Source organism: Eulemur rufifrons, chromosome 24, assembly GCF_041146395.1.
Source record: "Eulemur rufifrons isolate Redbay chromosome 24, OSU_ERuf_1, whole genome shotgun sequence".
Classification (NCBI taxonomy): domain Eukaryota; kingdom Metazoa; phylum Chordata; class Mammalia; order Primates; family Lemuridae; genus Eulemur; species Eulemur rufifrons.
Genome location: NC_091006.1, coordinates 17978243 through 18050331, shown reverse-complemented (window position 1 = coordinate 18050331; position 72089 = coordinate 17978243). Strand labels below are relative to the sequence as shown.

At 41.1% G+C, this 72089-nt stretch overlaps 4 protein-coding genes across 4 annotated transcripts in view; 1 reads left to right on the top strand and 3 right to left on the bottom strand.

Annotated features, from left to right (window-relative positions):
* The window catches only part of LOC138374621 (zinc finger protein 805), a 15682-nt gene extending 15653 nt beyond the window's left edge, over positions 1-29 (bottom strand). The window contains exon 1 of the mRNA XM_069457596.1: positions 1-29. This exon is cut by the window's left edge and continues 225 nt beyond it. The gene's annotated coding sequence lies outside the window, so the exon portion shown is untranslated.
* A 13118-nt stretch (positions 30-13147) lies between these two features.
* Positions 13148-28019, bottom strand: LOC138374521 (zinc finger protein 264). Its single transcript, XM_069457431.1, has 4 exons — positions 27636-28019; positions 25599-25725; positions 20207-20302; positions 13148-15268 (listed from the first exon to the last, which is right to left on the bottom strand). Exons 1-4 carry the CDS (start codon positions 27672-27674, stop codon positions 13647-13649), a joined length of 1884 nt encoding a protein of 627 aa, XP_069313532.1. The 5' UTR covers positions 27675-28019; the 3' UTR covers positions 13148-13646.
* A 7999-nt stretch (positions 28020-36018) lies between these two features.
* On the top strand, positions 36019-43993 carry DUXA (double homeobox A). Its single transcript, XM_069456962.1, is given in 8 exon segments — positions 36019-36199; positions 40478-40632; positions 41613-41727; positions 42128-42273; positions 42980-43059; positions 43061-43086; positions 43553-43642; positions 43767-43993. Coding segments are annotated over 8 exon segments (1020 nt in total).
* A 1949-nt stretch (positions 43994-45942) lies between these two features.
* USP29 (ubiquitin specific peptidase 29) lies at positions 45943-48705 on the bottom strand. The gene has a single exon (XM_069457061.1). The coding sequence runs from the start codon at positions 48703-48705 to the stop codon at positions 45943-45945; it is 2763 nt and encodes a 920-aa protein (XP_069313162.1).
* Positions 48706-72089: the final 23384 nt, after the last annotated feature.

Below are 72089 nucleotides of genomic sequence, written 5' to 3'. Positions count from 1 at the left end.
CCGCCCGGGCAGCGGCCACAAAACACCGGTCCCTCACCGCAGCCGGCGTGGACGGAACCGTCGCGTCCAAATGACGTCTGTCACCGAAAGCCCGGAAGTTCCGCCCGCAGCTCCGCGACTGGCAGGAAACGCTCCTGTTCTGGGCCGTCATTGGCCCAGCGCCCGCCGGCGTCGTACGGAGCAGTGCCTTCTGGGTAACGTAGTTTGTTTTCCACAAACACCTCAACGGCGGGTTTGTGCCTGGACTGGTCTTCCTCCTGAGAGAGACGCCCAAGGCCAGAAACCCGGCTCAGACCTGTCTCTCTACCGTGAGCACAACTCCGGGGAATCAAAGGACAAGGGCGAAACTGTCCATTTTTCGCCCGGGGAAATCGAGGCCCAGGAAGCAGGAGCATTCGCCTGGGATCAGGGCCAGTGTGCAAAGACCCAGAGAACCCGGTGCTCCGCTTGGCCCTGACTTCCAGGCTTGCATTTTCTCCTCTTCGGATCCTCTTACAGGGAATATGGGTATATAAGCAGTCAAAATAACCGCCAAAAGGAGGACAACGGATGTTCGGCTGTGAGGCGTTGCAAACGCGCTGGCCTCCCTCTCTTGGACCTTCTTTGGCCCACCTCCACGTATAGGTGGTGAGCGAACTTTTAAGTAATGTATTGGCCCAGAGCAACTATAGAGTGAATTTGCTATTCCCTGAGATGGGGAGGCTGCAAGTAGCGGTGTCTTGGAGGGAAACCCAGGAATCTAACTTCAAGCATAGTCAGTTTGAATATCTGTAATACCACAAAGTGTCTATGTCACATAGGCAATTCAACCTTTCACTGAATATTGGGAGAAGGGTCATGCCTGGACGTATAAATTTGGAAATTATTAGCATATACTGTCATTTCAAGTCATGATACTGGATGACACTGTAACAGTAACAGTCACTCCATCTTAAAGCTAACTAACAACTCTCTTTTACAGTGCCTAATTGTGTGCTTGCTTGAGAATGCCCAGGAACTGGCCTTGGACAACTACTTTACCAACTCACCCTGAAACCAAAGATTTCGGTTCCCCTCTCTGGCCCACCCCAGGGGAATGCTGAGAAGTTTATCTTCAATTCTGTTGTGGTCTACTAGCTCAGCCGTGGCAAACCTTTTCCTGTTGGAAAGCCGCATTGATTTAACTGTAATCAAATAAGGCTGCATTCAAGAAACTTCAGTTAGATATACTTTTTTGCCACATATCATGTATAGAATTAGTTTTACATTGCAAAGAAATATTCAAGTTGTTTTGATTTGACATGATATCACACAGAAATGCTGCATTTTATAGAAATCTTCTTTCAAGAATTCACATTGCTGATTCTGTTCTTCATAAATTTAACTATCTGTTCTCATAGACATAAAATTTTGGCTTACACCTGTCCCTGCAATAGCCAATGCACTTTAGAATGATAAGGCAAATCCACACTGAATACCTCATTGTTCAACTTTAGCATGTTACACCAAAACTGACAATGCCATGTTGCATTTGCAGGAACACAGTTAACAATACTTGCAAAGTGTCACTTAAAATATAAGCTTTAGCACAGAGATTTTGCTGATGCAAGATACAGTGAAAAGAAATGAGAGCATCTGGATCTGTTAATAATTTTTTATCTGTGCAATAAACCCTTCATGTTTTCCTGTCATGGAAGGTGCACACACTTACTAAATTTATCAAATTCAGTTCAACTTCACGACATTTTTCTTGAAAGTTGTTGAAGATATCTATTCCCTGTTTTCTGTTTGCAGGAGTGCCCAAAGCAAGTAACTCTTCATAGCAAAGAAAATCTTCTGTTATGACCCGAATGAAATATAAAACCTGTGCCGAGACAGTAGTATCAGTTGAGTCATTCAAAGCACTTGAATAACATATATTTTCCTTTTGAAGTATTGCATGAAGATGTTAAGTTGAAGGTTAATTCATGCTGTTGATTAGTTATGGCTCTCCTTGAAAGAGGCAGTTGTTTATACTTTGAAATGTTATCAGGGTCTAAGCATCCTACAACTTTGACAATGCATTCTTTCACAATTTCTACATCACTGAATAGCTTCCCTATTTTCTCCCAGTATATAAGCTACTTTATAAGTTGCTTCAGTGGCATTATTTCCAGGTCTTATTGCTGCTTGAAAGAATTGTCTGTGCTTCTGCTTTTCATGTTTTAATTTCTGCAATACAACCTCTTGTGCCTAATTTAAAATATTTGTGGTCCACAATGAATGTTATAATGCTGATGAGCATTGAATTTCTTTAATGTTGATATTACAGTATCACAAAGCAAGTAACTCATCTTTAGCAGAAAAGAGATAATCAATTTCCAATCCTCGTTAAAAAAAAACAAAAAACCTGTTTTCTTCAGCATCCTCTTGGTCTTCTTTGACATGATGGGCTGTTAAGCAGACAGAATTACAAGATACTGTTGAGCTGTGCACCTATTCACAAATTCCACTTCAAACAGAAACACAGTGCACTGTTGTCAAAAGCTGATAATAGACTGGCGTACTCGACCCCCATAAACTCTCACCAACCAGGCTTATGCGGTAGTGGCACCAGTCAGGCCAGGGGAAATTAGAACTAAATCGTGACTATAGCAGCCGTCAATTTAGCTCTTTTGCTTTATTAATGTTGCAATAAATCTGGGAGGATTATTTCATTGAAACTTATTTTGTTCTTTGGCATTTTAAGTACGTTCATTTTAAAAATAAAAATATAAAAGATGAACAAAAATATCTTTTTGTTGTTGTTGTTTAAGACAGACTCTCACTCTGTTGCCCAGGCTAGAGTGCCATGGTGTCAGCCTAGCTCACAGCAACGTGAAACTCCTGGGCTCAAGTGATCCTCCTGCCTCAGCCTCCTGAGTAATTGTGACTACGGGCATGCACCACTATGCCCGGCTAATTTTTTCTATATATTTATAGTTGTCTACCTAGTTTCTTTCTATTTTTTTAGTAGAGATGGGGTCTCAGACTTGCTCAGGCTGATTTCGAACTCCTGAGTTCAAATGATCCACACGCTTCAGCCTCTCAGAGTGCTAGGATTACAGGCGTGAGCCACCACACCCAGCCAAGATGAACAAAAATATCTTAATAAAGATAAAAGGATTTGTTGTGTAAAATTTGGATTCAGTCAAGAGGCAGCACTCAAGGACCTAGAAGGCCACATGTGGCCTTAAGGCCCCAAGTTTCCCACCTGGCTCATATAGGCAAGACCACTAGATGGCCCATTACTCAAAGTAACCACCAGAACAAGGCACACCTTCACTCCTTCGCTACCGAACTCAGAAGCAAAAAAGTAGCCATGACAAGGATCATCTTGATTATCAGGGTGCAGCCTAATTCACATGTCAAGTGTCTTTGTGAGTGACAGAAGAGAAGACACACAGATGAGAAGGCAATGTGAAGGTGGAGGCAGACATTGCAGTGATGTGGCCACAAGCCAAGGAAGCTGGCAAACACCAGGCACTAGAAGGGGCAAAGAACAGAATCTCCGCTAGAGTCTCTGGAGGGAGTGTGGACCTTGGTTTCTGTTGTTTTAACCTGCCAAGTATGTGGTGATTTCTTAAGCAGCCCTAGGAACCTAATATGTTTGGTAAATGTCACCAAACTCCAAATATGGGATCTACCTGATGATACCTGATTGTTTAGGTAACATAGGTGCTCTGACCCTGGGAAGCAGGAAGCCTGTGGCAGCCTCTCTAATGTAGTAATCATGGGTTTTCCAGTTAACTATAAATTGTCATAGAAGCATTTCTAGTACAATAATAAAATTATTTATTTAACCAGTGCTTTAATATATGTTCAATCAGTGAGTTAAATAAAGTTGCAGAACAGTGGGATAAAAAGCAACTACACCTTATTGGGTTAATTTTAGTTATTTGAATATTAATGTATGTATATCTATGTTCTAAAGATACTACTTGGCACTTCATCCTTTGGTACTATCATCTATAATAAATGTTTCTCCATTTTTTTAATTAAATGAAAAATAAAGATAAACTCCCTGTTTCTAAGATCCATCTTTAGGTAGATAAGGGTACCTCAGAGAAAAGCTCTGCTTGGATCCACTGTTCCCCAATCAGGATACTAAAGCATCATACTTTGAGGTGTCACTTTTAGAGCCCCAATAACATCCTGATCCCAAACCATGACTCCACCCTGGAACAGAAGCAGATACAGGCTGCTTTCTGGGAGCACAGCTGGAACTCATAGCCTCAACAACCAAGTTAGAGCCAACAGGCCTACAATGGTGTGAGAAGATCATGGGGCTTAGCCTCATTGTAAAATCCACTCAAAACTCACTCTACAAACACTTCCTAGAGACGCTGAGGGAAGATACTTTGTAAGGTACTGTGAGGGATATTGTTCAACCAGCACCCCCGGCTGGTCTGGAGAGGTAGTCCAGGGTGATGGGACTGACCTGGTGTCAACCATTCCCTCCTCAGCGGCTTCCCCACATCTCTCAACTTGAAGTAGCCCTTCACTCCAACATCACTGTGTACTATTTTTAGATCACTCAACTATTTGAAAGTATCATTTTACATATTTATCTGTTGTTAATTCAGGAAGTATCGATTGCCTAGCCTGTGACAGGCACTGCTGCTCTAAACAAGGGGATACATACATAGCAAATTAATTATGCATCCCTGTCCTTGAGGATCTTTAGTTCCAACAACCAATAATTAAAAAAAAAAAAAAAAAACTAAACAGTACAGAAGGTTAGGAGGAGGTAATGTAATGGAGATAAGAAAAAGGAGAGTAGGTAAGACTTAGAGGGAGAGTGGGATAAAAACAGTTTTGCAATGTTAAGTGGAGTGGTTGGGACAGGTCCATGAAGGCAGTTATATCTGAGCATGGACGTGGAGAAGTAGAGTGGATAGTGGAGGGAACAGTGTCTCACATGAGAGAACAGCTAGGACAAGGGAACTAAAGCAGGAGAATACTTTGAGAAAGTACAAGGCTGTAGCTGAAGAGCAAGACTGGTATGAGATGAATTGGAGAGGTCAATGGAGATAGTCATGTAGTGTCTCATAGGCCATAGTAAGGAGGCTGTAATATGCTCCTTATATATCCTAAAATATAGCTGGGATTTGATTTAGTCAGGTGGGTATGGCACCCAGACACAGAAATTATCATCATGAGGGAAGAAGTTTATACTCACAGATTTCTAGAAACAGGAGGCAGAACACAGCCTGCAGGAGGAAGCAGCAGCACAGGTGAGGCAGGGCAGGGGACACAGCTTAGGGCTGGCTAGTTTGAATAATTTCAGTGAACACCAGGGTGTAGGGATTGCCTCCAGGTGCTTGGTACCTAGTACAGGGGTGATTAAGAATAGGGATAGACAGTGGCTCCAGGTCTGAGGATTTGATTAAGACAGGGCTCTGGATTGGTTGGTTAAGGTATGAAAGGCAAGCTAACAAGAGATTCTTTTGCTATTTCTAGGGGCAGCAGTCTCTAGGAGAAACAAGGGCCCACTTGTCACAATATCAGAACAAACATGCTTGCTAAATACTAGAATCTCCAAGCTAAAGGGAAGCAGTGAACAGGAATTTCTTCAAAGTAAGAGATGACCAGATAGTCTGACTATAAGGGCCATGGCTCATGACCTCGCACCGAAGGAGGAAAAATAAGCTACCCGTTTACAATTTACCTGAAACCACACAATTTTAAGATGGGAACATATCTGTGGCAGATTCAAAATCTTTAACCCTCAAAACTACAGGACAATATCACTGAGCATTCCAGAGGAACTCTAGCATCCCGTAACTGAGACAGGAAAGGCTATCCTTTGATCAGAGTCTGAGCACACATTCCCACAAACTGGACTCCCGTACGTCTCCAGCATCTTGTCTCCATAGAGGGCCTCTCAGATGGAGTCGACTGCTCCCACTCCCTCCCAGAAAAACTCACAGACATATATCCATGACTGAAACAACATACTCTTTAATCTCAAGTTATTTGCATTTAGCAATGCAGAAATCATGAACCCCCATAGTCTTTATATCTCTCTCCATTGAAGCCAAGAGCTACAGTTTCAAAAGCAGCAACAAAAGGATGAGAAATTGTTTACATATATGCTGTAGAAATACACATTGATCTGCCCATTACAGCTTTATAAACAAAGGCTAACGAAGGGAGTATCTGCAAGCTAGACCATTTGTAGCTGCACATATAAGTACCTATGGCTTCAAGTGGTACATATATATGCATTAGGCAGACAAGGTCTTTTCTTACCAGATTTCCTCTTGTCATCATTAAATTAAATTCCAGCTAGGCTGCTCATAAGAAGTTCCACTGTGACTTAGGAGGGTTTTTTTTTTTTTTTTTAATTACAATGGTTATCAGCCTTCATCACAAAATTATGACCATTATTTTTTGTTGAAGGAAACCGCTTAATCTGTGTTACAGAAATTTGACTTACACAGCATTTTAGTACCATTTAAATCACTGTAAAGAAAAGAGTTATTAAAACAGCAGGTCAAAGACTGCTATTCTTTGAGCTTGCAAGGTTCACCCTTGCTGGTGTGGGACCTTAGATTGTGAAAGGTTTCCCACCACACTCCCAAAAAAGAGAAGCTCAGTGTGCTCTGGTTTTTTTTTTTTTTCGTGTAAACAATGTGGCTTATCATCTGCTACCCTTGTGGGTAGAATTCTAGAATTGTGGTTAAGTGCTAGAGAATGTGCCCAATAAAAACCCTGGCACTGAGTCCTAGTGAGCTTCCCAGTGGACATTTCTCATGTGTTTCCGTAAGTCCCAGGTGGAGCATGAATAAGGCACATCCTGTGTAACTTCACTGAGCCAGGACTCCAAAGATTGTGCCTGTTTCTTCTGGACTCCAGCCAATGAGCCTTTTCCCTTTGCCGAGTTTGCTTTGTATTCTTTTGCTCTAATAAATCATAGCTGTTGCGTATGACAAAATGCTGAGTACTGTGAGTCTTCCGAGCTAATCATCAAAGCTGGGGGTGGTTTTGAGGACCCCACCCCAGCCATTCATTGGAACTTCTAAAATCTTGTACATCTGCCCATAAAAGCCCATGCAGATTCTCTTTGAGGTCAAGGTATGTCATATATGGTGTCACCTATATGCACAGCTTTGTGGGAAACACTCTATGAAGGAACCAAAAATAGACCCACCCTATGAGAGGCAAAATAAACTGGTTGAGGGCATGGATTCTGGAGCCAGCCTACTGGGCTTTCAGTCCTTAAACCCACACTTCATAATCGTGCAACCTCAGGAAAATTCTTTAACCTTTCTTTGACTGTGTTCTGATCTATAAAAGGGGAAAACAGCATTACCTACCACATACAGTTGCTGTAAAGGGTAAAAGTGTGTAAAACATTCCAAATAACTTCTGACACAGTGTAATACTACGTTTGCTTGCTCCTGTGATTATTAGAGGTGCACCCCATGGCCATGGCTACATGACACATGCAGCCTCAGTGTGCTAGAACACAGAAAAGGTGTGGAAGGACAACCAGTGGGTAAAGGAAATGAGAAACATTCAGTCTGCGGACATGAGTTTGGGGAAACTCTGTAAATAATTAGAATAAAGTGCCTTTGGAGGAAACTCACTCACTCATCAAGCTCATGGTAAGTGAAAAAGCAATGGCCAATGATAGATCTTGAGAAACAAAAATATTTAATAGATGGAAGGAAGACACAGATCCCCTGAGACAGGAAAATGCAGAAGCCAGAAAAGGACCTTCAAGTCAGAGAGGTAGTCAGCAGTATAAAAGTCTAATAAGGAACTAAATGGTTGAAAGGGACATCTGCGAGACCTGGTTAAGTTGGGTGACAGTGGTGGAAGTCAGTGAAGTGAACGAGATGTGAGGGAGGGGGACAGGCAATGCACAGACCAGCTACACAGAACACGTCCAAGAGAAAGGAGGAGGAAAAATGGGCAGAGCTTGATGTGTAATTGGGATGGAAACAGTTTGGGGATGAGAATGGAGACTTGAACATAGGTATAGATTACGAGGAATCCGGTTATTGGGGGAAGTTAATGACTAAGCAATGGAATTCTAAGTAAAGATAGAAGGGCTACAGAAGTTGGGGTGGGAAGGGATGGGATGTGCCCAACAACAAAGAGCAGAGTGATTCTGGAAGAGGAGTGGCACCTTTTCCTTTGAGGATATAACAGGCTTAGTGAGCTGGGAGATTTTACACACAAATCTTCCCTGGGGAATACAACTCTAAATGACCTGTGGATTATCCTCAGTTATAAGCTCTGTTCATAGAGATATTTGTGGAGCACGACATAGAACAGCAGGCTATCTATTCCTCCAAATAATTTAGGATTTCTTTTCAAACACCAAGACAAACCACCAGAGAACCATGGCTTTGAAATACACAGTATTGTCTGTTTTCTCAGAGTCTTTCTTTAGCACTAAAAACCAAGCAAAGAAATAGAAGATGTACAAAAGAATCAAATGAAAAATAAACAACTGAAAAATATAAACACCAGCTGGGTGTGATGGCTCACACCTGCAATCTTAGTACTTTGGATGGCCAAGGCAGAAGGGTCACTTGAGGCCACTTTAAGACTAGCCCTGAGCAACATATTGAGATCCCACCTTTACAAAAAATAGAAAAATTAGCCAGGCACAATGTGGTGGCCACACCTGTAGTCCCAGCTATTTTCTTCCTGCTGAGGCAAGAAGATTACTTGAGTCTAGGAATTTGAGGTTGCAGCGACCTATGACAATGTCACTGCACTCTAGCTCACACAGCAGAGTGAGACCCTGTCTCAAAAAAAAAAAAAAAAAAGGCAAAAAGAAAAATACAAAAATCATCACTGGACAAGCTCTAAGCATGACAGAGCAAAGAATCAGTGGGGTCAAAGAAAAACCAATAGCAATTAGTCAATATGAATAACAGAGAAAATAGATTACATAAAGAAAACTAAGAGCCTGAGGGACCTGTGGGACCATAACACAGGATCTACCATTGATGCCATTAGAGTACGCAAAACAGATAAGAAACAGTGGGGATGAAAAAGTATTTGAAGAAACGATGACTGAAAATTCCCCAAATGTGGCAAATGGCATAAACCTACAGAGATCAAAATGCTGAGCAAAGACTAAACAGGATAAACTCAAAAAATTCCATGCCTTACCCAGCAGGATCAAACTGCTGAACCCTATATATAGACAATGAAAAACACTCTGAATGCAGCTTGACAGAAATGATGCATTATGACTGGAGAACAATGGTTCCAATGGTAGCAGATTTCTCACCTGAAACTATGGCAGACAGAAGAAATAAGACATATTTCTTAAGTACTAAAAGAAAAAAAATTGTCAACCTCAAATATTGTATCCCACAATAATATCCTTCAGGAATAAAGGGACATAAAGATATTTTTAAAGGAAGAAAAAGAAAGAACATCTGTTGTCAGCAGACCTAATCTAGAAGAAAGGCTACAGGAAGTTCACCAAATAGAAAGGAAATGTTAACAGAAGGTGGCTTGGGATTTCAAGGAGGGGGGGAAAAAAAAAAAAAAACCAGACAAACAAACAAACAATGGAATGGGTAAAGTAACATGTTTCTAATGACTGGTAAAATGTTTGACAGTTGAAGCAAAAATCACATCTTCTATCATGGTGCTCATTTTTTGAATAGAAACTACTTAAGACAATTATATTAATAGGTAAGGTAAAGAGACCTAATGGAAGTAAGGTTTTTTTATACATTGAAGTGCTAAATTGTTGATAACATTAAACTATAATAAATTATATATGCACATTGTAATACTCAGAATTAAAAAATAATGTAAAGATATATACAGATGGTTCCTAACTTATGATGGTTTGACCTACCAGTATCTGACTTTAAAATGGTGCAAAAGCCATGTGCATTCAGTAGAAACCATACTTTAAAAATTTTTGATCCAAAACTCTTTATAATAACTTTATTCTAAAATGGGCTTTGTTTTGATTTTGCCCAACTGTAGGCTAATTTAAGTTTTCTCAGCACATTTAAGGTAGGATTGGCTACGCTATGATGTTTAATAGGTTAGGCTATTAAATGCATTTTCAACTTAAGAAATTTCCAACTTACATTGTGTTTACTGGGATGTAACCCCATCATAAGTCAAGGAGTATCTGTACTAAAAATCACTACAACAGATATATTATATGAAATTGTAAAAAAATTGGAAGTAACCCACAGGAAGACAAGTAAAAACCCCAAATAATAACAAAGATAGAAGAGGAACAATAAAGAGGGAACACAAACAAAAATCAAATCATAAAATGGCAGACATAAGCCCTAACATATTGGTAATTATTTTAAATTTAAATGGTCTAAATATACCAATTACAAGACAGAAATATGCAAAATGGATAAAAAAGCATGGCCTGAGTATATACTGCTCACAAGAAACTTGCTTCAAATGTAATAATATTGAAAAAGCTTAAAATAAAAAAATATAAACAATGCAAACATTAAACCGTGCAATAGTGACTATATCAATATCAGATAAAGTATTGATAAGAGTATTAGTGCGGAAAAAAGACATTACAAAATGATAAAAGGGTCAATACACTAAGATCTAACAAACTTACATGTGTAAGTACCCAACAATACAGCTTTTAATTCTGTGAAAAAAGTGACAGAACTTAAAGGAGGAACAGATATTTATTTCCACAATTATAATTCAAAACTTGAACAGCCCTCTCTCAGCAATTGACAGAAATACTAGACAGAAAATCAGCAGCAAGGATATAGCAAATCTGAATGACACCACCAACCAACAATATATAGACATTTATAGAAACTCCAGGTTTCTATATATGTGTGACAGCAAAACCCACATTCTTTTCAAGTAGCCATACAGAACAAGATAGACCATATCCTGGGCCATAAAAAAACTGTCAACACATTTAAACAGATCACAGATCAAATGTGAAACAAATTAGAAATCAATAACAAATTGCATGAAATACTCTAAACACTAGAAAATTAAACAACATACTTCTAAATAATTCATGGGTTAGAGAGGATGTCTCAAAAAAATTAATATTAAAACTGAATAAAATGTAGTAAAAACATATTAAAACTTGTGGGATGAAGCTAACAGTGAGTGGCATGAAGTAAATTTATAGAACTGAATGCTTACATTGAAAAAGCAAAAAGCCTCAAATCAATAATCTAAATGCCCACCTCAAGAAATTACTAAGAAACAAATATGACCAAAGCAAGAATAATATAATACAGATCAGAGCAGAAATCAGTAAAACTAAGAACAGAAACATAAAGAAAAATCAATGATATAAAGTGCTGATTCATTGAAGTAATCAATAAAATTGATAAATGTCTAAAAAAAAGAGAATAAAGAGAGCAGACAGATGTCCAATATCAGACATAAAATGGATATAAGTACAGATCCTGCTGATATCAAAATAAGCGAATGCTATAAATTAGAAAATTTACATGAAATGGAATTATTTCAAAAAGATAAAATATCAAAATTTATTATATAAGAAATAGGTACTCTAAATAGTTCTGTACCTATCCAGTAAAATATACAGGTAATTAAAAAGCTTCCAAAAGGAAAATCTCCAGGCCAAATGGTTTAGTAGAGAATGTTATCCAACTTATTAAAAGAACAAATAACACAAATTCTACAGTCTTTCAAAAAACAAAAGAAGAACTCCTTCCAATTCATGTTAGGAGGCCAGGATCACCTAGACATCAAAACCAGACATGAGACCTTTAAAAAACAAAGAAACAAAAAAGAAGGCAAAACAAAACAAACAGAAATAAAGAGCTGCATATCATTAGCCAAAAAATTAGAGGGAAACTTCCTCAACAGAATACAAGCAAACAAAAATAGAAAAATTAGTTGGGTGTGGTAGCACGTGCCTGTAGTCCCAGCTACTTGAGAGGCTGAGGCAAAGGGATCACTTGAGCCCCGGAGTTTGAGGTTGCGGTGAGCTATGAGGAGGCCACTGCATTCTAGCCCAGGTGACAGAGAGAGACCCTGTCTTCAAAACCAAAAGCAAAAACAACAACAAAAAAACACAAGCAAATGGAATGATGTCAAATGACATATAAGATCAATCATACTCCACAAACAAGGATACAAGGCTGGCTCAATACTCAAAACCCTATCAATTATATCACTAGGCTGTAGAGGTAAAATCACGTGATCATATCAATTGATGCAGCATTTGACAAATCCAACACTCATTCATAACAACTCAGAAACTCAGCAAACTAGGAACAGAGGGGAATTTCCTATATTTGATAAAGTACATCTATTAATAAAATGTACAATATTATCCTATTCAACATTATAATTGAAGTCCTAGCTTGTGCAATAAGACAAAAAAAGGCAATAAAAGATATGATGAAAGAAAGAAAACTGTATTTGCAGATGACATTTTTACGTAGAAAATTCCAAGGATTCTATTTTAAAAAATGGCAAAAAATACTAAGTAAGTGTTTTCAACAAGGTTGCAGAACAGCAAAACATCCAAAAGTAATTACATTTCCGTATACTACCAAACATCATATGGACGTGACAATTTAAATACCAATGCCATTTACAATCACTCAAAAAGAAAAACCCAGCAAAAACAAACAAACAAACAAACAAAACCCAAAAGAACTCCCTAGATGCAAATTTTAACAAAAATGTGTAGGTCCTATGTGCTGAAAACTATAATACTAATGAAGTAAATTGAGGAACACTTAACTACATGAAGAGACTTACTGTATTCGTGAACTGTAAGACTCAACATGGTAAACATACTAATTCTCAACAAATTAATCTACAGATTTAACTCAATTTCTGTGAAAATCTGAGCAAGATATCTTAATAAATTATACATTTATAAAGTTTATTATAGACAAACTAATCCTAAATTTATACGTAAAGTAAAAGGAACCAGAAATGCTGCTTCAGCTTTAAATAACAAAAGGGAATCACTTTACCCAATTTAAAAATTTACCATATAACTATAGCAATCAAGTAAACCAACAGATGGGGATCAAAAAGTTTGAGTGTCACATTTTTAAACTCACTTGAAACAAGGGTTTGTTTTTCTAAAAAATCAAGCCTTAAATAGTCTTAACTGGTGAAATAAAATGTGCCCATTCATATATATCTTTACTGTCTTAAACATAAGTATTTCATGGCTCAAGATCCCTATTTTATCATAAAAGTTGTTTCTCAAGAGTAAAGACTATTGTGGAACACAGAAGATGCACTTTATAATAAAGTTTGCAGACTTGCCCTCAATTAATTCTCCTGACACTGGACAGCAATGAATGCATATACAAGAAACAAAAAGGGTCAAGGCCCTTTACCTCTGGAACACTTCCCTTGCCCTAAATAAACCAAGGAATCAATGACAAAGTGCCATAGGCTTGGTAGAGCAGTCTGAAAAGATCTGTGCTTGCATTTCATCTTCGATGTCTCCTCCTTTTTAAAATAATTCCTGAGATAAAACTGCACTGTAAACTAAGGAGAAAGAAGTAGCTGAAGTTTTTCCTATTTGTAAATAACCACTGGGTCTCTCTGCAGGATGAATTCACAGATGGAGAATAAGGCTCTAGGCTGGGTCAATTCCTACTATGATTCTTTAGATGACAAGTAATATTCTGTAACAGAAGGATTTCTCACGGTGAAGACACTTGTGGGGTTTCTCTTTGGTATGCATGATCAGATGCAGTTGTTTCCTCTGGCAAAAGATTTGCTTCAGTGGTTACATTCATAAAGTCTTTCCCCAAAAGGAGTTCGCGAAGGGTAACTGAGGTTTGCACACTTGTAAAAGGTCTTGCCACATTTGTTACACTGATAGAGTTTCTGCCAGTATGCATCCTTTGATGCTGAGTGAGGGATGAGCTGCGACTGAAGGCCTTTCCACATTCACTACACTTATAGGGCTTCTCTCCAGTGTGGATGATGGAGTGTCGAATGAGGTTTGTGCTCCAGCAAAAGGATTTCCCACACTCATCACATTCATAAGGCTTCTCTCCACTATGAATCCGCTTGTGTCTTGTGAGGCCTGACATGCGGGTGAAGGCCTTTCCACACTCTACGCACTCATAGGGCTTCTCTCCAGTGTGGATGCTAAAGTGGCGAATGAGATCTTTGCGATTGCTAAAGGCTTTTCCACATTCTTTACACTCAAAAGGTTTTTCTCCAGTATGGGCCCTTTTATGCAGGATAAAAGTAGAGCAGTGGGTGAAGGCCTTTCCACATTCACTGCACACAAAAGGCTTCTCCCCGGTGTGAATGCGCTGGTGCCTCTTAAGATATGACCTGTGGTTGAAGGCCTTCCCACACTCTAGGCACTCAAAGGGCTTCTCCCCAGTGTGGATAACATAGTGGTGAACAAGAGCTGCGCTCTCCAAGAAGACTTTCCCACATTCACTGCACTCATAGGGCTTCTCCCCAGTATGAGTCTGCTGGTGCCACATGAGGTATGACCTATGTTTGAAGACCTTGCCACACTCCAAGCACTCATAGGGATTCTCACCACTGTGGACAACATAGTGTCGAAGAAAACCTGGTCTATGTCGAAAGACTTGCCCACATTCTGTGCACACAAAGGATTTTTCTCCAGTGTGTCTCCTTTTATGCAAGACAAAATTGGATCGGTGGGTGAAGGCCTTTCCACACTCATTGCACTTATAAGGCTTCTCTCCACTGTGAATCCTCTGGTGCTGAGTAAGGTATGATTTGCGGTTGAAGGCCTTTCCACATTCCATGCACTCATAGGGCCTCTCGCCAGTATGGATCATGTGGTGCTGAAGGAGATGTGTGCTCTTAATAAAGGTTTTCCCGCATTCTGTGCATTCATAGGGCTTCACTCCAGAGTGAATTTTCTCATGTCCAGCAAGGAGGTGTTTCTTGTTGAAGACTTTTCCACATTCATTGCATTTAAAAATATTTTCCTCTTCCTGATGCATGGGCTCTTTACCTGATCCACTTGAGTTAAGGCTATGGACTGTATCTCTTGGACAGACTTGCTCTTGTATCATCCTGGAACATGCACCACCAGCTGTCCCTAACTCATCACATTCAGGGTTCCTTTTCCCAGCAAGCTTCTCCTCAGGATCTATCCCTGGTCTCAACTGTCCTTCATGCATTTCACATGGCCCATTTTGATACCTGGCTTGCCCCAGTTGGGAGTCCCCTGAGGCTCTCTGTGTTAGTTCTTCTCGGAGTGAGACTCCTCCAGGCAAGGCTGGCTCACAAGTGGTAGGTTCTGGGGTCTTAGGTTTTTCTTTGTCCCCTGAAAGAAATCCAAGACATAAAATGGCCTGTTAGTAATGATAAGAATGAAGAAACAAAATTACCAGTTCTGTGAAAAACTGAAGATGAAAGTACAACTTCTGTGTCTGTTATGCCCTGTATCTCTGAAACTTGAAAGTTGGGTTTGCAAATTCTTTCTTTCCTGGTCCTGGGACTCCAGGTATCTTAAAAGGGAGACCCAGGGGGATAGGATGGGTCAAGAGACAATGAATCTGTAGTGGAGTCACCTTCACAATTCCAGAATGGACATGGGCAGAGTAACAATGACATTGCATGGTAAGTTTCCTCTAGGATAGGATATTCCATGTTGGTACAAGAACACTAGGAAAAGGCACCTAATGCAAACCACATAGAAGATACAAGTGTGCAATAAAAAATTAATTCCCTAAGGAAATGTCTGGGTTTTTTCTTAAGTCATGGGAAGTAACCTCTAAATACTGGGTATTTCCAGAATGTCTTTTACATTGATGGTCGGCTCCCAGGGCCATATTTGATAGTTTATGCAAACAGGTATAACTCATTATAGACACCTAAACAGTTTATCCTGAAGAAATGACTCAGACCAAGGTCTGGACAACGTCACAACATAACAGCTTAATCTGTGGAAAATGAAGGAGAGCTGAAGATTGAGCCACATAGATAATGATTCAATCAAATGTGCTTATGTAATGAAGCTTCAATAAGATTCTGGACACTGAAGCTCTGGTAAATTTCCTGAGTTGGTAACACTCCAAGCCTGTACTGCCATATACCAAGGCTGGGACAGTGAGTCCCTGGGAGACTGAGCCCTCATGTTGGGAACCTTTCCAGCCATACATTCTGCATCTCTTCTAATTTGTACCTTTTGTCTGTAATAAACATGATTATGAGTAAAATAGGTTTTAGGGAGTTTTGTGAGTCTTTTATCCAATTTGTGAACCTGAGGATGGTTTTGGGAAATCCAGAACTTGTAGTTGGTATCAGAAGAGTTAGACAGACCTGGCAGTCTTAGAGGACTATATCCACAACCTTGTGTTAGGCTAATCCTGGGTAGGAAAAGAGGGGAAGTTTCCCAATAAGAGTTGCCCAATGAAGTGAGTCTTACTGGCCACAAAGGAGTTGCTATAAAGACAAAGCAGGAAGGACACCAAAGCCCTGGAAGACAGAATGTACATAGAAACTGCAGTATGGTGTTGATGAAAATCCAGGGACAATCCAGGGAAGGTGGGGATGGATAGAGGGGAAGCTGAGCTGGGTGACAGTGAAGGTCATATGACCACTGCCAGTTGGGACGGTGCTCATAAGGCAGGAGGTAAGCAAGTCCTAGTGGAACATATTGAGTCTGGTATGCCTGAAAACGAGCTTGGTGAAAAGATCAGCAAAATGCACAAGACTGAGATAGAGAAAACTATAACACAGTAATTAAAGATAACAAAGATCTATATCAATACACAATTTAATAATATATACTTATAACAGAAAGAACAGCCTGGAAAAGGGTAAAATATTTTCAAAGTTGTCTCTTTAAAACCTCCTTGACTCTTCTTCAGAATTAAAACCTGTATTCCTGCCCAAGGCCGGTGTTTGGGAGGGGGCAGGGGAGTGCCCTTTGTTCTTTGTACTACAGGAGATGGCTCCAACAGAACTGTGCAGGCAGAAGTCACAAGATTATTTTCACTGGAGATGGGATAGATCAGAATCATCAACTGTAGGTAAACAACAATACCCTGAAGCTGAAAACCCTCCCTTTAAACGCTCTGTATTTCTGCTTATAGACAGGACAATGGTACTTTAAGATGGGAGTCTGCCATTCTCATTTGCCGGCAAATTAATAACCCCCCCTTTTCTTCTCCTCAAAACACTTGTCCTCATTCTTCCAAAGCAACCTTGGGGATAAGTGGCGAAGTTTTGGTAACAAACTGACAATTCCTGCCAAATCCATATTATAAATTCAATATAGTTCTCTGTAAAATACCAACTATATTTTATCATGGAATTGACAGTCTGTTGAATTCAGTAAATGAAACTAGAAAAACTGGCTACCCACATGGGTAATAAAAACAATTGCATTATTATTTCACTATATACTCTAAATCAACCTCATTGATGAAACTTAAATGCCAAATGACAAGTTTTAAACTTTTAGAATAAGAGAAATAAGAGTATCTTTACAACCAGGCATCGTGTTCACACCTGTAATCTCAGCACTGTACAAGGATCGCTTGAGACCAGCTTTAGCAACATAGTGAGACCCCATCTCTACAAAATTTTAAAAAATTAGCTAGGTGTGGTAGTATACACCTGCAGTCCCAGCTACTTGGGAGGCTGAGCCAGAAGGATCACTTGAGCCCAGACATTTGAGGTTGCAGTGAGCTATAATGATGGCACTGCACTCTAGCCCAGGCAACAGAGCAATATGCTGCCTTAAATAAAAAAAATTAATAAGATAAGCAAGAATATCTTTTCAATATTGGAGTAAAGCAACATTTTTTTACGTAAGAAAAAAAACATTAATTGTCTAAGAAAAGTCATGAATTAGACCCTTTCCTTTCCTGTTCCTACAATAAAAAAAGAGAAAATCCCAGAAAAGTCATAAATTAGACTATACTAAAATAACCTTTATTGAACAAAAGATACCTTAAAGAGTGAAATGACAAAATTAAAAACTAGAATATATCTGAAGCATAAACTGACAAAAGTATCAGGCATGCACACAGAATACCTACAAATGAAAAAGAGAAAGGCAAACAAGTTAATAGAAAAATAGGCATTTATCATGAAATGATAAATGATTTGTATTTCAAACAAGAAAACACAAATTGGCAAAAAATCATAAGTTGCTAAAACATTTTAGCAATGATGGAAATGCAAATCAAGAGAACATGAGAGAAAAATAGGAACCAAGGCAAGATGGCAGACTAGAAGCAACCTGCACATACTGTTCTCACGGGGAGTATCTAAAGTGGCGAGTACATATTCCCTTTCAGATCAAATGTCTAAGAGATAGCAGTGGGAATCAACAGTTAGGCAACAAAATGGTCCAAAGTGAAGGAGAGGAACAGTGAGGTGACCTGCACAGCAGGATTAGAGGTATGCAGGGAAGGTGCCTACACATGGGGAAAGAAGAGAGGAGAATCCTGGGGTTCCACACTCCCGCCATGAACACTGTAATCAGAGCTGCAGGAGGGCCCCTCCACAGCAGCAGGCTTCTGGGCTGTAACGGGGGGTTGACTGGAGACCGTGCAGCAGCACTGCTCTGGAGAGGAGGCACAGCAGGTCCCATTGGCTTACAAACCCTGGGCGCTACAGCTGGCTCAATTTTGAGGTCCCAGTCACAGAGTGCTGCATCTACCTGCAGGGTTATATCCATTGCTGCTGCCTCCCCATCAGCCCTGCTGGTCTTGGGAGAGCACGGGGAAACTGGGAGCTCTTGTGCACCCCCACTGCCATTGAAGGACCTGGGAAAAGTGGGTGCCCACAGACCTGGTGTCTGTTGCTGCCATGTGGGCAGCCCCACCCAGCCACAGCTGCTATAGGACCTGGGCAGAGAGAGCGCCCACGACCCCAGACACGCCCTGCTGCTGCCTAGGTGGCACCACCACTGCTAGATACGGGTGGGATGAATGCTCACTATGTGTATGCCAATCACCCATGACAACCACAGAGCAGGGGAGATGCAGGAGAGCAGCAGTGCTAAAGGCTCACAGTGCATCCACACCTCCCCTGCCTGATCAATCTTCTGGAGTAGGACTCAAGTACATCATCCAGGGATCTCACTAGTCTTCACTGAGCAACAGAGTCCCCAGCAGAGCAGAACAAATGTACTACAAAGTTATCTGTGTTTATGTGTTGAGCTTACAGAATAGGTTTCAGGTGAGAAGCCAGCATCAGAACTCTAGCAACATGGAAAGGAAAAACAAAAAACAGGCTGTTTTCACACCCCCAAAAGATCACAATAGTTCGCCAGCAATGGATTCCAACAAATAGAAATTGTGGAAATGTCAAATATGGAATTCAGAATATGCAAGGCAAGTATGATGAACGGGAATGATGAGAAAGTTGAAAACCAATGCAAATGAACCAAAAATAAAATTCAGGACATGAATGAAAAATTCACTAAGGAGATAGATAATGTAAGAAAAAATATAACAACTTTCAGAAATGAAAGAGTCATTTAGGGAATGTCAAAATATAGTAGAAACTTAACAGACCAGACCAAATAGAAGAAAGAATTTCAGGGAACAGACTGACTGTAGTAGACAGTAGATGATCGCCAAACCATTTGCTCTTCTCCTTGGACACGCAGCTCAGCCACATTTCTCAGATGTGTGGACCCAATGTAGCCAAATCCCTACCTCCTACACATAAAATGCGAGGTGAATTGGTGCTTCTGGAAGTGGTTGTGACTTCCCTTCCTCTTAATTCTCTGCCAGCAGGAGGACGTCAACACAACCTTAAACAAAGGCTGATGACAGAAGGTACCTGGGCCCCTGAATTACCGTGTGCTACAGAGCTCCCCATAGAACCACACAGACCTTGGTATGAATGAAAAAAAATAGTTTCCGTATGCTGAACCACTAAGATTTTAGAGTTTGTTTGCAACAGCAGCTAGTGTTAACTTGTCAGAACTTATATTCAAAGACATGAGATCATGAAACTTCATTAGAGCCACAGAGCTGGTGATGGACAAGACAGGTTTCAGACCCACACAGTTGGAGCCCTGAGAAAGATGCCAGTTCATCCACCTCACTTGTCCCCAGGGGTGAAGACACATGTGACAGGGATGGGAGTAAAAAGGGACCACAGGTCAAAAGGCCCCAGGGCTCCCAAGTTCCTGGAGAGGCCACAACAAGAAGCTTCCCTGAGATTTCAGGGCCAGTGTTCTCCTCCCAGTTTCAAGCCTGCAGAGCCTCCCAGCTGCCCAGACCTTGGCTCCTACCTGGACAGAGTCCTTGGAAGAGGTCTTTCCTTACTGTCCATGGCTCCTGCCCATGCTCTAGTTGGTAGATCAGCTCAGGTCTGGGAACAGGACACCCTGTTTGTGGAGAAAGAAATTGGACATGTGGATTCTGACGGAAAAAAATAAAGACCTTCCAACAGCAGCACAATTCACAATTGCAAAGATGTGGAAACAACCCAAGTGCCCATCAATACATGAGTGGATTAATAAAATGTGGTACGTGTATACCACAGAGTTCTACTCAGCCACAAAGAATAATGGTGATATAGCATCTCTTGTATTATCCTGGATAGAGCGAGAACCAATTCTACTAAGTAAGTATCCCAAGAATGGAAAAACAAGCACACATGTACTCAGAAACTAAAATCCACTGCTTCAGGAGACTAAAAGCCTAAAACAAGAAAAAAGAAAGAAGTAAAAGGGAAAAAGTCTGTGGCTTTAGGCAGCTATAAGCTCAAAAGGTGGGGGGGCGGGGGGACTTTAAACGTACTACACAAATGCCAGGTTTAGCAAACATAATATTAGTCCTAGATTATTCAGTTTTAAAAAATAACAAAAAAACCCTAAATACAGAGGGGAGAAAATAAAAGATTAACTAAATAAATTATATACAAAAAAATTTTAACGTAAATGAACTGCACATGTACAATAAGTAAATGAAAAAAATGTCCATAATTTAACCCAATTGGAAACCCAAAAATTATATTCCAAAAATTTGTAGCAAATTACATGGTAATTATATGCAGCACATATATAAGAAATATACAGTAAGAAGTTTATATTATAAACATGAAAAGATGGTACCAGTTTGCTTTTGTGCCTGCACAATATGGGCTCTAAATTAACTTTAGAATTTGCTAAAATGTAGCGACAAAACTTCATAGATTTAATCAATGCTAGGGTTCAAATTATATTTATACCTAGGAATCTCACTAAATTTAAAAAGTAATTAAACATAAAATAGACAAAAAGTAGGTATGCCTCACGTTAACTGTAGCCTTACCTAAATGTGCCCCAGCCATATAACCCACTGTTCTAAAATATCCCATATTGGGCATAGATGATCTGACACTAATTATAAAAAACATAATTAATAAAGAGGTGATTATCTCTACTGCTTTTCTATTCCACCACCCAATTGTCTGTCCTTAAACCTGGGGAAAATAAGGGGTACCTCACAGTGGGTTACTATCACCTGAATGCCGTGGTCTCATCCATTACGGTCCCATTATGGACTGAGTTATGTTCCTTCAAATTTATGTCACACCTCTAAGCCCCAAAGTGACTGTAGTTTGAGATAGGGACTTCAAGAAGGTAATTAAAGTTAATTGAGCCCCTCAGGTGAGTCCTAATCTGGAAGGACGGGTGTCCTTAGAACAAGAGGAAGACAAGAACTCTCTCAGAGAGCCACAAAGGAAAGAAAGGCCACGTGAGGACAAAGCAAGAAGGTGGCCAGAAAGAGACCTCACCAGAAATCAACTGGCTGGCACACTGATTGGCTGGCACATTGATCTGGGACTTCTAGCATCTAGAATTGTGAGAAAATAAATTCCTGTTGTTTAGGCCATGTAGTCTATGATATTTTGTATGGCAGCCAGAGCTAACACAGTCCTCACACCAATATTATCAAAATTACTAACTCTATCCAATCAACAATCGGTAAGTATTTTGCCCTTATAGACAGTGCTGACACGTTCTGTTCAGCGCCTAGTTCAACAGCCCCTCAGCCAGTTTGCCTTCACCTCCTAAAGGAGACAATACATTTTTCACAGGCTACCTGTGAGGAACTTCAACAGCTTTGCCACCACACACAGTCTTTGAAGACAAGAACTTACATCTACCTTTCTCCCAGAAGCACAGGGATATCATGCTGACAGCACCCTCCTCCAAGGAGATTCATTTGACACGAGACTCCTTCACTAAAGACACTTCGGCAACTTCTTCTCATGCCTCTTGGACTTTATACTGTTTTAGGGCAACATATGCCATACTTTTAGAAAACCTCCACTATCATCACCACAACCTTTAATATGATGTCAAAACAACAGAGGACCAATTGTATTATTCATGTTTTTTAAAGTTCTTTCCATTATTTTATGTTTTCATATTTTGGAGACCTTGTAGACCTAGAAATTCTGCCCCTCAGGCCTATCTAACCCCTAAAGATAATATCAACTTCCTAGGAGCATCCATTTCAGAAGCAAACCAACCAGTCCAAAACCATACTCCCAACCACCTCCTTAAGTCTCACATACCAACACAATATTTCTTCTGCCTCAAATGAACCCAGAGACAGACACCAGGCAACTAGGGACAGTTGTACCTAATAGCTCTGAGTCCATCAGAAATATTCAAATTAGCCACTCGTGTACTGTTTACTCTGCTCCACCTTTCCTTTCCACACAAACCCCAGTAAAGTCCATGGCGTGTCCTTTCCCCTGCCATGTGCTGACAACACTAGTGCAGCCCCATGTGGCCCTATGTGAGGTGGCAGGCCCCTTTATCTCAAGAGCTGTAATAAATTCTTCTTTCGGCTGGGCCTGGTGACTTACGCCTGTAATCCTAGCTCTCTGGAAGGCCAAGGCAGGCAGATGGTTTGAGCTCAGCAGTTCGAGAGAAGCCTGAGCAAGAAGGAGACCCCATCTCTATAATTTTAAAAGATAAATAAAAAAATAAAAATAAATAAATAAATCATTCTTTCATCAGCACTAATTTTTTCATGTCGTCACTCAGACATCACTACAAATTAAAATCCCACAAATCCATACAATGACAATGCTGTGATGCCGTTAGAGCTAAATGAGTGGAGCACGTGCAGGACCCTGGAACCGGCCTGCCATCCAATCCGCGCTCTAAGGATCTGAGCTGTGACCATGATTAATTACTTTTTGTAAAAGTGGTCCACTTTTTATTTCTCTTAAGTTTCTTTGAAAACGGAATCCTACATCACTTTGGGTAAACAGAAAACCCAAAGTTGTTCGTTTTGATAGAAGGTCATCATGAAAATGCAGCAGTAAGATCAAGACCCTGCAAGCTCATGCTGCCTGCTCAGGGCTGTAAGCCGGAGGCTGCTTCCTCTATTGACAAGGCGGAAATTAGTAACAGTTTGTGGGATGTTAAGACTCAGCACTAAACCCAGACTTTCCCTCAACAACCCTCAGGAGGCTGGAGAGAGAAGAAATTAAGACATGGCTTCCTCAGGGTGTCTGTAAATGCCAGCGGAAGTGTCCATGCAGCCACAAAACAGGGTTTCGCAGCCTCAGCATGATTGACATTTAGGTCCAGATAATTCCCTTTGGTGGGAAAAAGAGGAATAGGATGTGTCATGGGCATCACAAGGATGCTGAGCAGCATCTCACGTCTCTGTCCACTGGATGCCAGTTGCATCCTCATCCCACTTTTAACAACCAAAAACATCTCCACACATTGCCCAGTGTACACTGAAGTGCATCATCATCCCTGCTTGAGAACCACTGGCTTAGACATAAATAGGGTAAGGTGAGGAGGGCGTGATGGGAGAGGGGCCTCCCCGAGGTTTGGTGGTCAGGAAAGAGTGGGTGAGGCGGCGGTGACTGTGTATGAAGGGGTGGCCATGTGAAATGCTGAGTTACCCTGAGAATACTCACCAGGCAAAGCGAACAGCAAGAACAAGGGGCTGAGGCTGGCAGGCACGTGGGGAAATAGCAAGAAGCCCAGCAAGGCTGGAGCAGGGTGAGCTCAGGGTGAAAGGATGTGAAGGGGAGTGAAGACGTTCACAGGGTTAGAGGACTTTATTTTAAAAAAAAAAAAAAAAAAAAAAAAAATTTCATTACAAATTATCCAAATCAAACTTTTGTAATTTTGTTTTATCTTTTCTCATTGGCACAAAACATAATTCTAGTCCCTAAAAATAGTTATGTCTTACATTAAACTGAGTTTCAAGAATTGCTCTGGGCCGGGCGCGGTGGCTCACGCCTGTAATCCTAGCACTCTGGGAGGCCGAGGTGGGCGGATCGTTTGAGCTCAGGAGTTCGAGACCAGCCTGAGCAAGAGCGAGACCCCACCTCTACTAAAAATAGAAAGAAATTATATGGACAGCTAAAAATATATATAGAAAAAATTAGCCGGGCATGGTGGCGCATGCCTGTAGTCCCAGCTACTCGGGAGGCTGAGACAGGAGGATCGCTTGAGCTCAGGAGTTTGAGGTTGCTGTGAGCTAGGCTGACGCCACGGCACTCACTCTAGCCTGGGCAACAGAGTGAGACTCTGTCTCAAAAAAAAAAAAAAAAAAGAATTGCTCTGGATTGGAACCCTCCTTTTCTCCAAACTGAATGGTCTCTGGTGATTATCTTCAAGCAGAGAATTGTCTATGCTGGTGTTTCTCACCTTTGCCGCTCCTGACATTTCTTTGTTGAGAGGGCTGTCCTGTGCACCATGGAATGTTCAGCAGCATCTCTGTACTCTACCCACTCAATGCCAGTACCACCCGCACCCCAGGTGTGACAACAAAAAGTGACTGCAGACATTGCCAATGTCTCCTGGGAGGCAAAACAGCCAACTGTTGAGAAGCACTGCTCTTTCACACTAGCAGAGGCTCTCCGTCCTGTACTTAGGAAAGAGGAAATCACAAGGACGGCACAGGAAAATAAAGAAGCCTCATGGTTGAGATTGTGTTGTTTAGAAAACAAACGCCTCCTGGGGGTCTGTCTGACTCACCCCTTTCTTGGAGAATATCCCATCATGCCTGACCCTGTTAACTCAGCTGTGGAGGGAATACCTGAGCCACTCAGGCTCCCTCAGTCAGATTCTTCTTTGGAGACCCCAAAAGGGTCTCAGACAGAGGACCATCACTGCTGGGCACTGGGTGAGCGATCGAGGAAAGTATGGGCTTGGGAGGGGGTGGCAGCACTTGCTGCCTCAGGATACCCCACAGAGACCAGAGAAATAGAGATAAGCAATCTAGGGGTCAGAAAACAAGGCCTGGGGTGGCCACTCTTGCCCCAAACTCACTAAGGCAGAAAAAGCCATACTGAATAGACAATGACATAAGCAGACCCAAGGAGAGAAGCCAGGACACAACTGTGGGGATTCTATTAATAGTTCCCCCGTCACTGCCTTATTAAGGTGCAGTTGGAAATCCTACCTTTGGCTTCTGCAAAACACACCACTGCCTTCTAACACTTTCTTCTCCTTTGGCTGCAAGCCAAGGAATACTGTTTCTTGACCAAAGAGACACATGGAGACCAGATAGGAAGCAGTCGGTCCAGAAAGTGAGAAGTTGTGGGAAGGAGGCAAGGCAGGTTCCACAGGCCTTCTTTACCAGCCAGGTCTGGAGGTAGAGGGGAGAAAGAAGAAGGCAGGTCCGCTGCATGGCGGAGGTAGAAGGCCTTACCCAGAGACACCAGGAGCCCACAGTTTTCCAGCATCACCTCCTGGTACAGGGTTCGCTGAGCTGGATCCAGCTGCCCCCATTCCTCTTTGGTGAAAGTCACAGCTACATCATCAAAGGTCACAGACATCTGGAAAGTCAAATAGAGGTAGTACCATCGGCCTTTGGGCTGTTGAACGTGATCAAGCGAAAAGGTTCAGAGATCAAGGCCTGAATCACTGAGCACCTCCTAAGGGCCAAGCTCTGTGCTGAGCTCAAGGGGGAGGTGGATAGTGCTTTAGAAATAATAATATAAAGTAAGGGAAAGAAGCCTCATATATGGGTACTATTAGAGAATGATATAAGACAGTAGGAACAACTTGTGAACTGTGAGATGTAAACAATAAGGCCTCTAAGATATCAGGGGAATGAGCATATGATAATGATAAAAATAGCAATAACGGTAATAACAGCAGCACTTGAGCCTCACTGGTTCAGCTAGGTGCCTGCCTCATGCCAAAGGCTTTGTATCCTGTGTTAAAGTGACTAAAAGTCCCTAGTTCTTAAGTCAAACTCTTGCAATCTGAATCCAAACCCAGCTGTGTCACCTCTGAAACACTTCATTTGTCTGAGCCTTGATGTCTGCATCAACAGAATAGTCCCCACTTCACCAATAACACTGGTGAGATTTAAAGAAAAATTAAGGCTGGGTGCAGTGACTCATGTCTGTTATGCTAGCACTCTGGAGGCCAAGGTGAGAGGATTGCTTGAGGTAAGGAGTTCGAGACCAGCCTGAGCAAAATCGACACCCGTCTCTACAAAAAAAATAGAGAAATTAGTCGGGCGTTGTGGTATGAGCCTGTAGTCCCAGCTACTCGGGAGGCTGAGGCAAGAGGATCCCTTGAGCCCAAGAGTTTGAGGTTGCAGTGAGCTATGATGATGCCACTGCATTCTAGCCTGGGTGACAGAACAAAACTTTGTCTCAAAAAAAAAAAAAAGAAGGAAAATTATTCTATGTTGTGTTTGTTCTGGGATTTTTATTGATCCTCCCACAGTCCCTGAGATCAACACGTCATCTTCATGTGACATTGACTTGAGGCTAAAGAAGCTTTACCAACTCACCCAGAGTCACACATCTTACCATCAGAGGATCTGCACATAGGCTAACTCTGGACCAGAGTCTAATGGTATAACTTGACACTTTATCATCAAAGTGAACCTAAAGTAACGAGGTTGTAAAGCATTTCCTCTCATTTTTTGCTATTAAATCTATCTCAATTACCGCTGAAAACATAACTGTGTACATGGACAAAAGAAACTGAGCCCTCATCACTGATCTCACAAGAAAAGCACCAAAAGGGGTGGCATCTACTTGGGGAATGACAGGGTCCAGACCAGCTTCCCACACCCTCTGCACTCTACCTGGGCCTCTCAGGCCCTCAGGAAATTCCACAATAAACCACTCATCTCTTTTTTCTTTGCTGAGTCCTGACTGCACTTGTCTCTGAGGCCAGGATGCTTTAGGAGTAGAGAATACAACTGGCCAAGAATAATGCAGAGTGTGGCAATAAGAATAAGGGCCTTTGACGGGTCTGTACTAGCTGAAGAAAAGGTGAAACATACAGGAAAAGACTATGTGATCTTGCCCTTCCTGTCTCAGCAGCCAGAGAGAACCATGGCAACCTCACAGACCCTCCTGGGCCTCCTTCAACAGACAATATACCTTGCCTCTGTCCACGCACTTCCCTCAGAGGCCTGGAATGCCCTACCCTCCAAACCCTCCAATGCCTCGTTGGAATGAGGTCCGGTCGACCAGGGTGGATGTTTGTATGATGTTTTATGATGGGAGCCTCCGAAGGAAGTATCATTCATTCTTTCCACAACTTACCGAGTTTCCTTCACCCTTTAGGGCTGGGGATAAATTAACTAGCAAACCAGCTCCACATGCCAAAACGAAAAACTGCAGAGATAAATCTACCGGATACCTTGGCTGCCACCCCCTTCAAGAACCGTCTCCGCCCAGGCAGGGGAGCAGCAATTGTGAAATCACAGTTCACTCACCTGCGTCTGGTCCGTCAGTGACAACACCGCCGCTGCCATCACGGGACCCTGTGGGCCGCGCAGGGCTAGGAGAGGCGAGCACCCGGGCGGCTCGGCTGAGCCCCCACCCGTGCCCTGCCCTGGCCAGGCGACCACAGTTGACGGCCGCACTCGGGGCCGCTGTATCCTTCGTGGAAATGGCGTACGAGGCCCAGGGCGCCGCCCTTGGCGACTGCGGGTCTGAACCGCGGGTGAGGAGAGGCCGCGGCCCGGCGGGCGACCAGGGAACACCCCCGCCACACGGGGTCTGGCTCGTCCAAAGGTGCAGCGGCAATCTCTATCCTTCTTCCCTACTCGGTCCTGACGACAAGCCTGGAACGCGGGTCCGACTCCGCTCCTCAACAATCCAAGATCTCTCAAGACCAAGCGAAGGGAAAATGGCGTCAGCGGCAAACCACCCAGAAGTCCCGCCCCCGCCGGAGGGGGCGGCAGGAAACGGCCCTATCCCGGGTCGTCATTGGCCCAGCGCCCGCCGCTCACACGATGCACAGCCTTCTGGGTAATGTAGTTTCTCACTATAGCCCACGGCAGGAGGAGCTGCTGACCCTGCGGGTTTTCCTCCTTGTGGAAGACGCTGGAGGACCGAGCGTGGTCTTGGGCTCGCCTCTTTACGGTGGGCACAGCTTGGGGGCTGGGGCTGTGGGAACCAAGTGGCAGGGACTGTCCATCCTTCGCCTGGGGAAATTAAGGCGCGGGAGGTAGGGACATTTCGTCGTGTCGAGGCAGGTACTATTTTAATTTCCAAATGTTTATAAAAATATACTATTAGAGATAGGAAAAAATGAAGTGTTTTTCCTACTCTCTTACACAATCACTCAACATTCCACTTCTTACACAAAATCTGAAGGAAAAATAGACTGTTTTTTTCTCTCTACTCACGCAACACAGAACACTTCTGTGATGAGATGTGTCGTGGGTTTTTCACATGCGCTAAACAAGTCTCCAGTGGACACTAACTGGGTTTCCTACAATTCAAATCTGGTACTATTTACCTGAAGACAGTGTCAGATCCCACAGGTTGAGAGCTCAGTCCCATGGGACTTCCCTCCACTTCAGATGCCAGTAACAAGCTCCAGATTGTGACCTAAGCTTCTCATTTGTTGTACTGTTCCCCACAATTTCATCTGCATTTATATATATAAATATTAAAGGCTCTTTGTAGTCTCACTGAATGAATAAAAATTTAAAAATATTAAAGCCTTTCGATATATAATAAGAAATGGGATCATAATTGTGTTGGTTGGTAAACATTTAATAAAACTCATTACATCTTGTTCTCTAGTTTCAAGAAGTATGCTTCCTCCTCGCCGGTACCTTAAACAGCAACAATGCCTTAACCATAATCAGTACCTTAACTAATTAGAAAATTAAATTGAAAATAAATCCAATTTAGAAGAATGCTATAAAGACACAAAATACATAAGAACAAATATATTAATTTAAAATACCACCTGTAATCCTAGCACTTTGGGAGGCCGAGGTGGGAGGATCACTTGAAACCAAGAGTTGGAGACCAACCCGGGCAACATAGGGAGACTCCTTCTCTACAAAAAATTTACAAAAGAAAAACAAATACTTGCAGAGCAAAAGAATGTATAAGTCATAAAGAAATGTTCTACCTAAGAAGTAAGCAAAGAATCTGAAAAGATTATCAAAGGAAAAATGAAATATGGCAAATAAATTTGGTTAATGCTGTTGAAGTGTTCACACATACTAGTCCCCAAAGAAATTAAAAATATGGCAATGGGATACTATTGTTTCTAGCTATAATATTTACAATAATTAAAAGATTTGATGATATACTGTATGAACAGATCTTAGAGAGACAGAGAGGAAATATGAATAAAATGGAAGTTAGATATTACATTTTCCCTGAAACTTAATATGGAAAATTTTAAGTAAAAGTAAAAAAAAAGGCAATCCTGAATCTGAAAATACACTGAAATAAAAATGTACTGACCTGGGAGTTGGTGATAGATAAGTTTTGGTTTGTGAAAATTCATCAAGCTCTACACTTAGGTGTACTTTTTCTATATTTAATTTATGTTATACATCAACATAAAGTTAAATATTGGCAAGTAGGTATTCTATGAAGCATTCAAGAAACAATCCCGGCTGGGTGCAATGGCTGACGCCTGTAATCCTAGCACTCTAGGAGGCCAAGGCGGGTGGCTCGTTTGAGCTCAGGAGTTTGAGACCAACCTGAGCAAGAGTGAGACCCCGTCTCTATCAAAAATAGAAAGAAATTAGCTGGACTACTAAAAATACATATAGAAAAACTTAGCTGGGCATGGTGGCACATGCCTGTAGTCCCAGCTACTCAGGAGGCTGAGGCAGGAGGATTGCTTGAGCCCTGGAGTTGGAGGTTGCTGTGAGCTAGGCTGATGCCATGGCACTCTAACCAGGGCAACAGAGTGAGACTCTGTCTCAAAAAAAAAAAAAGAAAGAAAGAAACAATCCCTTTATTTTAGAATGGGATCACGAAAAAAATTCTTACTATAAGATATAATAATTGTATTTTGGAAAATATAGCCTCAGGACCATATAATTGGATTGATCATAATCGTTGATATATGGTATATTCTCATGAGTTTTTCATGTATGATTCTCTTATTTCATTTTTTAAGAATTAATATATATGTAATGATTACCAGTAAATTTACCACCCAACTCTAAAGCCAGAACATTATCAATGAATTACTTCAGATACCGCTTAGTGATATTAATAGCAACTATAATGAATTTTGTATTATTTCCTTGTTTTTAAAATTTATTATTTTTTTCGGAGAGAGGCTCTTGCTATGTTACCTAAGATGGACTGAAGTCATCCTCCCACTTGAACCTCCCAGATAGTTGAGACTATAGGCACAAACCACACCTGGCTTTAGAATTCTTATCTTTACTTTGTTTCACATGCACTGGTTTTACCAGTACTATAACAGAATCAAACATTTGCAACTCAAATTAAGGTTTAAAAAATTGGAAGAATTTAAACAGAATTGATAATGATAAAAATTCCATGTTTCATTGTGATGCTTTTCTAAAATAAAAGTATTTTTTAAATATATTCAAACTGATAGTTTAATAAGTTGTGCTTTGCAGAAGGCTATCAGAGGGGTTAAATAACTTTTCCAAAGTAGTGAAGCTACTTTGTCTTGGCTCAATATTTATAATCAGGATCAATATTTGTAATCAGTATACTATGTTGCCTACCCAGTGTTGCAAATGTGTTTCCATATTTTTAAAGCATATTATTTTTATCTTTATTAAATTCCAAATATTGGTTTAAAAATGTTCTGATGAAAAGGAAAGATCTCAAGTAAACAACCCAACGTTACAACTCAAGGAACTAGAAAAAGGTGAACAAACTAAGTCCAAAGTTAGCAGAAAGAAGGAATGAATAAACATTAGGGCAGAAATAAATCAGAGGGGAAAAAAACTATTAAAAAAATCAATAAAACTAAGAGTTGTTTTTGAAAAAAATAAAACTGACAGTTAGACTAACTTAAAAAAAGGTGAGAACACTCAAATAAATAAAACCAGGAATGAAAGAGATGACATTACAATGGATGCATCAGAAATAAAAATAATCAGAAGAGACTATTGTTAACAATTATACAGTAATAAATTGAACAACCTAGAAGAAATAGATCAATTCCTACAAATATACAACCTACCAAAACTGAATTAAGAGGAAATAGAAAAAGCATTTGACAAAATTCAACATTAATTAATGATAAAACTCTCAATAAAATAGGTATAGAGGGAACTTAGCTCAACACAATAAAGGCCATATATAGAAAGCTCACAGCTAACATCATGATCAATGGAGAAAAACTGAAAGCTTTTCCTCTAAGATCTCATAGGAGGCGAGGATGATCACTTTCATTACTTACATTTAACATAGTACTGTAAGTCCTAGCCAGGGCAATTAAACAAGAAAAATAAATAAGTAAAAGGATCTGAATCAGAAAGGAAGAGGTAAAAAATTATCTCTGTTTGCAGATGACATAATCATATATGTAGATTTTGTATATAGGGTATATATGTATATTCTAAAGACTCAACATAGAACTGTTAAAACTAATAAATGGGCTGGGCGCGGTGGCTCACGCCTGTAATCCTAGCACTCTGGGAGGCCGAGGCGGGTGGATCGCTCGAGGTCAGGAGTTCGAGACCAGCCTGAGCAAGAGCGAGACCCCGTCTCTACTAAAAATAGAAAGAAATTATCTGGTCATTTATAAAAAAAAAAACAAAACACTAATAAATGAATTCAGTGAGATTGCAGGACACAAAATCAATGTATAAAAATTACTCATGGCCAGGCATAGTGGCTCACGCCTATAATTCCAGCACTTTGGGAGGCCAAAGTGAGAGGATTTCTTGAGGTCAGGGGTTCAATACCACCCTACAAAACATAGAAAGACCCTATCTCTACAAAACAATTTAAAAAACTTAGCCAGGTATGGTGATAGCTAGTAGTCTTAGCTACTGTGGAGGCTGAGCCAGGAGGATTGCTTTAGCCCAGGAGTTCAAGGCTGCAGTGAGCCATGATCGTGCCACTGCATTCCAGCAACCTGAGTGACAGAGTGAGACTGTATCTCTAAAAAAATTACTCATGTTTCTATATATAAACAGATAAATTATTTCCAAAAAAGAAATTGAGAAAACGTTCCCACTCATAATAGCAACAAAAAGAATAAAATCTTGGCCGGGCGTGGTGGCTCACGCCTGTAATCCTAGCACTCTAGGAGGCCGAGGTGGGCGGATCGTTTGAGCTCAGGAGTTCGAGACCAGCCTGAGCAAGAGCGAGACCCCATCTCTACTAAAAATAGAAAGAAATTAATAGACAGCTAAATATATATATAGAAAAAATTAGCCGGGCATGGTGGTGCATGCCTGTAGTCCCAGCTACTCGGGAGGCTGAGGCAGGAGGATCGCTTGAGCTCAGGAGTTTGAGGTTGCTGTGAGCTAGGCTGACGCCACAGCACTCACACTAGCCTGGGCAACAGAGTGAGACTCTGTCTCAAAAAAAAAAAAAAAAAAAAGAGGAACAATCTGTAAAATATATTAAAAAAAAAAAAGAATAAAATCTTTAAGAATAAATTTAACCAAAGAGATGAAAGACTTTCACACTGAAAATTATAAACCATTGATGAAGAAAATTAAAGAAGACATAGGTAAATGGGAAGACATCCTGTTTTCATGGATTAGAAGAATTAATATTTTTAAATTGTCTATACTAAGTTCCAAAGTGATCTACAGATTCAATGCACTCCCTATCAAAATCCCAATGGCACACTTTATAGAAATAGAAAAAGCAATCTTACGATTCATATGGAACAACAAAAGACCCCAATTAGCCAAAGCAATCTTGAGCAAGAAGAACAGAGCTGTAGGCATTACACATTAGGATTTCAAAATATATTACAAAGCCATACTGATTTGAATGGCATACTTACGATGGCTAGAAAGAGTCAAAACAAAACAAAAATAGCATGCTACTGGCATTACAACAGACATATAGATCAATGAGACAGAATAGAAAGTCCAGAAATACACCCACACATTTTCAGTCAACTGATCTTTGAAAAGGGTGCCAAGATCACATAATGGGGTAAAAATAGTTTCTTCAATAATGTTGGGAAAACTGGATATCCACATACAGAATAAAATTGTACCTTTATCTCACACTATATACAAAAATCAATTCAAAATGAATTACAGACTTCAACATAAGATCCTAAACTGTAAAACTACTAGGAAAAACATAGGGAAAAGTCTTCTTGACCAAAAAGACAAAAGATAAGTGTGGTGAGAAGGTGGGAACCCTTGTATACCATTAATGGGGATATAAATTGGTACAGCCATTATGAAAAACAGTATGAAGTTTCCTCAAAAAATAAAACTAGAACTACCATGTGATCCAGCAATCTCACTTCTGGGTATATATGCATGGGAAATGAAATCAGTATGTCAAAGAGATGTCTGCACTCTTGTAATTGGCCTTGCAAAATGACCCCCTTCCTATTTTTTGTTCTCTCAGACTTTACCCATCAAGTCTAACAACCAAACTTAACTAGTCTCTCCACAGGACTCACAGTCCATCACTAACAGCTGACTCTTGAATCAGACCACCTGAAGACCCTATGCAAACCCTCCCCAAACCCCGTGCAACCTGACCTGCAATCCACAACCCATTATAAAAGCCCATGCCTTTAGTCAGTCAGGGAGATGGATTCCAGACTATTTCTGTTGTTCTCTTAACAGACATCTTTCACATTAAAATTCCTTTCTTTGTTGGCAATCCTTGTTGTCTCATTAATTGGCTCTTTGTGTGGCCCCCCAAAAGGACCTAGGCTGGGCCCATTTTGGGGTTCAGTAACACTCTCGTGTACATTGCAGTATTATTTACAATAGCCAATATGTGGAAACAATCTAGGTGTCCATTGATGCGTGAATGGGTAAAATGTGATAGATGATATAGATATAGATATAGGTGTACACACACACTAGAATGTTATCTGGCCTTAAAATAGAAGGAAATCCTGCCATTTGGAATATGGGTGAACTTGGAGGACATTATGCTAAGTGAAAAGAACTAGATGCAGAAAGATAAATACTGCATCATCTCATTTATATATGAAATCTAAAATAGCCAGACTTGTAGAAGTGGAGAGTAGAATCGTGATTGCCAGAAGCTGAGGTGAAGGGAAAATGCAGAAATGTTGGCCAAGGGGTACAAATTTTCAGTTTTGCAAGGTGAATAATTCCTGGAGATTTATGTACAGCAATGTGGCATAGTTGACATTACTATGTTGCATACTTGTCATTTGTTAAGAGGGTAGGTCTTAAGTGTACTCACCACATACATGCACAAAGTATGTGATGTGATGTAAGAAATATATTAATTAGCTTGATTTGATTGTGGTAATTATATCATAATATATACATAATCAAAATTCAAGTTGTATGCATTAAATATATATAATTTTGTATTTGTCAATTATACCTCAAAGCTGAAAAATAAATATAATATTTAATTGGAGTAAATATGATATGTAATGAATTCCAATTTATGTCAAATAAAGTATACAAGTTTTAATGTCTAATATCCAAATAGGTGTGCCTAAAATATGTATCAAAATATAAACATCAATATAAACAGCAGAAAATTGTGCTCTAGATTTCCAGGCAAATTTAGTAAAAAAAAAAATAGTGACAAAATGTGACACATAGAAGAGAAGAAGAAACAATTTATCGCTATTTTAAGTAATGAAGTATAAAAGTTTCCTGGTAAATATGTTATTCTTCTGGTTCAAAATTGTTTTAAAAATTATTTGATATCTGGCCAGATTTTATTTGTGAAAAGTCAGATATATCAATAAATAAAATTCGCATTACTTTTCTATGTGTTCTTAATAATATTTTTCAATTTTTTTAATTAAAAAGATTTTTTAGAAAAGGTGGGGGCTCTCACTATGTCGCCCAAGCTGGCTCAAGCAATCCTCCTTCCTCAGCCTTCTAAATAGCTGGGATTCCAGGCATGCATCACTGAACATAGCTAATATTTTTTAAATCACACAACTTTATATATGTAATAAAACTTTTCCTTTTATCCTGAAGAATTGTGGATTACAGTCATAAACAGTGAAAGCAACCTATCAACTTCCCTCAAGACTGATCAATGACTGAGAAGAAATACAAATGTGAGATGATTGTCTTCATTGCACAGGTGCCCTAACTTGCATAATTTACAGGGTCATGCAAGTGCAGGGTAGGACTCTATTTTTATTTACAATTTTTATGTTTTGTTACCATGGACTTTTTGCATTGTTTTTAAAAATATATTGCACTTAAATATTATTTATCAAGATAATGGTATTTTTAGCACCCCTTAAATTTTGTTCCTAAACCTCACTTGCCTCACTCTTCTCCTGATACTAATTAGTTTTAACTTAACAAGGAAAGATCACCACTTCAAAAGATAAATGAGGAACATGAAAAATCAATTTAAAAAGGGCAACAACGCTGGGCACAGTAGCTCACGCCTAGAATCCCAGCACCTGGAGAAGCCAAGGCAGAAGGGTCTCTTGAGCCCAAGAGTTCAAGGGTGCAGCGAGCTATGATTGTGCCACTGCACTCTAGCAAGGGTGACAGAGCAAGACTCTGTCTAGAAAAAAACAAAGACATATATATGATAAACATTTTTTTTTAAGTGTAAACAGCATAGTATTCACAAATGTTCTTCTTGTAATAGTTTAGCTTAGGAGTTGGTGTAAATTATTAAATATCAGTTGAAAAAAAGCAGTCCTATCTAATCTTTTTTAGATTAAGAAGGTGCATGTTACTAAGAAATGATGTGATTAATAAAGCTGAACTTGAGAATTATCCAAATGATGAAATTAATGGGTGGGACTATCAGGCTGATCATATAAAAGCAGCCTCTGTGGCAACGATTTGTTGCTTAAAGGCTCAGACTCCAGGTCGCTGCTTCAGCATGGCCCAAGACAGCTCTGCAAGCAGTAAGTTCCCTTCACACATGACTGAACTTTTGTTGGTTTGGAGGGGAAATTGGGCTTAAAAACCTGGTGGGTTTATCAGAATCGTGGGAGTTTCGTTTTTTTAACTTTTAAACTACTGTACTAGGGTAAGGGAAAACCAGTTTCTCTGGCATGATGTTATGAAAATATGCTGTTTTCTGTGCACTTGAGCACTGGGAATTTTAGAAAGGTACAGGTATTCAAGAACTAAAGACAAATTTTTGCCTCAGGAAGGAAGAGGGGAGGAAGGAGCAGATGGAAAGGAAGAGAGGGAGAGAGATACTGAAGGAAAGGAACTATGGCAGACATCACAAAGTTCAGAGATCAGAACATCTTTGGAATTAAGGCAGTTTACAGATTTCTCTCTCCAGGCTGAACTCTTTTCCTGAACCTTGGACTTGTCTATCTAACTGCCTCATTGTCTCTATCAGGCGTCTCAAATTCAACATTGTCCCAAACCAGACTCCCGACATTCACATCTAAATGATTCCTCCCACTGTTTTCTCCAGCTCAGGAAATACAAGTTGCTTATGTCTGACATCTAGGAAACGTGCTGGAATCAGTTTTTTCCTCCTAACATACATCCAGCCAGGCTGGACACTCCGTTGAATTTAACTTCCAAATATTTCAGTTAGAAGGACATCACAATAATCCAGAGTGGTGAAGATGGACTGAGAAAGGGTCATATTCTGTTGACTTTAACTTCCAAATATTTTAGGAATTCTGTAGACGCTCTGGTCTCCTTCCTGTACCTTGAGTCAGATGGGCAGGGTCCCAACCCATGGCCTCTGCGTTTGCTGTGCTAACTTCCAGCAACATGCATCTCCCAAATGCCAATGTTGCTCACTCCTTAATCTGCTTCATGACTTTGCTCATGTCACTGTCTCATGAGCCCTTCCCTAACCACTGACTTGAAATTATGATCTCTTTCTAGAAATAGTAGGTGATACCAAAAAAAAAAAAAAAAAAAAAAAAGAATGGTGACTTCACCTCTATTCTTCCCACTTCATTCTTTCTTGCCATGGAAACAGTCACCATCCTGATATATCGTACATTATGCTTGTTTGCTTTTTATCTCTTGGCTCTCCAAAACGTCAAAGATATCTTAACTGTTTTGTTTACTGTGCTTAGAATAGGGTCTGGCTTTTAATAGGTGCTTGATATTTTTTGAACAATTGAAAAATTAGATGAAAATATTCTAGTTTATTCTACCAGGACCTATTTAGTCCTTCCTGGCAGTGAAGGGTTAGAAACTAGAATTGAAACAAAGACAAAAAAATAATATTCAGGTTTTTTTTACTCCAGAAAAGTGGAAGTTGGGAAAGAACACAAAATAGATTTAGGAGTGGTCTTCTGAGGTTGTCTAAATAAACCAGATATGATCAATTTATCAAAGCATCAGGGCAGGCCGGGCGTGGTGGCTCACACCTGTTATCCTATAAGTAGCACTCTGGGAGACCAGGCGGGAGGATCACTTGAGGCCAGGAGTTGGAGACCAGCCTGAGCAAGAGTGAGACCTCGTCTCTACTAAAAATAGAAAGAAATTATATGGACAACTAAAAATATATACAGAAAACCGGGCATGGTGGCGCATGCCTGCAGTCCCAGCTACTCAGGAGGCTGAGGCAGGAGGATCACTTGAACCCAGGAGTTTGAGGTTGCTGTGAGCTAGGCTGACGCCACGACACTCTAGCCCGGACAACAGGGTGAGACTCTGTCTCAAAAAACAAAACAAAACAAAAAACAATACATAGAGGCAAAAGTATAGTTTATAAAGAATAGATTTACAAAAATAGGTAAAGCAGCGTGCTCAGAGGACTACACAATATCCCTGTGAATCGTGTGGCCAAGGCTGAAGTTTTACATCAGTATTTATAGGTACGGTGATCAGTTGCCAGGGGTAACAGATTTACATAATAACAGGTAGCTCATTTTAGGTTCAAAATCTCCCAAAAGGCTTCTATAGATCCCTTAATTAACTCTATCTATGTGAACAAACTGTTACAAAATCTTTTTAGGACAAACTTCTAAGTTTTAAGATAAAACTATCACTTTAGCAAAAACAGAGACATGGTGGCTCTGGTTATTGTGTATTGTGACACATTCTTCAGAAGTCAAGCAAGAGCTGTCTCTTATGCTAATTACTTTGGCCATAGGTGTCTGTCTTGGGTGGCATGTCTTTTTTGATCAACTCCCATCCCATGGCTCCATACAAACCTGCTTTGTCGCTCAAAGCAGGCGAGAACCACAGGCTTGAGACTGCAGTGTCACCTTGGAATGCAGCTGCTACTGACCATTGAGATGCCCTCCTGAGGCAAGGCAGCTTTTGATTTGCCAACTAACATGTTCACATATTGCTTCAGGGCAAAGCCTTGAAAAACTCCTGAAATCATTTCTGTCTCTAATAATATAGGGGACATTTCCATAAATCAATATTTCTTAGGCTCAACACTGTACTAGTAGTTACTGTAGTTACCTTCATTCTTTCAGTGCAAGAAAAAAAAAGACCAAGTTTTACACAGGAATGTCCTTGATGAAGCAGTAACAATTATTGATTTTATTAAATCTGGATCTTCAAATTGTACATTTTATATAATTGTTGAGTTGCTAGCATCACTAGCCTCTTTGTTCATGGAACATCATTTTCACTTGAAAGAATGACTGACAAACTATAGCTATTCAGACTTAGATATAAAGTAGGCATTTTTATTTAAAAATGAACAATGCAAGGCTATAGTTTTCCATGAAAACTGGCAAACTAGTGGTAAAATTCAAGCTTTCATAAGAAAATTAGAATTTTGGAAACTTGTATCTGCCACTGTGAGCTTGACAAAGTCCCAATACTCTTAGGACTTTTCTGATGAAACCAGTGGCGTGAATGTGATTTCTTGTTACTATAAAATGAAATGTCAATTTTTGAAGGATTTGCAGAACCAGTAAACCATTATTTTATTTTATTTTATTTTATTTATTTATTTATTTTTGAGACAGAGTCTCACTTTGTTGCCCAGGCTAGACTGAGTGCTGTGGCGTCAGCTTAGCTCACAGCAACCTCAGACTCCTTGGCTTAAGCGATCCTACTGCCTCAGCCTCCCGAGTAGCTGGGACTACAGGCATGCGCCACTATGCCTGGCTAATTTTTTTTTTCTATATAGATTTTTAGTTGTCCATATAATTTCTTTCTATTTTTAGTAAAGACGGGGTCTCGCTCTTGCTCAGGCTGGTCTCGAACTCCTGACCTTGAGCGATCCACCTGCCTCGGCCTCCCAGAGTGCTAGGATTACAGGCGTGAGCCACCGCGCCCGGCCTAGATTTGGTTATTTCAAGATGTCCTATCTCTAAAATTATGTAATGTGGTATTTATTCCTATTGGAAGATTCTATTGAAAGTATGCTATTCCTTTTTCAATTAATTTTGTTCTCCATGTACTGTTTTTTAAATATCTTGGAAACTGACACTGTTTGCCTACTATTGAGCAACGGAGGTCAAAACAAAAAAATATATACCAAGGAATTTTGACCAGAAAAATGGAAAAGGGTTTAATGGGACCTGTATAACAAACTCTTAACTTCTGTAGGTTCATCACTGTAATAATATATTACATGCGTTTTCTTGACTCGTATTGTTTCCAATCCAGATGAACAGAACACTTCAGTCTTCTGTAGTTTCTCCAAACAGAGGACCCTCCCTTTTCCCAGTCATGGCATTCAAATCAGCTGTAGAAGTTGAAAAATCACCCTTGTGTGTTCAAAGACTATGTACTTGTCTGGCAGGGCGCGGTGGCTCACGCCTGTAATCCTAGCACTCTGGGAGGCCGAGGTGGGCGGATCGTTTGAGCTCAGGAGTTCGAGACCAGCCTGAGCAAGAGCGAGACCCCATCTCTACTAAAAATAGAAAGAAATTATATGGACAGCTAAAAATATATATAGAAAAAATTAGCCGGGCATGGTGGTGCATGCCTGTAGTCCCAGCTACTCAGGAGGCTGAGACAGGAGGATCGCTCGAGCTCAGGAGTTTGAGGTTGCTGTGAGCTAGGCTGATGCCACGGCACTCACTCTAGCCTGGGCAACAGAGTGAGACTCTGTCTCAAAAAAAAAAAAAAAAAAAAAAAACAAAGACTATGTACTTGTCTGAAGGCAGTTCTCCAGTGGTTCCAGTGGATTCCAAACAGGAAGACGAAATGAGAGACTAGCTTGAACCTGAAGTTTGAATATATAAACTAACATATTAAATGCTTTATCTCTCCTAATCTTTCCATAGAAACCGTGGCAAAAAATCATAGGCGCCGTCGCACCAAATTCACAGATGATCAATTGAAAATCCTCATCAATGCCTTCAATCAAAAACGTTATCCAGGTTATGCCACCACACAAAGACTTGCTTTACAAATCAACACTGAAGAGTCAAGAATCCAGGTAAGTTACAAGTTCTGTATCTCCAAGATTAAAAGTACAAAGGAAGCAGGGAAAATTATTAATATTATTTGAGCACATATCATGTACCAGTGTGCCAAGGGCTGTGTGTGGATTATCTCAACTGCACTCAGAATAAACTCACAAAGATGTTGTTCTTAGTCTCACTTTGAAAATACGGATACAGAGGATGAGAGAGCTCATGGAGTGGGGACGAAGTGTGCAGGTATACGTTCAAAGGGGAGGAAATGCTTGAGTTGGTTTTTAAATACATAGTAATTGTGGCAACTATTTATCAATTAAAAATAATAATTAGAGCAAATCCTATTGGGCTCAGATTGTGAAGGTGCTAGATGCCAAGTCTTGACCTAAGACTTGGGACTTGGTAGCATGTTTACAGAAGTCAGTAATAATCTTGGGCTTAGGTGTAATAAGAATCACTCAGGTGGGAAGATCACTTGAGTCCAGGAGTTCGAGGCTGCAGTAAACTATGATTGCACCACTGCACTCCAGCCTGGGCAACAGAGCAAGATGCTATCACTTAAAAAAAATTTAAAAAGGCCGGGTACAGTGGCTCATGCCTGTAATCTTAGCACTCTGGGAGGCCGAGGTGGGAGGATTGCTTGAGCCCAGGAGTTCAAGACCAACCTGAGCAAGAGTGAGACCCCATCTCTATAAAAACAGAAAAAAAATTAGCCGGGTGTGGTGGCATATGCCTGTAGTCCCAGCTACTCGGGAGGCTGAGGCAGGAGGATCACTTGAGGCCAGGATTTTGAGGCTGCTGTGAGCTAGGCTGACGTCACGATAATCTAGCCCGGGTGACAGAGCGAGACTCTGTCTCAATATATAAATAAATAAATTCTAAAACAAGAATCATTCACATACTTTGAAAAAAGGAAGTGATAAAAAAAAGAAAAAAGGCAGTGATGAAGCTCAAATGACATTAACATATTTAATTATCTTACCTTCTTTTCCTCACTTAGATATGGTTTCAAAATCGAAGAGCTAGGCACAGATCCCATAAGAAGCCAGAACATGAGGGGGTTTCTGAATCAAGCCAAAGCCATGGACAAGGTCACCCTGGGAAGGAGAATCAAAGTAAATCTCCTGCTTCTGTTCCATTCCATTCCGTTCCCCAGCACAGTATCTGTGATGGAACCAACTACCATATGATTAAGAAAATAAAGTTTCCTCCTTGAGGACTTCCTATTTAGAGTTTGGTGGTAAAGGATTCAACATAGCCCTGGGAGTTCTTGGGCCATCTGAATTTTCCCTGCTGACTTTCCCTGCTGGAATCCAGAAGCCCAGATATGTCATCCTGTGTCTCCTCTAGGACCTTCTGCCTGGAATGGGCTGGGGACAAGGTCCTCTCAGGGAGAGTCAACATGATACAAATTAGATGGAGATGAGGGATCTGTCTGAGTTCCAGGTTTGAATGTGAAAACTGACCCTCAGAATGTTCCTTGAACCCCACAAACTTTGTTTATATCTTTCCTAGGAGGAGAAGGCAGACGATGTCGTACCTGCTACACTGCCACTCAATTACAGACTCTCATCCAGGCATTTATAAAAAACCCTTACCCTGGGATTGAATGCAGAGAACAACTTGCTAAAGAAATTGGGGTTCCAGAGTCAAGAGTCCAAGTGAGTGATAAGGAGTCCAAACTGTTCCAGCTCCTAAGGATCTAGGTCTATAGGAAGGGAGGCTGCACTGGCCCTGGGCTGTTCCTTAACATGGAAGACACATTTCAGGGCCTTTCATGAGCTGTTTTTTTAAGACAAGGTCTTGCTCTATTGCCCAGGCTGCTGTGTAGCGGCATGATCATAGCTCACTGTAACCTCGAACTCCATGTGCCTCACAACACAGACTGATGAAATTATATTCCACTTTAGGATGTTTCAAGAACAAATCCTCAGGCAGGCTGCTGTATTTCTCTGAGATAAATGTTAAATTTCTGAAGTGAACATAATAATTGCAACCTAAGGGATAATTAGAAGGACTGAAGGTATGAACTGGATATAATGACTTCAGTCAAGGCCAGGCATGGTGGCTCACACCTGTAATCCCAGCACTTTGGGAGGCTGAGGCGGAAGGATTGCTTGAGTCCAGGAGTTTGAGACCAGCCTGGGCAACACAGCAAGACCCTGTCTCTAAAAATAAATAAATGCCAAAGGATGAATAGGGATCTTAAAAATACATAAATAAATAAAATAAAAATAAACAATAATGATCTTGGGATTAGGCCTACAAAGAAATAGCTGTCTGTGTCTTTCACCATACGAAATCAAGCAATGGTGACTTCTGCATGACATTATTTGCTTTAATTGTCTCTCTGTTTTACCCACTTAGATTTGGTTTCAAAATCGAAGATCTAGATTACATATCAACGAACAAAAAAGAGAACCTGATGAATCCTTAGAACAAAACCAGGGACAAGATCTCTGAGTGAGTCCAAGGTAAGCAGCCTGTGGTTCTCAACTTGGTTCACGAGAGGAACCTTCAGGGCTTCTTCATGGTAGGGTCGACAGCTCCAAGGAAGTAAGGTGTGTTCCCACCTAGGTGCCTTCAGGCTCCACAGAGTCATTGGTCACCATCCCTGAAGACTCTCTTCAGGGTTTGTGGACCTTCTACAGAATTCCAGCGCCCACTTTTCCAACCGGAGTCCAGCAACTCCATTAAGATTTTGTTCACTGATGTCTCCTTAGTGCCCGTGACATAGTAAATGCTCAATAAGCTTTTGTTGAAGGTGTGATTGAGTGAATGGAGGAAGGAATCCTTCTTCCAGGGGCAGGCTGGGGCATGGCTTCCCCAGGAGGTAGTAGGTTCCGTATTGGATTAAAAACACAAGAAAGGGTTCACTTCCATGTCTGTCAATAGAAACTGACCTCTTAGATTTTTTTTTCTCCTATATTTCCTCCTTAGGTATAGAAGATACTAAAAATGGCACCAACCTCACTAGCAACCCTCTTCATTCTCTGAAGCCGGAACACGGTGGACACAAACAAATTCAGTGTACTTATTTATTTTCTACAAGCTAAGGAAGATCATAGATGGATGGCACAGTGTATTTTGATATCATCAACTTGGGCCCCAGATCTCTCGTGTAGTCTTCTTGGTCATCTACCATCCTCCTGAGACCGCAAACGGAGCCTTCTGGGACAGAGTAAAGGACTTCAGGAGGCAGAGACAGACACAGGAGGCATCACTGTAGAGGTCGGACAGCCCACCGACTCCTGCCGCAGGGATCCAGCTCGAGCATCAGGGCCCTCCGTGGGTCTGTCACCTGCCGCGAGCCTGTCACCTGTAGCGAACCGGTCACCTGCCACGAGCCTGTCACCTGCTGCGGGGTCATGGAGGCGGTGACGGCGCGTGGGCCCGGATCCTCACTCACCAGCCGGGCCGGGAGGGATTGAGGGAGTAAGAGGGATTAGCTCCTGGTCCGGCCGGCTCCCGCCCAAGGGGTCCTCAATTTAGGCCGGAGGGGAGGAGGTGGAAAGCGCAGGATGGCGGTGGAGGGAGGGGCGCGGCCGGCCCAGGAGCGCCCCGCTTGCTCGCCATCTAGTTCTTCTCAGGGTCCGTGGTCCCGGAGGGGAAATGGGTAGCGCCGTGCGTTTGGGTCTCGAGGCGGCTATGGCGGCGAAGGGGCGGTGGCCGAGGAGGAGGGGGAGGAGGAGGAAGAAGAGCAGGAGCGCCTCACACCGCCGGAGCGACGGAGCCGAGCTTTATTTCTTTTTTGAACAGTACTTTTCTTCTTAAATGCTAAAAAATATTTTAACAAATCTTGTGCATATATTTCTGATTGCTTTTCTCTTCTTTCCCACAACTCTCCGCCTAATTTTGCACCACACTCCATGCATCACCAGGCTTTTCTTATCTCTTTGCACCCACAAATCCTCCCAAATTCCATTCATCTATTCACGTGGCCTATTGATACTGGGTTCTTTATAGGCTGTTTAAGCCTTGGCTACCTACCAGGCTGTGTTGTACATTTATGAGGGTGGGTTTATGGTCTTATTCATATTAATAGCATAAGCAACACTTTACAGTGCTTCAATTTACAAAATCACCGTCATACCATTTAATATTCTGTATTTTCTCTGTAACCTTGACATCATTCCCTGCAATTCCTGGAAGGATGGGCAAATACAGTTGATTGCTCGGTAGCAGATTTTACCAGTAACCAGTTACAAACACGTGTGGAAGCCAGACAATGGTACATGTATTGGTTGGTTTTTATTTTAACATGTTTACAAAGGAAAGGCATTCATGAATTCAAGGATGTAGGGTCCCCCAGTTCTCCCCACTTTCTTTCTGTGTCCTGACTGAAAATTGCAGTTTCTTGACCCCTCTCTGACTCACCAGTTGCAGGTTTTTCCCAGGAACCTTGAACCCAAACTGGGGCCTTGAACATTCCCAGGCACTGATAAAGATATCTAGGTTTTTGCTCAAAACACTAAAAGAAACTGGCCCTGACATGAGCCAAATTCCTTAAACCCTCCCTAAAACTCCATGCTCTGACCCTCTTGCTGTGGACATACTTAGGTGGAACATCCTTTCTCCTCTCACTGTCCACCTGAGGATACACTGCAGCACTCTGTAAGTTCCCCTAATAAATGCTGTGGACTGATCACTCTGGTGTTTAGCGCTTCTTTCTTTGGAATCCCAGCCGTACCCATTGTGGGGCAGTTTGGAGCACTGCCTTGTGGAAACTCCCCTGCTGCCACTCTTCGGGAAACTCTAGCCTCAGGTTTGGGAGGATGAAACAAAGGAACACACAAAAAAATGTAATTTATTTATTTTTAATGTAATTTAAATCATTTACATAACATAAGCAATTTATACAGTGGCAAAATACACCAAGACACTCTACACACTGGCACAGTGGTGCCCTTTTAGGAACATCAGAACCTCCCATGGATTGCTGGTCCCACCTCCTGTTTCTGAATCAATTGCTCTGGAGTGGGACCTAAGAATTTGCATGTCTGATCAGTCCCTAGCTGCTGATGTTGTTGGTTCAAGAACAACATGTTGAAAATCATTGCATCAAAACATGGAAAGCCCCATTCTGATCTTGTAGGAGAGAATGATGCATATCAGCCTGAATTCTGGGATCTAGGAGTCTGAAGAAGTTAAAGCAGATATTTCCCCATAATAAGTGTTTCTCATTGAGTTCCATCTGTTCCTTCTTCACTCTGATTAGAGTACCAGATTTTCCTTCCATGGATTGAGCAGGGACTAAGTGAGGCTGTCAAGCAGGTCTGTGCAAAAAGTTATCTTTTTATTCCCCCTGAGGAATCACCCCTGCCTGTGTGCTAAGTAGTTGAGAATTTTCTGCCTTTTTCAAATGCCTCAAAAACCTCATTGTGCATGTAAAAGAAGATGTACCCGGAGTGAAGCCTCGCTTCCTGAATCAGAGTCTCTGGGATTTCTGAAACCCGTAGATCATCATATGTGAACCAGGACTGCTGGTGAAAGTCATAAGCATCGCTGACGTAATGGCCTGCATCTCTAGAGTTCCCGATATGGCTGACGACACTGATGAGCCTGTACACCTGAAGAGGACTTCTCATCTTCACATTTCTTTTTGGTTCCTTGGCTTCAGCTTCTGTGTTCTCCATCTCCAAAATGGCTTTGTTTCCAGGGCTCTTATCAGAATCCAACGCACCAAGGGAATTCATGTTAGCCTTCTGAAGTCGTAATTCTGTAGATCTACCGAGGGCCTCGTCTGCACGTTCCTGGGTGTCTGGCTTCCTAGTAGGACGCCCAGAAGGTGGAGATGATGCCTGCTGAAGGGATTTCTCATTGATTCTCTTCTCAGCACACTGCTGGAGCTCTTCAGCTATTTCTTGAGATCCTTCTGGGATCCTGTTTCCTTTATGCTCATAAAAGCCATTGGTAGACTCAGTGACAGTGTCAAAATCTAACTCTACAGATGTATTGGTTTCATCATATTTCTTAAGTTCTGGATTTTCAGGCACCTCTTGCAGATGGATCTCTGTGAGATCTGTGTCTGGGCTGCCAACAGGCTTGCCTATGTCTTCACAGATCGTGGGGAGAGAGTTGTCTCCCTGATCCACCATTGAGTCAGCCACTGGCAACTCCTTTTCACTGACCATTTTATCTTCAGAGTTTACCAATTTTGACTGTGGCTTAGAGCCATTTTCCAGGTCTCTCTGATGATGTTCTTGATTTACTTCTTCACAGTTTCTCTGGAATCTTTGTAGGTCAGCATTCTTGTCTGGTGCAACATGTAGAACTAGAGAATCACTTGATTCTGAGGTTGACTTCACCAATAGTGTCAATGGACTGATGCTCTCAGGAATTAAATCCTGAGAGGTTTTCAGGGCCTTGCAGTCCCCAACAGGCACGTTAATGCTGCTCAACGGAAGAGGTGATTTGGTGCTTTCATTGCAATGAGAAGATAAGCTTAAATATTTGGGAATATAAATTTGCTGGTCATTCTTCACCAGCAACCAAGCATCATTAAAGCTATAGCGTTTCAGATGAACAATTAGGACCCTGGGGAGCCTACTAAATTTGTGCATTGCAACAGAACTATTGTGCTTACACATCTCACAGTTATACTCAAGTTCTTCTGCTTTAAAGAAAAGATCAAAAGAATTTTGAATAGACAACAGAATTGTTTCTTCTTCTTGGTGCAGGTTAATGGAGAGACAATTGTTCGGTTCTGTCTTGAGAACAGCATGCCCACAGGCTTTGCAAATAATGGAGAGCTGCAATTCAAACTCAAAATTAGCAACCACAGGACAAACAAACACTTTGGTGAGAGCATTACCAGCATACATCTGTGGAGATGAATTTTCATCCCCAGGTTCCCTCTCAGTCTTCAAAACAGAATTTAATTTTTTAACGTCCTCTTTCAGCTGTTCTAAACACTGACCTAAAAACTCATGAGCATCATTCTGCATGTTGCCAGAGAATACCTCTGCAACTGCTGAAACGGCATTTTTAACATTTACAAGTAACTCTTTCTGGGTCTCTCTATCACAAATATTTTTCAAAGCAAACAGCATACTCAGGGACTTAATAACACTATCAGAAGGAATTTTCTCCCATGGGAGACCTTGCATGAGTAAGTCATCAGCAAATGATGGAACCGCAAATAGTGATTGTAAAATTGCATTCATGTAACAAGTGTTTCCCAAATTGGGGAAACCCTCCCATAGTTTCTCAGGGTGACAGCCAAAGGACACCTGGGTGTTATTCCATCTCAGGTCGTCCTGGCTGTGCTCTTTTTCCGATGGAAATGCCCAACCTGTTTTGGCAGAGAAAGTCTGGGTTGAAAGAACAGTCATCTCTACATTGGGATTTCTATTAGAGTTGGGCTTGAATGAAGATCCAAGTTTCAAATTTCTATCTTTTTCTAAAGCTTTTAAACTGGATGGTTCCTTCCTATTGCTTGTTACACACTTGGAAGAATCCATCTTAAATTTCTTGTTTAGTGTAAGGCCATTTTCTTTCAGAAAGTCCTCATTCATCTCTAGACCAGATGATAGCGGTTTTTTTCTCTTTTCACCTTGATTTTCTAAGAATGCTTTGTTGACAAGTGTTGGTGATTTTGGCATTAACAAAGGCATTTTCTGAGGGAAAGGCATTCCACTTCCCTTTTCAGTATGAAAGGATCTATAACTTGGCTCGTAACACATTTTGTAAAATAAAGTTTTGTCAATTCCTTTCTGTGTATTCCTGCTTTCAAAGACACCCCAATCATTATCGCATTTCAGGGATTGTTGAAATTTGTTTTGATGGACCAAGTCCAGGAACATCTGCAGCTGTTCAGCATCATGGAAGGATAATTTGTCAATAAGCAAGGAGATGTTGTTTTGCAAAGTTAAATGCAGGCAGCTTTGATTTTCTTCATAATGTCTAAGGGCCACACTTCTAATATTATTACTCAACTGAAAAACCCTAATTACTTCCCTAGATTTGAAAGTTACCACCAGTTTAATATCCTTTTCTCCTTCCACTGTTTCAATGAGTGCTTCTTTCAACTCAGTCATCCCAGTCTTCTCGCTCCAAATTTGGATGAATCCATGTATCTGCCGAGGAGTCATCCTTTCTCTACAAATAAAACACTTGCGTATGTGATCTAAAGGGAAAAAAAGCAAACACCTACATTTTAACCAAAAATGTATTAACAGTGCTATTTTATGGAAAACCATACATAATAATAATTTGCTTTTGTTAGGTAGATAGTCACGATCTCCAGCTCTTCTAGGGACAAGATTTCCCTGCTTTGGTGCTGTCTCGAGCCATTGCTTTACCTGGGAAGAAGGATAAGGGAGGGTACTCTATTTTGGTGTTGCCCCACCCTTAATCCTATCCCTGGGAAAGGAGGGAATGCTTTATCAATCTGAGGTTACTCCATCATACTGGCCTTGTTGGTGATTTTTCCAAGATAATACTCTGGACTTGACACTTTGGTGTGTCTGGTCATTCTTCAGCCAAGAGCACACCAAGAACCAAGGGCAGACTGCCACCCTAAGTAAAAGACTGTTTGACGAAACTACTTATATTATGAAGCTATGCCAGTTTTCCAGAAGACAGACTCAGAGCACATGCTCTTTCAAGGGAGCTGTTCGGAGAGAAGGATGATGAGGGAGGAGGCATGTAAGTGGCCAACAGATATATGAATGTGTGCTCAACGTCACTGGTCATGAGGAAAATGCAAGTCAAAACCACACCTGATGAAACAGAATTCCCTGCAATATTTGCAATGGGTTGGTATGTGAAGGAAAATCAGAATACTGTAGGAAGGATTGGTGGGGAGGAGAGTAAATGCTGGACATGCAACCAGTATTGTGGATACGGGAGTAGGAGGTGAGCTGATGTGCTAGATTAGCAAAATTGAGAGGAAAGATGAGAGAGGCAGAGAGAGACAGAGAAAGGGAGAGAGAAACATGAAGAGGGAGATGCGCATCTTAAAACAGAACCAGAGAGGTTTCAGAAAGGATAAAAAAAAAAAAAACTCTCTTAATTTTGCTCCCTCCTCTCACTCGTAGGTCCGTTTCTCTCCAGGCAGTCAAGAGAATGCCATTTCTAACATGCCAATTTCTGAAAAAGCAACCAAGTTCCAATGAAAGCAACACAAAAAAAATCACCCGTTGCTTACCCACAGTTTCTACCAAGGAAATGTGAGTCAGAATTCAAGGAAATTTCAGCTCTGAAGATCCATCCGTGGTCACATAAGCGGGCAGAGTCCTGAGTGCCAAGGCTGTTAGAAAAAATTGGCCGGGCGAGGTGGCTCACGCCTGTAATCCTAGCACTCTGGGAGGCCGAGGCTGGCGGATCGCTTGAGGTCAGGAGTTCGAGACCAGCCTGAGCAAGAGAGAGAGACCCCATCTTTACTAAAAATAGAAAGAAATGATCTGGACATCTAAAAATATATAGAAAAAAATTAGCCGGGCATGATGGCACATGCCTGTAGTCCCAGCTACTCGGGAGGCTGAGGCAGAAGGATCACCTGAGCCCAGGAGTTTGAGGTTGCTGTGAGCTAGGCTGAAGCCACGGCACTCACTCTAGCCCGGGCAACAGAGTGAGATTCTGTCTCAAAAAAAGAAAAAGAAAAAATGGCCAGTCTAGCAACTGAACTTCATTTAATCAGTCCCACCCATCTCTAGTATCTTTGACTGCATTATCTTTTAGGAAAAAAAAACAAAAACTAGGAAAACCAACCTTCCTCCAAACACCTGTAAATTGATTCAATCCAGGAGGAAAACTTGATAATGGGATTATCTCCAAAGCCTCCCTAAAAGTGCCCCTCCCGGATTGGATTACTGTTAGATTGGATTACTGTATCCATAGACCTAACATTGATTAGTTTTCTGGGAACTCTATCACCACCAGACCTGCTAATATTTATTGCTTGAGAAACTTTGTGCTTTATGAGTCTCTAACTTAAAAGCTAGTTCTGACTTTGCTCAACCTAGAAATTTAGGCATCTTTACCTTTTTTTTCTTGTTACAAAGAGGCAAAATAGAAAGAGTGCATTAAGATCACACATTATACATTCTGAATGCTAGGATTCAAAGCCTAGCTTCGCCACTTACTGCTTCTATAACACCAAACTTAAAACTCCACCCTCCTGAGTCTTAGTTTCACATAAGTGAAAATGGGATGGAAATAATACTTGCTATTAATACTTCTTAGGTTATGATAAGTCAATGGACTAAAATCTCTTGCAATTGTGCCTGCACAGCAGTGTTAACATTATTATCAACAGTATATTTTTATTGCTAATTCTAAGAATATATTAAACCACAGGGATGGATGCCTCATCTGGAGAAAATTAGGGATCTGTCACGGGAGGAAAGGGGATTAAGTGACTTTTATTACAGGTTTATTGTTTGTTGCACTGCACCACTCGATGATTTACATGCCTCACTACAATTTAATTCTGCAAGTGACCATATGACATTCCGTTTTAGTACTATTTAACAGGTAAGGAAAATGAGGTCCAAATATATTAGATTAAGGGACTTTCTTAAGTCACTCAGCTGAAGCAACAGGGATGTACAATCAGAAATGCCTGCTGTCAATAGAGACTCCCATTTCTTCAATATAGCACAAAAACTGTGCCAAATCCAGCAAACCATGTACAAAGGGAGAAAATCTTCCATGATTATAGTTAATGTGCCTTTAATTTCCTGACAGATCCTAACATAATACCTAATGTGGAAAAGACGGCCCCCGTGTTTCATTCTGTTGGTCATTTTGCTGCTGAAAAATTACTCTAGTGCCTCCTTAGGGAAACTTTACCCTCAGTGGACCTTAAATTTAATGAAAGGGGGAATGAGAAGGATTAGAGGCCATCGGTTGTTCCCCGAGCTAAGATCAAAAGATGGATAGCCTTCATTTGCGTTTTGAATGCATGCTCCTTTCTGAAAATGCCAATATCCAATATTACAGAGACCAGAAAGCTACCCCCAAATCAGAATCCAGAATCAGGATTTCCTAATCCACAATTCATCCCACTAAGGGTGAAAGATGAAACTCCCCTCATCACAGTATCTGACAATGTCTCTAAGGCCTTAAATATAGCAAAATGTTCCCTACAACACACACAAATACACACCCCACCACCCAAACAAGCAAACTTGGAAAAATGGGATTGAAGGAGACTTACAGTTGGAGTTACGGTTAGGATTTGAAGAGCTCCTCTGCATGAGACTGGAGGAGAATACTGAAGGTTGAGTCTGAGAGTGACTATTATATATAGTGCCAAGTGGCTCCACCCATTTCACAGGTAATTTCCTAGATAAACTTTTATTGATTAAATTATCTTTCAGAGTGAGAGTTTAAGATGTTCATCTAGAAAAGGCAAGCTAGTAGAGCTATTTTACTTTATTTCAATTTGTAATACAATTTTTAACTTTTATTTTGAAACCTTTGCAAATATACATAAGAACTGCATGATTAGTAGAAAAAACTCTCACGGTCTCTTCACCCAAATTGACAAATTGCATATTTTGCCAAATCTGTGTACTTTTCCTCTCTCTTTACATGTATCCCGAACCAACTGCGAGTAGATTGCAGACATATGTTCCTTTATTCCTTAGTTCTTCGGTGTATGTTTCCCAAGAACATTGATATTCTCTTATATAACCACAAGAGTTATTGAATTCAGGAAATTTAGCATTAATATAATATTATTATTTTATCCTCTCCATATTAAATTTCACCTACTGTAACAATAATATCCTGTAGAGAAAACTTTTCTGATAGAGGATCCAGTCAAGAATTATATAATATGTTCTGTATTGTTACATATTATATTATATCATATCTGCTATAATATTACATATTATTTTATATCTAATGATATAAGTCATCCCTTGGTATCTGTGAGGGATTTGGTTCTAAGCCCCCCCCCCAATGCCAAAATGCACAGATGTTCAAGTACCTTATATAAATGGTATAATATTTGCATATAACCTATGCATATTATCCTGTATAAATTATCCATAGATTACTTATAGTACCTAATAAAAAGTCATTTCATTTGAGTGGATTCAATGTAGTACTCAGCACATAGCAAATTTAAGTTTTGGTTTTTGGAAATTTGTGGAATTTTTTCTGAATATTTTTGATCCACAGTTGGTTGAATTTACAGATGCAGAGGGATCTAGATACAGAGGGTCAATTATTACTGAGATATTATATTATAGCATATCATATCTGTTGTCATGTCCCATTAACATCCTTTTTTTTTTTTTTTTTTTGAGACAGAGTCTCACTCTGTTGCCCGGGCTAGAGTGAGTGCTGTGGCATCAGCCTAGCTCACAGCAACCTCAAACTCCTCGGCTTAAACAATCCTATTGCCTCAGCCTCCTGAGTAGCTGGGACTACAGGCATGCACCACCATACCCGGCTAATTTTTTATGTATATATATTTAGTTGGCCAGATAATTTCTGTTTTTAGTAGAGACAGGGTCTTGCTCTTGCTCAGGCTGGTCTCTAACTCCTGACCTAGAGCGATCCGCCCGCCTCAGCCTCCCAGAGTGCTAGGATTACAGGCGTGAGCCACCACGCCCGGGCCCATTAATATCCTTTAACTCAAACCATTTCCTTTGCCTTTCATGACATTGGTATTTTTGAAGGATATAGCTTAGTTATTTCATAAACTATCTCCTAATTTGGGTTTGTCTGATGTTCCCTCAGGATTAGATTCAGATTAGACATTTGGCTGGAATATCTCAGAAATGATTCTGTGTGCCTCTGCGGATATCATATTTCAAACACACATGATGTTATATTGTCCCTTATTAGGGATCACTTAGTTAAAATAGTGTCTGTTATTTCTACTGTGCAGTTATCATTTTTCCTTTGGTAATTATTGTATAATTTGTAGGGAATTACTTAAGACTTTGTAAATGTGCCATTCCTCATCAAACCATCCACCCAGGAGAAGGATTTTTAAATAATATCACTTAACAAAACACTCAATGAATGTCTTACTATATACATATCGTTTCTGTAGGTTAGACCGCCATATGTGTATCTCCTGAGTTAAATGGATAGATAAATAAAATCTATAGTTGCCTTCAAATTGGTGTTTGAAACTGTGCATCAATTTACACCATCTTGCCAATATGTGAGTGTATATTTCCATGTCCCCTGAGTGTTAGAGTTGTCTTCATTTTTGTCAATAGGTTAGCAGAAATATATCTCATTTGTAGTACAAATGAGTTTAAGCATTTCTCCCCATGTTTTTTGATCATATGTGTTGTATTGTTGGTTGCTCATTCATGCTTTTCCTAGGATTTCCAAGGATTACTTTGTTCTTCATTAATTTTTTAAATTTAATTTTTATTTTTTAGAGACAAGGTATCACTGTATTGCACAGGGTAGGTTCGAACTCCTGGGTTCAAACCATCCTCCAGCCTCAGCCTTCTGAGTAGCTGGGGCTACAGTAACACCACTGGGCCTAGCCCCTTTATTACTTTATAAAAATTCTCTATAAATGAAGGACATTAGGTTATTTTTTATTTGCATAACAAGCAGTTTTAACCATTTGAAATTTATATTTTAATCTTACATTATAATTCCTAGGTAATTGATTTTCTATTGATATTGTGATATATTGGTACAAGATAATTTAAAATTTGCTTATAAGTGTACAGAAAGGTATTGATGTTGTAAAGATATGTTTTTGAGTGAAAAATCTTATATAATATGTTGTGTGTAGGAAGATACCATTACCATAAATTTCACGTATTAGAATATGTATATATACTAGAAAGTAAAATGCAAGAATAGGTATTCATTAAATGATAGGAGTAATAATAATCCCCAAATAGTGTGATGTGCTGATATTGTTAATATCTGCCTTTTGGCTTTAATGTAGTTTCCACTTGCACTCTAATTAATGTTTACTACCTGTGCCAAGTTTAGTTTTTTGAGTTTTTATATTAAAAATAATCATATTTGTTATCATGGGGAAAATTGACTTTGCACATTCCTTCTTCTCTCCTCCTCCTTTTTCTTTCTTTCTTTCTTTTTTTTTTTTTAAGAGAGGGAGTCTTGCTCTGTCACCCAGGCTGGAATGCAGGGGCGATGGTAGTTTACCATAACCTTGAACTCCTAACCTAAGCTCAAACAATCCTCCTGTCTCAACCACCTGCGTAGCTGGTATTACAGGCATCAGCCACCGCTTTCCAGCTCGCATTCCCTCTTATCACAGCATTTCTCTCTAGTACACACAGACACACAACACATACACATCCTATATTTTACTTATATGTGTGTATATGTACACACACATATATCCCGTACTTTTTCAACATGTGTAACTTGTTTAATAAATATGCAGTTTCAAAAAGACCACTTTACAGTTCTTGTAGTTACTCTGCTTTACCACAGTGTAGTGTTTTTATTTTTTTATTACAGTGCGTTTTCGATTTTGACGTTTTTATAATTCGATTCCTCATGATCGAGATACAGATCTCCACGCACAGAAGAATCAACCAACCCCACACAGCAGCTAGTCCACCGCTTCCCGGGTCGGGGAACGCAGAAGTTACTGGCTTGGCCGGGTTGGGGCAGGAAGGCTGGAGTCTGGGTTCCGAGAAAACCTTCCCAGGGATAGGCGCAACCTGCTCGCTCCTCAATCTTAAGCGAGGTGGGGTGAGGGGCAGGCGGGCTAGTGCCAAGAATTGTTTTGGTTTTTTTTTTTTCCTTTTTGCTCTTTTAAGCAGTCACAGCCAGGAATTGTTAATAACCAATCATCCTGGCTAGAGAGAGGAAAAAAGAAAAGAAGGCTGGGGGGCTGGGAAGGGACTTGAAAGCGTCCGGCCGTCAAGCATATGTGCTTCAGCCACTCCCAAACCTTACAGGAAAATTAAAACAGTGACAACAAGCCTTGGAAATGGAGACGATTTCCCAGCAGGGCTTGAGGGGAGGCGCGCCGTGGGGACTTGTGAGGAATGTAGTCTCGACGGTCGCTCCGCGCAGGCGTAGTGCCGCGTGGCGCCGGGGTCTCCTGCTCTGGCTCCCGCGTAGGTGGGCCCCACCCCACCCAGCTGCGGCGCTGCCCGGGGGCGCGAGGTGGCTGGGCTGGTTTGGCTGGGGTCGTGCGCTGGGGGCTGTCCTGCCGGCCTCCATCTCTCCCGCTGAGGGTGCAGTGGCCCGAGCGAGGCTGGCAACGTCGGGTCTCCCAGGCCTGTGCTCGGGCGGCTCTGCCGAGGGGAGCCCATTTGTGCGTATAAGGTGGCTGCGGCCGGGCGACTGGGTCACTGGCCACTTGTGCAGCCTCAGCCAGATCGTCGTGTGGCTTCATTTCTGCGTTCATTTCTCCTACACACGCAGACTCTGGAGCCAGGCTGCCTGCGTTCAAGTCCTGGCTTAGGCACTTCCCAGCTGGGTGACCTTGGCAAGTTACTTAAGCTCTCTGTGCCTCCATTTTCTTTCCAATAAAGCAGGGATGATAGTACCAGCTGCAAAAGGTGATTGTGAGACAAATAAGTTACTGTTTGACAAACACTTAGAACCGTGTCCTGGGATCCCCGAAACATCAAGGATGTTTGTACGCTGAAGGAAGACACCCAACTTATTTTTGGACCTATAGGTCTTGCATCATCTGCAAAATATTATTGGCAGTAAAGCTATACAAATGTGCCATAATTTTCTTGACCAATTTCTGGTGTATGTTGATGTTGCTTGAATTAAAACAACTCTATGAAAAGAGACCTTGTGGAAATCTTTGCACGTGGTCATGTTTATTTACTGTGGCTGAACTTGTGGAAATTACCTGCGTCACCTGTGGACAGGTTGTCCCTGCTGCAGCACGGCTGGCCCCTGCCGTTTGGAAGACTTCATTGTGGCCCCACGTCAGCTAATGTGGAAATTTGGGGCTGGATACTCAGTAGGGCACTGAGCAGATCTGGTTTCTTGCATTTGTCTTTCCCAAGTTCTGCTCCTCCGCACTCAGCCCTCAGCCTTTCTTAAGGAGGTGCAAGAAATGACCAAAACTCAGGTTAAGTTTGCTTTACTTTTTAATTTACCCCTAAATTATTTTTCAGCTATTTAATACATTTAACAAACATTGTATACTGAACACTCACTTTTCTAGGTCAGTGGTTCTCTAATAGTGGCAGTTTTGCACCCCCCCCTCCCGCCCTGGGGATATTTGGCAATGTCCAGAGGCAGTTTTGATTGTCACAACTGGGAAGATGCTTCTGTCAGAGTAGAGGCCAAGGATGCTGCTCAACATCCTACAATGCAGAGAACAGCACCCTTTTCATGCCCCCACAGTAGTTACCCAGCACATGTCAATCAATAGTGCCCAGGTTTAGATGCAGAAGTTTAGATGCAGCAAAGATCCCTGCCTCACGGAGTTCACGTTCTACTGGGCCGCATTTCTAAAGTATTTACAGGTATTATCTATTCATCCATCCAACTTTCTTTTTATTTTTAATAATAATAATAATTGTTATTATTTGAAATAGGGTCTTGCTCTGTGCCAGACTAGAGTGCAGTGGCATCTTCGAGGCTCACTACAACCTCAAACTCCTGGGCTCAAGTAGTCCTCCTGCCTCAGCCTCCCAAGTACCTGGGACTACAGGCACATGCCACCACGCCCAGCTAATTTTTCTATTTTTTGTAGTGATGGAGTCTTGCCCTTGCTCAGGCTGATCTCCAACTCCTGGCCTCAAACAATGCCTGTACCTCCTCCCTGACTGCTAGGATTACAGGTGTGAGCCACTATGCCCGGCCTCCATCCAGCTCTCTTTCTGTATACTTGCATAGAAAGATGACTGGAATTTCATTTTTCTACTGTTAAAGATAGTAACTTCTGGGAACTAGGATTTGGAATGATTACTTTCATCTTTTTACTTTTGTGTAATTTGTAATTATTTTAATAAGTGCAATTTTTACCAAATAAGAGTGATTTTCCTCAAAAATAAAAGAAGATGGGAAATTCATCTGCTAAGAATATTAAGGTTGTTTAATAATAACTGGTGGTAGAGATATGAATGAGTTATTTTCTTCTTTGCACTTCTCCCTCTTTTCTCTCTTATAACATTTGTAAACAATCAAACAGATATCGAATACGTATAACAAAATGGTCCAGGAGCTGTGACACCAATGTTTGTAAAGGTACATCAAGAGCCAGGCATGGTGGCATGCACCTGTAGTCTCAGCTACTTGGTAGGCTGAGGCAGGAGGGTGGCTTGGGTCTAGGAGTTCAAGTCCAGCCTGGGCAACATCTCTAAACAAAAAAGAAAGGAAGGAAGGAAGGAAGGGAGGGGGTCCTGGAACCAATCCCCCATATATACCAATGGGTGGCTGTGTATACACATGCACATGTGGCATGTCCACACACACGTACTTTCTTCTAAAAAGAAAAAAGGAAAAAAATTGTAAAAAAGGGCAACGTAACTGGGCAGTGAATACAGACAGAGGGTTGGATCTTAAAGTGAACATGGATTCTTGGGAAGTCATTTGGTACCCTGGTTTGAATGGAGGAGGGGTATTTTTTTTAGAAATAAGAATGCACAAGATTAAGTGTGCTGTATGGATCCAGGTGATAAAAGACTGGCTGCCAAGCTGGCATTTCTGACTTCCATCTTTCATATTTGTTCTGTTGGTGTGGGGTAGGGAAATTGTAGGTTTGTGCTGAAGAGCAAAATTACTACATTTTACATGGTTGGCAGCAAGGGAAAACAGAAGTCAGAAAAAACAAAAAACCCCGAACTCTAGAACTTAAATTCTGGTCATTAAAGTGCTCACAGTTAATGAAAATCAAATGTAGGAACTAATAAATAAAAAATGTTGACGTGTGTGTCAAGTTTCACTGGGGCAAAAAAAAAAAAAAAAAAAAAGTATATACACACCAATGGATATGTGTCAAAAAAGTTTAATTCCATAACATGACAGTGGGAAGATTCACAAGTGATGAATTCTATATTCCGTTTTAGGAAATGACCTGGAAGTTGGTAACCAAATAGAGATGCATGAAGAAAATAAGGAGAGACTTTCAAATCAAGTAAACTTCATCTATAAGAAAATATATACTAACAAGAAAGGCTATGTATATGGAGCTTTTGTAAAAAGTATTCCATTGAGACAAAAAGTCCATGAGTATGTCTTAAGTGGAATGAGTTTGAAACATAACTTAGATTTACTTAATTGTAGAAGAAAGAACCTTTATGAATTTAATGGAGGTGAAAAATCATTCAGTTATAATTAATATCAAATAAAGGATAAGAAAATTCATACAGGGAAGAAAACCTATGAATTTGGTGAATGTGGGAAAGTGTTCAGACAGAAGTCATACCTGACTGGACACCGGAGAATACATACTAGAGAGAAACTCTATGGATGTAATGAGTGCAGGAAAACCTTTATTGATTGTTCATCCCATGCTAGACACATAAAATCCTATATGGATGAGAGACCCTGTAAATGCAATTTCTGCCAGAAAGCCTGTGGCAGAAAAACATACCTCATTATACACCAGAGAATTCACATTGGCACGAAACCTTATGATTTTAGTCAATGTGGAAGAGCCTTTATTGATAGTTCATCTCTTTTTCAACATATGAGAACTTATATAAGGAGAAACTCTATGAATGCTATCAGTGTGGAAAGGCCTTCAGGTGAAGTTCAACTTTCTTGCAGCATGAGAGAACCGATACAGGAGAGAAGTTCTATGATTATAAAGAAGATGGTAGACCATTCAATAAGACATCCCAGCTCATTGTTCACCAAAGAACTTATACTGGGGAGAAATTCTATGAATGTACTGTATGTGGAAAATCCTTCAATGATCATTCCTCCTTCAGGCAACATATCAGAACTCACACTGGAGAGAAACCCTGTAAATGTAACGAATGTGGAAAAGCCTTCTGCCACATGACTGATCTTATCTGACCCAACAGAATCCATAATGGAGAGAAACTACATATTTCTAATGTATGTGAGGAATCCTTCTGAAATAGCTTGGTCCTTACTCAAATGAGAGAACTCATACTGAAGAAGCCCTGTGAATGTGATGAGCGTGGAAAAGTCTTTGCTCATAGTTCATCCCTCAGTCAACATGCAAGAACTCACACAGACAAAAAATCTTGTGAATCACTAGATGTCAGAATTAACTCAATGTTTATTACACACTAAATAGTTCATATTATAGATTAGTAATTTTGCAAGCTTAATGAAACTTATACATCTTCAAACTCCATTATATTAGAAATCATTTTGCAAGCCTAATAGCCAACTGTTATTAATTGTTTATAGAACATACTTATGCTAGGCCTATTTTTTGTATAGTATAGAGATTTAAAACATGTAGTAGGAAGAAAAGAACAACAGAATAATACTATGTGCACTTCAATAGATTATCCTGTATTGTTATATATAAGGTCAATTATTACTTCTTAGTATTTTTTACATATACCTGTATTGATTTTTAATAAATCAGAAGGAAACATATATATTTTATGATTATTCATTCAGAATATTACATGCAAAGGTGGTGGGAAAACTGATTCAGTGAGATAAATGGAGATACATTACTTTCCTGTTAGCATTTGTGTGAATACTGCATTTTTGAAATGCCTAATCCAACACTTAAACCAAAATGTTAGTTGCTTCCTTACCACAATGTTGCTTGATATTATGTAAAAGCAGAATTAAATCTCCATAAATCATTATGAAACTCTGATATATACAACACTGAATCTGAATCTGATCAGTCTTCTCAAGCACACTTTATGAATTTAAAAAGTGAGTTGCATACATGTTTCTTAATATTTATTTTAATTGCTATTTTGGACCATGAGTTGCAATTATCATAAAATAAAAGTGATTTTCTGGGTCATAGGTCTTATCTGTCAAAGTTGTTACCTCCTGCATATATGTTATTTCATCCAAGCACAAGAAGAACGTTAGTGTGCCTTTTTTGCATGATGTTCAGAATAAACGGACAGTCACACAATAAACACTATTTTTTGGTCACAGAACACTTCTTTACTGAGCTTTCTTTTCTGTCACAGTTGCTGTGCTTGTCTCTTCCTTTCCTCTTCTTATATTTGTAGTGTCATCTCAGCAATTTCAAAATTTCTGCCTAGGTACTGAGGCTCCAAGAAGAAAGTTAGTGTATTTCAGGATTGGGAGAAAGATTCCATGAGCTATATTGATTATATTGAAGGTTTACTCAGACTTATGAAAAAGTATAAAGTAAATAGCATTCATTTTAATAGAAAAACACATTTCTAGGGACAATTTTCTGAGACATAGACATGAAATCAATAAAAGACAAGTTTTATCAAGTCCAGTACTGCCTGTATTCATATGGAAACTCTACCTAGAGCCCTAGCATTAGATGTCTTTCTTATTCCATATAATTCTCAAATCATCAAAATCACTTTGGCAAGAAGGCTTCTAAAACTTTCTTTTTCTCTTCTAAACCTTTATGAATTAGAATTCTTTGTGTTGGAAATGAAAGAGCACTCAAACAATCTTAAGCAACAAAAGAAAGTCCATTGGTTCATATCACTGGAAAGTCCAGTATAGCTACTGGAAAGAAATAAAAATATGTAATAATTTTTAGAGATTAAATGATTACCTGGAAAACCAGAAACAAAAAAGATTAAACACTCATGTTTAGTAATATGACCAAATACAAAGAACTATATTTTTTAGATCAATGGCATTCCAAAAGAACTACAGTTAGGGCTGGGTGCGGTGGCTTATGCCTGTCATCCTAGCACTCTGGGAGACCAAGGCGGGAGGATCACTCGAGGTCAGGAGTTTGAGACCAACCTGAGCAAGAGAGAGACTCCTTCTGTACTAACAAATAGAAAGAAATTAGCTGGACAACTAAAAATATATATAGAAAAAATTAGCCAGGCATGGTGGCACATGCCTGTTGTCCCAGCTACTTGGGAGCCTGAGTCAAGTAGGATTGCTTGAGCCCAAGAGTTTGAGGTTGCTGTGAGCTAGGCTGATGCCACGGCACTCTAGCTTGGGCAACAGAGTGACACTCTGTCTAAAAAAAAAAGAACTACAGTTAGAATGAAAATGGAAGATTGTTTCATTCAGAATAGTTCCATAAAATGTAAAATACTTAGGAACAAGTATAACAAAAAATTATGGTTTCTACATTCTTTGAGTAAACTAAATATATTATTGTGTTGAGTTCAAATAATATCTTAGAAATGTGTAGAACATGTCCTGGAGAAAAGAGCCTTGCAAAAACATTATACAGATGATGGGCAAAAGGGCAGATAATTTCAACAGCAACTTGTTTCTATAAAATGGCATAGAAAGTAAACATCTGCTTCTTTCCATATTTTAACTACAGATAAATGAGGTGGCTTTGCACACATTTGGAAGAAGATTAACTAGCATTAGTGTTTTTGTCACTAAGGAAGGCTGGGAAGTGTCATATGAGATTGTCCAGGAAAACCCCCAAACTTCGGAAATATGAGGAGTTGGAAGTCCAAGCCTCCTTTGGGTGTGGAGATAGTTGGATCAGAAGGTCACCTGGAGAGAGATCAAGCAACCCCAGGTATGTCTTGGAAGAAACATTGATGGAGTCAAAAGAAGAAACAAAGGAGAGGATTCTAATTTAGGATTGATATTTTTATTTTTTATTTTGATTTTTTTTGAGACAGAGACTCACTTTGTTGCCTGGGCTAGAGTGCCATGGTGTCAGCCTAGCTCACAGCAACCTCGAACTCCTGGGCTTAAGCAATCCTTCTGCCTCAGCCTCCCAAGTAGCTGGGACTACAGGCATGCGCCACCATGCCTGCTATTTTTTTTCTCTATATAGAAAAAAATATCCAGATTATCCAGATAATCTATATCCAGATAATTTCCTTCTATTTTTAATAGAGACAGGGTCTCACTCTTGCTCAGGCTTGTCTCGAACTCCTGACCTCGAGCGATCCTCCCACCTAGGCCCCCCCAAGTGCTAGGATTACAGGCATAAGCCACCGCACCTGGCCTAGGATTGATATTTTTAATCAGAGCATATAGTTGTAGGCTGGGCGTGGTGGCTCATGCCTATAATCCCAGCAGGAGGGAAATTGAGGCAGGAGGACCACTTGAGTTCAAGATTAGCCTGGGTAACATAGTGAGACCCCCATCTCTACAAAAAATAAAAAAAAATAGCCAGTCATGGTGGCGTGCATGCCTGTAGTCCCAGCTACTCAGGATCAGGAGGCTGAGGTGGGAGAATCACTTGACCCCAGGAGTTCTAGGCTGCAGAGACATATGATCACACCACTGCCTTCCAGCCTGCTGGGTGACAGAGCCAGACTCTGAGACTCTTGTCTCTAAAATTAAAAAAAGAAAGAAACGTGGCTGCTAAAATTCCTGGGTATTGCTGTTCTTCCTGCCCAAATTCCCCACTTGTTGGTCGGTTAGTGTCAGTAATAACATTTAACACTTATATAGTTCTCAGCCTATTCTAAACACTTTTCATAAACTGAGTTAATATACTGAATCCTTCCAAAACCATATGAAATAGACTTCATGTTTAAACTATTTTACAGATAAGGAGATTAAGTAATTTACCCTTAGCCAATTTGGTCCCTTGCTGGCTGTTGGCCAGTGGTAAAAGACACAGCCAAGATCTGAACACAGGCAGTCCGGTCTTATGTCTTAGCTCATCTGTTTTGCCCCACATCATGTTTGCAATCACGTCACTTTGTGTCTTATGCCTGTCAGAAACACCGGATTGACTGGTTGCAAGGCGAGGGGTCTGGGATTTCACTTGTCTGTGAGTTGAGGTGGGGCCGTAGGAATCCAACAGCCTTCTGTGGCTGGATCCTCCTGTTCCTGATGCTCCCAGGTCATAACGCTGAGAATCAGGGGTGAAGAGGAGGTTGTTGGTATGCAAATATATAGCTATAAGTGATGCTGTAAAGCTCATTCATTTATTTATACTCATTCATTTATTCATTCCACAAATATTTGACTGACAAAAGGTAAACAAGACAAGACTCTTATGGCACTTCTTAAAAGATGACTTCAATAAATGGAGAAACATATGTTCACAGATGTGTAACTCACGGACAATAAAGAGTGAAGTTCTTCCAAAATAATTTACAGAGCTACAAATTTACCCCAGGGCACGACTTCTACCCAGAGCTTGATCACCAGAAGCCTCCTGTGGAAAAAGGAAGTCAGGGTCTCATTGGGGGTGGCCTCTGTCCTCCTTGCTGCTCCTGGGAAGGGGTGGCTCAGTGTTTCACAGACAGCTGGTGGGAGGAAAGCAATTTTATTAGACCGACGGGTCTGAAGGCTTCACCAGGCCTGGTTGTTCAGGATGTATTTCTTCTTCTCCAGATCTGCCTTCTTAAAGCTCCACCCATACCTGAGAATGCAGCTCTACTAGGTAGTATTAATACCAGGTGTATTCATTTTCTATTGCTGCATAACAAATTGCCACAAAGTGATAAGCTTATAGCAGCACTCATGTATTTGCTCACAGTTTATAGATCACAAATCTAGATGCAGTGTGGTCGGGTTGTCTGCTCTGGTGTTGCCAGGCTGAAATGAAGACATAGGCTGGGCCTGCATTTTCATCTGGAACACAGGGTCTTCTTCCAGGTTATTCAGCTTGTTGGCAGAATTTGATCGTTGCTGGTTGCTGGCCATGGATCACTCTCAACTTGTAGAGGTGGCTGTCAGGACCTTGCCACCTGGCCCTCTTTGTTTTCAAAGCTGGCAACAGAAAACTTCTGTGTCAAACCCTCCCTCATGCTTCAGCTCTCTTCCACTGCAGGAAGGGACCCGCCCCTTTCACAGGTGCACGTGATTAGGTCAGGCCCACTGAGGATAATCCCCCTTTCTTAAAGTCAACTGTGCGGTCTGCTTATCCCAATCAGAGGAGTGAACTGCATCATTAACAGTCCTGGGGATTTTACAGGTACCTATACCAAGGGGTAGGAATCATGGGATACACCATAGAATTCTGCCTGCACAACTAGGGAATATTTACTTTATGCCAGTCTCTGTTCTAAGCACTTTACATGCATTAACTCACTGAATCTTCACAGCAGGACTTATGAGTTCAGGATCATCATTATTCCCATTTGATAAATGAGAAAACAGAGGCACTGGTGGTTACGAACTTGCCCAAGGACACACAGCTAGAAAACTGCAAAGCTGCAATTCAAACCTAGATGATCTGATTCCAGAGCCTATGCTGTTAACAATGAAGACGCTATAGCTTGGTTTCTATCACCACCCAGTGGCAACACGGAGCAACGTCCCCAGTGCATGCTTGCAGGAGTGCTCACACAGGCATGTGAGACAAGAATAGCAAAGAACCACAAGATTTTAGTTCGGATGTACACCGATGGGCTCACTTAACAAACCAGAACTCCACTTCTTACACAAATTAAGAGGCTGGGACTGGTATATGGCTACCTCTGTTTCCTGAGCTATAAACTGAGGATAATAATACTCCGTAGTGCCACATTTCTTGTGGAGATTGAATGAACACTGATCAAATGAGCTCTCTGGGAATAATGCCTGGCACAGAGTAATAAGTGAAAGAGTGTTATTGTTATAATTATTATGTATTCTCTGTGGTCTCTTTTGTCTCTGAAATAGCACAACTTTGAGCCCAATTTTACTAATTAATTTATTGTGGAGGGTACTGTTTGCTGAATCTTGACTATGCATTGCTTGACATACGTATGATCTATTTCATTTTCCCAACATGATAGATAATTCATGTACTATTATTTTATTATTATTTTTTAACAAATGTACCACTGTGGTGTGGGTTTTATTTTTTAATTTTTTAATTATTATTATTAATATTATTATTTTGTGATGGGGTTTCACTCTGTCATCCAGGCTGGAGCACAGTGGCTGGGACTATTGGTGCACGCCACCACACCCAGCCTGCCTTATACTATTGTTAAATTATATTCATTGCATCAGAAAGGAAGGTCAACTTGGTGTAATATGTTATTAAAATATTTTAATCACAATCTATTTGCCTTTTAAGGAACTCGCAGAAGGAAAACAGCCCTTTTCTGGGAATCTTACCTAGTTAGATTTTAAAAGAACAATTTCTTTCTTCTTTTCTTCCTTCCCTCCCTCCTTCCTTCCATTACCTTGTATTTGTTGTAGGTGTGCTGGTTTCCACTGAAAATGCTGATGTACCACTTTTCAAAAGCATTTGGAAAGTGAGTCTACTTAAAGAAAAATTATTAGGCCAAGTTAGATAATATGGAGAAAACACTGTGATGGTGGCAGAGGGGGGTTCTAACATATGGGAACTCCTGACTTAACCCAGGGAAGAACCCGATTAGGGGATACAACCCCAGAACGGGGTCTCCTTCCTGTTGGAGACTCCGGGCCTGCTTGTCGCGTTGGCGGGACAGACCGGCTGACCGCGCCGCAGCTCCAGCAGGGCGGGGGCGCAGGGCCGGGCCGGGGCAGACGCTGCCCCTCTCCGCGGCGGCCCCGCGGGGCACAGGGACTGTCCAGAGTCCGGCCCATCGAGCGTCCCAAGGACGCCAAAGGAGTCTCATCTTCTCCAGGCTCTGCGCATCCGCGGGGCTGTTCCCAAGGGGTCCACCCCGAGCTCGGCGGCAGGCAGCCCAGTCTCGGCGCTGCACCTGCCCAGGTCCACACCTGAGGCAGCGCTGAAACCGGAGCGAGCGAGGACCTGCACTGTTGACAGGCCTGGTGGCTCTTTTCTGCTCGTTGGTGGCCTCACCGAACAGTGGCTCCAAGCTCTTTTCAGACACCGGACACTCCCTGGATATGAAGGGGCGGTGGGCGGAGACGACCGCGGACCTCGAGCACGCCCTGGGGTGGGCGACCTGAGCAGGAGGTGAGGATGTCAAGGAAACCAAAGACAGGAAAAGACCATTTTATGCATTTATGATGTCTCGTCACTGCATGGAGTGGGGGAAAAGCCCCCTCGAGCTTGCGTGCAGTCCCGCAGGCTGGAGTCCAGCCCCGCACGGCCCGACGGGGCTGGAGGACGGACCCAGCCTGCCACACACCTGGCCCAGGCCAGAACCCTGTGCAGCGAGTACCGTGCTGAGTACTGTAGGCAATTGTAACTCAATGGTAAGGATTTGTGTCTCTAAACATATCTAAACACAGAAAAGGTACAGTAAAAGTACAGTATGAAAGATAAAAAATGGTTCACCTGTACAATACGCTTACCATGAACGGAGCCTGCAGGACTGAAAGTTGGCTCTGGGTGAGTTTGTAAGTGATGAGTGAATGTGAAGGCCTGGGACATTACTGTGCACTTACACGTAGACTTTATAGACACTGTACACTTAGGCTACACTGAATTTACTTAAAAATTATGCAATTGTGCTATAATGTTACTTTGACCACGATATCATTAGGCTATAGGAATTTTTCAGCTCCATTAGAATTTCATGGGACCACCATCATATATGCATTTTGTCATTGACCAAAACATTGGTATGCAGCACGTGACTGTACAAGAAACTTTTTTTTTTTTTTCAGAAAAGATGAAGATAGAAACCGCTCTTAAATAATAGCAGTGGTCGATTTCGGGCTGGGGTGGGGTGGGGGGTGGATAGAAAAAAAATACAGTATACTTTGAAATTGTTAAGACAGATTTTGTGTTCTTGCCACACACACAAAGAAACTATACCTATATGTATCTCAAAACATCATGTCATCATGTTATACCCTAAATATATACAATTTTTACTTGTCAATTTAAATATAGAGAAATACAGGCCGGGCACGGTGGCTCATGCCTGTAATCCTAGCACTCTGGGAGGCTGAGGCAGGAGGATAGCTCGAGATCAGGAGTTCGAAACCAGCCTGAGCAAGAGTGAGACCCCCCCCCCCGTCTCTAATAAAAATAGAAAGAAATTATCTGGACAACTAAAAATATATAGAAAAATTAACCAGGCATGGTGCACATACCTGTAGTTCCAGCTACTCAGGAGGCTGAGGTAGGAGGATCACTTGAGCCCGGGAGTTTGAGGTTGCTGTGAGCTAGGCTGATGCCACGGCACTCTAGCCTGGGCAACAAAGTGAGACTCTGTCTCAAAAAAAAAAAAAAAAAGAGAGAGAGAGAGAAATACAAATAAAACACCACAAAGTTATATTTTATTATTTGTCTGTCACCTCCATCTAGTGGCAATAAGTAGAAACTGCCACAGAAATTCACAGGCTCACACAGATAATAAAATACTGGAAGGAGGCACAGGTACCTTCAGGAATGTAGTTATTATCTCATACATTGCACCTATATTATAGGCTTAGTAAAATGCAGACGTCTCAATGGGCTTTTTAATTCACCTCAATATGTGGATGACTAGTATTTCTCTGCATAATGAGAGAAATCTTTATTATTCAGAGAAGGGGGTTTCAACCAGAGGTGAGTCTGCCCCACCCGGTGGACCTTTGGCAGTGTCTGGAGACATTTCTGGTCTTCAACACTGGGCAAAGGGCTGCTGTTGGCATCTGGTGGGTGAGGCCAGGAATGCTGCTCAACACCCTACAATGCAGAAGACCCCAAATAGCAAAGAATTATCCAACCCAGGTGTCAAGGGTGCTGAGGCTGATTAGCCCCTGTTTGGGGTGACAGTTGAGGGAGAAGGTGCCAGTGAACTCACAAGCACTCCCACAGGATCAGGGCTCCACTCCATATTCAAGTCCAGTTTTGACAGTTCTAGGCACTGGAAGGAGTTTGAGTCTCACTCTAAGCAAATCAAATGATCTGTGTGTGAGGAGAGGTGGGTGAAGAGGCCTGGGGATATTTAGAATTTTCCCTAGCCCAGGAAGTGAGGATAGCTTGGTTCTGAGTTGTGGCAGAGAACATGGGAAGAAATGGGCAGGTGGATTGATGAACATCAAACGACAGGACCCAGTGACAGGTGGGATGAGGCACAGAGGCGGGGAAAGAATCTGGGGCAATCATTGGCTTCTGGTCAACACAGCTCGGTGGATTTGGTGTCATTCGTGGAAATGGGCAGTTCTGGAAGTCAGGGGGGTGTGGGAGACGATGTCATCAGCTTTCTTTGGGGTAGGTTGAGGCATCTCCCATGAAACATCAAGTAACTAGTTTGTTATGGGCGGAGTTGTGTCTCCCCAAGTCCATATACTGAAGCCCTAACCCCCAGCACCTCAGAATGTGATTGTTTTGGGATATTAGGCCTTAAAAGAGGTAATTAAGGTGAAACGAGGTAATTAGAATGAGCCCAAATCCCATATGACTGATGTCCTTATAAGAAGAGGAGATTAGGACACAAGACACACATGGAGTGATGACCCTGTGAGGACACAGGGAGAAGACAGCTGTGTGAAAGCCAAGGACAAAGGCCTCAGGGGAAACCAACCCTGCCCACACTTTGATCTCAGACTTCCAGCCTCCAGAATTGTGAGAAAATAAATTTCTGTTGCTGAAGCCACCCAGTCTGCGATGTTTGTTATACAGAAGCCCGAGCAGACTAACGCTGCACACAACATTAGTAAGTAAGAGGTGGGACTACCCAACTTGACTCCTAAGCCCCACTGATGACCACTCTGCCCCACCACCACACAAGGGCTTAGACACCAGAAAAACAGGCACCAGAAAGAAACATAAGCATCATAACGAAAACAGACATCGTTTATTGAACATTTGTTATGTGCATTATACCATTTAATCTTTACTAAATCCTTACATGACAAAGATGATTAAGAATGCCTGGATTATGTACGAGGACATTATGCTAAGAAAACAAGCCAGTGACAAAAGGACAGATACTGCATGATTCCACTTATATGAGGTACCTGGAGTAGTCAGATTCATAGAGACAGAAAGTAGAATGGTGGTTGCCAGGGGCTGGGCGTTATTGTTTAATGGGCATGGAGTTTCAGTTCCACAAGATGAAAAGAATTACAGAGATGTGTGGTGGTGATGGTTGCACAACATTATAAGTGTATTTAGCACTCCTGAGCTACACCTGACAATGGTTAAGATGATAAATTTTATGTTATGTATACTTTACCACAATAAAAAATTGGAGAAAAAAATTATTCATTAAGAACTTTAAGTCTATATGGACAACGTTCTCCCATGCAGGAGCAGATTCCTAACCCCAGTCTTTATCAGATTCTGTCCACCCCATAGTGTCCTCCTCTACTAGAAAACCCATTGAGCCCATTCTCCAAACCCTCTTCCTCCTCCCTGGTCCAACCCACCAGTGCACCCTAGGGTGATGTGGGGGCCTCCCAGGAGCCTACCTCAGCCTCCCGCCTTGCCAGCCCCTACAGGTCACCCCATACCCTCCTGATCAGCCTGCTCCCCGAAGCTCCCAAGCTCACCGTTTGCAGGTCTTGGTGTCTCTACCTTCCATATCTGCTGCCTGCAGCTCTCTCCAAATTGTCCCTTTCTCTTTATTCATGCAAAAGACCGAGTGACTCACCAGAGTTGTAACTCAAGTCTCTGCGCCTCTTTTCAGCACTCAACCTGTCCCTCCGCCCTGCCCCTGCTGTTCTCAGGAGATCAAATAAGATAGTGTGAAATCACGCCAGAATCACAAAAAGAAAAAAGGACCTTCTTGGCAGCATTTGAGCCACCGTATTCCATAAAAGACAACATCTTACTGTGATTTGAGTGTCTTTCTTTTTTAAGAGGGGGGGTCTTGCTATATTGCCCAGGCTGGCCTTGAATTCCAGGGCTCCAGAGACCCTCCTGCTGCAGCCCCAGGAGTGGCTGAGACTACAGGTGCGAGCCACCATGCCCAGCTCTGAATGCCTTTAACAGTGTTACTCACTGGCTTACCCTTTAAACAAAAAACAAAAAATAAGCAAATAAAAACAACAACAAACAGGTCTTGGGCTCAGGACCTTGGCTAGCAGCAACATCTAGCCAATATTAAACAACATTTTTGTGTCTTTCTCTTGTATCTCTATTTTTATTTTCCACTTATGATAAGTGAAACTGTTGTATTCATTCATGATAATGATTTAAAATTCCCTTTATTTTTTTTATTTTTTTTTTTTTGAGACAGAGTCTCACTCTGTTGCCCAGGCTAGAGTGAGTGCCGTGGCATCAGCCTAGCTCACAGCAACCTCAAACTCCTGAGCTCAAGCGATCCTCCTGTCTCAGCCTCCCGAGTAGCTGGGACTACAGGCATGCACCACCATGCCCGGCTAATTTTTTCTATATATATTTTTAGCTGTCCATATAATTTCTTTCTATTTTTAGTAGAGATGGGGTCTCGCTCTTGCTCAGGCTGGTCTCGAACTCCTGAGCTCAAACGATCCACCCACCTCGGCCTCCCAGAGTGCTAGGATTACAGGCGTGAGCCACCACGCCCGGCCTAAAATTCCCTTTAGAGAGAATATTTATTTCCAGTATCAGAGAGAGTGATTTTAAAGGAAAAAGTATTAAGTGTCTAGGAATCTAGCAAAGACACCGATATGGCAAAACTCATCAAGGTGGGACATGAAGGGCTGTATTTTTACATCTTTAAATAAAATTTTACTTAAATAAACTTTTAATTTCCTTTTATTACTTATTGTTTAACTGACAAAAAATTGTACATATTTATGGTGTACAACATGATGTTCAGAAATATGTATATATTTACGGAAAGGCTAAATCAAGCTATTTAATATGTACATCACCTCACACACTATTTTCTTATTGTGAGAACACTTAAATCTACTCTTTTAGCGATTTTCAAGTATACAATACATTGTTAACTATAGTCACCATGTTGTGCACCAAATCTCTTGAACTATTGCTCCTGTCTAACTGAAATGTTGTGTCCTTAGACCAACCTCTCTCCCAACCCAGCCCATGGTAACCAACCACATTCTACTCTCTGCTTCTGTGAGTTCGATTTTTACAGATTCCATATAGAAGTGAGATAATGTGGTGTTTGCCTTCTGTGTCTGGCTTTTTTCACTTAGCATAATGTCCTGCAGGCTCATCTGTGTTGTTGAAATATGACTGGTTTTTGGCCAGGCGCGGTGGCTCACTCCTGTAATCCTAGCACTCTGGGAGATCGAAGCGGGAGGATCACTCAACGTCAGGAGTTCGAGACCAGCCTGAACAAGAGTGAGACCCTGTCTCTACTAAAAAATAGAAAGAAATTAACCCGACGACTAAAAATATATAGAAAAAAATTAGCCGGGCATGGTGGCACATGCCTGTAGTCCCAGCTACTCAGGAGGCTGAGGCAGTAGGATTGCTTGAGCCCAAGAGTTTGAGGTTGGTGTGAGCTAGGCTGACGCCATTGAACTCTAGCCCAGGCAACAGAGTGAGACTCTGTCTCAAAAAAAAAAAGAAAGAAAGAAAGAAAAATGACTAGTTTTTGAAAGGCTGTAGTTTTGGAAACACTGCACTCACCGATCCATTTTCCACACTAGCTACTAGAGTGGCCTTTTAAAAATGCAAATAACGACTATATCACTCCTCTAGTCAAAAGTCTGCCGTCTTCAGAATAAAACCTACTTTCCCACACATAGCTTA

What these genes read in the sequence shown, in the direction of transcription:
- LOC138374521 (XM_069457431.1), bottom strand. Translation starts at nt 27,674, where the DNA reads ATGGCAGCGGCGGTGTTGTCACTGACGGACCAGACGCAG. An exon ending in TGGGCTCCTGGTGTCTCTGG is followed by an intron (nt 20,303 to 25,598) that starts GTAAGGCCTTCT and finishes CTCCACAAACAG; the next exon opens with GGTGTCCTGTTCCCAGACCT. An exon ending in CTTCCAAGGACTCTGTCCAG is followed by an intron (nt 15,269 to 20,206) that starts GTAGGAGCCAAG and finishes GATTTCTTTCAG; the next exon opens with GGGACAAAGAAAAACCTAAG.
- USP29 (XM_069457061.1), bottom strand. Translation starts at nt 48,705, where the DNA reads ATGACTCCTCGGCAGATACATGGATTCATCCAAATTTGGAGCGAGAAG.